Genomic DNA, 57707 nt, shown 5'->3' with positions numbered 1-57707 from the left:
GTAACATCACCTGCTTTTGCCATTCACACATTCCCAGAGGAATCTCTGTGGCACCTGCACCCTTACATCCTAGGGAGTTTCTGCATGTATCCAGCACTCTTAAGGGTCTTTCTGTTCTCCCAGACCTGCCTGCAGTTGCTTTCATTTCTCAAAAGTGTTGCCTGTTGAGTTTCTCTTAAAGGTTGATGACCAGTGTTATCCATAAACTTTGAAGTCTTTCCTAGACTTGAAGCTGCATCACTGACTTTCCTTGGTCAGTTCTCACAGAGCCAATGCTACTTGGACAGTCTCCATATACCAGTTTCTAGCATTCTCACTTGCACAGTTCTTGGGAAGGCTTTCTGATAACGGTCTTCAGAAAGTTTTCCCCCAACTCACAGTTACCTTCATTACCGTTGTGATGAAGTAATACTGACCAAAGGCCGCTTTGGAGGAAAGGGGTTTATTTATGCTTATACTTTCCAACTCAGGCAGGAACCTCAAGGAAATATCTGACTATGAGGCCATGGAGAGAAGGTAGAACCTAACTTTTTACTATTGATCACTAAACTTGCTATATATATATATATATATATATATATATATATATATATATATATATGTCAATATAACAACAGGTATGACTGGAACTGTAGTGGGCAGGGCTCTGACACATTGATCAAGAAAATGCTTCACAATCTTCCCTACAGGCCAATCAGATGAAAGTGATTTCACCAGTTAAGGCTCCTCCTTCCAGCTGATCCTAGTTTATGTCAAGGTGGCAAATTACCAATCAAAACCATTGAGACCTTACCAACTTCACATAAAGCTTCAGTATTAAGCCAGAATGTTGTCTTTCTTGGTTATCCCCTAGGTCTCAATTAAAGTTGTGATACTTAGAAATACATAATTTTAAAGCTCTCAGACTTCAAAAATTCGAACATTCAAAAAAATTTAGTGTCTAAAATAATTAAAAACTCACCTGAGACCGATCTCTTACACTGTTCAAATGATCTTAATGAAACAACAAGAAAGAATGGTTTTCGTACTAATGGAATGTACCCAGATGTACAAAAATCAATGCATCTGAGAATATTATTATTTAATGGCACCTTGTCATTTAAGAATTCGTGTAGAAGTAGTTCAGTTAGCATTGACATACTAGTGTAGGGGTATTGGGGATTTACTAGAACATCAGTAAAGCCAAGGCCAGCAGTAGAATTAATATTACTCATACAATAGAACTTAATGGAATTGAAGTGCAAGAGGGATATTATAGTAGTAGTCATGGATATTTTGTGAAACAGCATACATGGATGACTGATTACAGCAGTACACACACATGTACTATTATAGAAATGCACAGTAATGCAATATGATAGCAGGTCTCAGGTTGTTAAAGTAGCACTCTTGGAAGTATTAGACAGAAGCACACAAGGATACACTAGCACATACGCGGAACATGTAAAAATCTAGTAGAGTATGTGCATCTCGATCTAAAATATAACACAGTAGCAGCTTTGCAAAAGCTGATGCATTGCTACTGCAGCAATCTAATGTTCATTTACCACAACACAGATGAAATCACTCATACAGCTCTAAACATGCCTGAAATAGAACATCAGTGTACACACTTTAATGGGTAGCCCCATGCATTCTGCTCAGGGAAGCAGGCAGGTGACTGTAGATATTCACATCTACATCTGCTCCTCGAAATCGAAATCCAGATTCATCCCTATCTCCTAGTGGAACACTTGTTTTAGCCTTCCTTCCTCTGGTCTGGCGGCAGTGAGTGGAAAGAGAGCTAGGAGAAGGTGACTGGGAGGTGAGGGAGCACGTGGGTCTAGGAAGATTGAGTCAGGGAGAGAGAGAGAGAGAGAGAGAGAGAGAGAGAGAGAGAGAGAGAGAGAGAGAGAGAGAGAGTCATTAGGTAATTCTATATTTACATCAACCATACAACCAGGCTGTCTGGTAGGCCCAGTCGAGAGCCAGGTTATCCTAAACCTGTGGTTGGCTTTCGTGCTCACACCCTTGTCTTGACTGTCAAATACACTGGATTCTCCACTACAAGTGAAGAAGTTCTTCACAAGAATCCTTTCTTCACCTCTGTTCAGGAACTCCACCCCTACCTTGTAGTTTATGTCAAACCCCAGCTTTACTTCTTGAGTATTTCAGTTCTATCTCTCCACTGCAAGTGAGGCTGGAACTTCCTAGAGTTGAGCTCTCATGGCCCCTCTGAATGTCAAGCCTCAGATGCTTTTCTTTGTCTGAGCTAAAGAATGTCAGTCAGCAGGGAGTCATAAGCCATCTTCCTAATATTGTCTCTGGGAACTCACCTCCCAGAACAGCTTTCCATCATGTGTTCCCACTGGTTCACAATGGAGTCTTTTAGGAAACTTCAAAGCTTACCCCTAGGGACACACCTTCTCCAAAAGGCCATACTTCCTAAGCCTCCCCAAAAGTTTCACCAACTGGGTACCAAATAGTCAAAAATGAACTTAAACACAAACCTACCCACACTTGCTCTTGTCATCTCTACACACTCAAATCTATCTATACACCTGCTCATTGAGTATGAACCTTGTCTAGTGAGCTTCAAAGAATTTCATCCATCAGAGCCATCCCCATGCTCCTTGTGCTACCTCTTCTCATGCATCTTCTGTTGTATCTTTTACAGGTGAATTCAACAAGCACCAAGATCTTGTGTGCCATCTCTACTACTGTAAACCTGCCCCTGTAGTTACACAGGGCACACTGGATTTAGTTAATGATATAAGCATTGCCTGTCAGAGCTGTCCCCACACTCCAAACGCATAACTCTAGAAGCCAAGATATTGTACTGGTTTCGTTGGTAATAATAGCAGTAACTATCCCACCCTGCCAGCACCATATGTATGCCCTGAATCTTAGCTCTGGTTACAAAGTTCCAGTACAGGGTTTCTAAGATAGGGATTCTCCCATCATCAAGACTATACATTTGGTCTCGAAACTCCCAGGACTAACTCCTGATGTGTGAGATCATGCATTGGTTTTGCCTGGTTAGTTCCAAGAATATCACCTGCCTGTGCCATCCCTACACTCCCATGCCTGTTTTGCAGGGATGCATTTCCCTGAATGGATTTTCTATGTGTTCTCTAAAACCAAAAGCATACCTGATGCATTGCCACATCCATGACCCTGATCTGGGTGAACAGACGGCTCACTGTTTTTGCTTGATGAACTTCTTGAGAAGTTCTGAACCCAATATTAACACCAATCTCTGTCATAGCACTGGTTAAACAATTCATAGACTGAATTTCCCTTCAGAAAACTCCCAGAACCATGTCATCCTGTACCATTTGTAGATCCCAGATCCAATGTCTGAAAATGCCCAGCATATATAATCTACATGGTGAGGTCCAATGAACCTCAACTGCCAATGCTGTCTCTATTTCCAGAACTACCCTGATCACATGGATCCTACATAAGGTTTTCCTAGTTAGTGCTCATGGGTAGATTTGCCTAGATACAAGACTGCCTATCCATATTCCAAGCTCTAAAAGCACAGTGATCACATTTCTTTCCCTTTGCGATGTTCCATACAACCTCATCTGCTAGCACTATTTCCAATGAACCAAGTATGGCTTTGGTCATGCAGTTCTGTAGTTTAGTTTTCTTTTTTTGAAACAGGGTTTCTCTGTGTAATTTTGGATCCTGTCCTGGAACTAGCTCTGTAGAGCAGGCTGCACTCGAACTCACAGAGATCTGCCTGCCACGCCTCAGTGTTGGGATTAAAGGCATGCATCACCAATGACTGTGAGAGCCATGCAATTATGGAATTGGATTTTCCTGGAGTGTTCCCTCAGACTCAAGGTCATCTGTGCCATCTCCACATTTACAAGCTTGTGTCCAGATGTGAAATACAGCCACTAGTTTTTGGTTCATAGTGATCCCTATAACCTATCCAGAACCTGACTTGCCAGCACCACTCTAACCACTCACTCCAGGAATAGTTCTAGGCAAGCAAATTCTGCATTGGTTGTTCCTGTCAAGTTCCACCATGAAAAATCTGCATGTGCCAAATAACTACTCAAAGACCTAGCTGTGGACAGGTGATACTTCTAAGAGCCATGCCTCATGGCACCAACAAAACTGGTGGGACTAGTTCCAGTGTCTTACCACCTGGCTTGGATTTATGTCAATTCCTCCAGACCCAAGCTCATATGGACCATCCATACAGTTCCAGTTCTCAATAAGTTCAAACAGTTCCTATATTTGCATTCATTGTCAGGTTACATCTCCTATATAGTCTGTACATTCTATACCCTATCTGTACATCACACACTGGTTCTCTGACAACTCTTTGCCAGAAAACCACCTGTAGAGATATCCATATATTCTTCTCTCTAGCTGCCTCAAGCAGTCCAGAACAGTGTTCCCTGGGTGAGTATCCCATAATCAAACCAATACCTTCTATCTCTCTACCCTGCGTGGTATAAGCTCCAATGCACAAACAGAACACAAGCTGGGTTGTGGGTGGCCGAGAACTCTGTCCACCAGCTCTATTCCCCACACTATCAGGCCAGCTCTAGTCACATAGCAACTACACCAGCTTTTGCAGGTGAAATGATCAAAAACCACTCCTGTCTGTGTCTTCTTCATATTCTAAATAATAAGTCTCAACATGCAGTCTTTGCTCATGCTTGATTAGCTTTGCTGAATCTTACCCTGCCAACATCAGCACCATTGTGACATTCACTTAGCTCCTGTCACATAGCACCCTGAACTGTCTCTCTCTTATGTTGAGCCCCTAAAGCTGCTGGTCTATGCAATCATCATAGTCCCATACCTAGCCTTGCACCCATAAATCATGCACACATATTGCCTGATATGCTTGTCAAAAACCCCTATCAGTATCATCCTGATTCTCTCGGGAATATCTAAGGTCATTGCGTTACTCAGTGTGTGTGTGTGTGTGTGTGTGTGTGTGTGTGTGTTTGTGTGTGTGTGAAGGGCATTTATTAATGTAACTTATAGGCCTTATCACAGCAATTGTAAATGACTTTGTCCCAACAGAACACTAAAGTAAACAATAGATGTTCAGTCCACAATGAGTGATGTTTCAATTGGTCTTCAGTATGTGTCACAATCCCCAAAGTGGGCTCTGATACAAGTGATGATATATATATATATATATATATATAGAGAGAGAGAGAGAGAGAGACAGAGAGAGAGACAGAGACAGAGACAGAGACAGAGAGACATAGAAAGAGAGAGAGAGAGCACAGTAAGATACTGTGAGAAAGTGTGGTCCAGATATAAAGTGAGATATTTCTACCTCCAAATATCTAAATTTACAGTGGGTCGTCTGATTTCAAATAATCACATCAATAATAAAACACAAACAGATATATCTGACAGTCTTAGTTAGGGTTTCTATTACTGTGAAGAGACACCATGGCCATGGCAACTCTTACAAGGGAAACGTTTAGTGGGGAATGGCTTGGTATCAGGCGTTTAATCTATTTATCATCAAGGCAGGAAGCATGGTGGCATGCAGACTGACATGGTGCTGGAGAAGGAGCTAGAGTTCTGCATCTGGATCTGCAGGCAGCAGAAAGAGACATGGATATACAAGACATTTAAGCCCATCTCCCCCAATGAAACACTTCCTCCAAAGCCATACCTACTACAAAAAAAAAAAAAAAAAAATCGCCTCCTTAAAATGTCACTCCCTGAGAATGGGATACTAAAATCTCTCACTGTCACTGTGTAAGGATCAATATGCAATTGAAGAAATAGTCAGTTTTTTGTTTGTTTTGTTTTTTTTACAAACTTATGTGCCTATGTGTTTGGTACACAGATGTTAACTAAATGTCCCTTAGTGGTGGAATTTTTTTTTGATGATTATGTAGTGTCCTTCCCCTATTGCTTCTGATTAGTTTGGGATTGAAGTCTCTTTTCTCGGGTATCAAAATGACTATGCTGGTTTGCACATACAAGTCCATTTCTTAGAATATCTTTTCCATCATTTGACCCTGAGTTAATGTCTGGCCTTGATGGTGAGCCATGTTTCTTGAATGCAATTGTAGTATGGATCCCATTTTCACATCCACTCTTTCAGTCTGTGTATTTGGGGGGGGAGGATAATTGAAACACTGATGACTAAATTATCAGTGATCAGCGTTTGTTGATTCCTGTTATCTGTTGTCTTGTTGTGTATCATCCAGCTACTGCACTTTCGATTAGCTGCTCCTGGACTATTTATTCCACGTGAACTCTTGGATGTATTCGTTGCAGATTGGATGTTTTCTCTCTGTGGGGCTGGATTGAAGGGATTTCTCTCCGTAAGGATGGATTTGTAGATAGATAAATTTGGCTCTATTATAGAATTGGCCAAATTTGGTTTTATTATACAAATCTAATTTTTTCATATGTTGTGATGGAAAACTTTGATTTGTATAAGTATTCTAAGGCTAACATCTATGGTCTCAGCTTATTCAGAACACCTTTCCAGGCCCTATGCCTTTTATATAATCCCTTGAAATGTCAGGTATTATTTCTAATAGGTCTAAAAATTTTACTTGGTCATTTCCTCTTTTAGCTTTTAATATTATGTCTCTATTCTATATGTTTGTGTCTTGCTTATTATGTTTCAGGAGTGATTTATTTTCTGGTCCAGATCTACTTGGAATTCTGTATGCTTCTTACACTTTTATGGAGCATCTCTTTCTTTCAGTTAGAAAATGTTTCTTCTGTGATTTTGTGAAAATTATTTTCTGTACCTTTGAAGCCTCTGTTTCTTTTCCTTCTTTTCACATATTCACATATTTTTTTCTTTCACAGCATCTCAGAATTTCTAGATGTCTTGAGTCTGGAGATTTTAAAGATCGAACCCTCTTTAGAAGAGGGTATATTTCTTCTGGTCTTCAGTGCAAGAGATTCTGTCTTCCATCACATGTATTTTGTCAGTAAGACTTGCCTCTGAAGTTCCTGTTCACTTTCCTAAATTTTTCATTTCGAGAATTGCCTCAGTTTGAGATTTCTTTATGGATTTATTCCTAGCTCAGGTCTTGAACTGTTTCATTATTTTCCTCCATTCCTTGTTGTTTTAAATATATTGCTCTATCATGTTCATAAAGGCTATTTTCAGTTGTATAGGAAGACTCAGGAACTGCTGTTGTAGGGTTTTCAGGGCTCTGGTGGAACCATATTGTCCTAGTTATTAGTGATTTTGTTTTTATCACTGTGACATCTAAGCACCTGGGGACTGAGAAGGCTCTAATTCTAGGTGCTGATATGTCTTCTTACTTAGATATTTCATTCCTTGGTTTTGGGTTAACAATTAAGACAGAGCTAGCCAACAAGAAGCTAGAACCTGGCCAATAGCATTGTATCAAATACAGAGTCTCTGACTGCATTATTTGGGGCTGGCGCGGCAGCAGGACAAGATCAGGCAGCAGGCAGAAAAACCATACTTCTTACAGTTGGGGGCTGATATAAAGCAATGAGTTGGGAGGGAGTAGGGAGGGGATATATATGTGATCAACTGCAGATGGGACCAGAGGAAGGAAGGCTAAAACAGGTGTTCCACTGGAGAGATAGGGATGAATCTGAGTTTGGATTTGAGGGAGCAGATGTAGATGTGAATATCTACAGTCAGCCTGCCTGCTTCCCTGAGCAGAATGCACAGAGCTACCCATTAGTGTGTACACTGATGTTCTATTTCAGGCATGTTTAGAGCTGTATGAGTGATTTCATCTGTGTTGTGGTAAATGAACATTAGATTGCTGCAGTAGCAATGCATCAGCTTTCGCAAAGTTGCCACTGTGTTATATTTTAGATCGGATGCACATACTCTACTAGATTTTTTTACATGTTCCGCGATGTGCTAGTGTATCCTTGTGTTCTGTCTAATACTTCAAGAGTGCTAGCAAAAAACACTGTGAGACCTGCTATCATATTGCATTACTGTGCATTTCTATAATAGGTATGTGTGTACATCTTGTAATCAGTCATCCGTGTCTGTCTTTTACAAGAAGTATCCATGACTTCTACTATAATATCCCTCTTGCACTTCAATTCCATTAAGTTCTATTGTATATTTTTTATAATCTCTACTGCTGGCCTTAACTCCACTAGTGTTCTAATAAATGCACAATGCTACACTAGTATGTCAATGCTAGCTGAACTGCATACTACGCAGGTGCCAAAATGACAGGTGCCGATAAATAATAATATTTCTCAGATGCATTGTTTTTGTACATCTGGAGTACATTCCATTAATGCGAAAACCATTCTTTCTGTTGTTTCGTAGGATCATTTGGCAGTGTATATGCTGATCGATTTCTCGAAGACCAGTTTTTATTATTTTAGATTTACAATTTTGAATGTTGAATTTTTGAAGTTGGGCTTTTAAAATTATGTATTTTTAAGAATCACAAGTTTAATTCCAACCAAGGGGATAACAAAGAAATTATAACATTTGGTTTAATATGATGTTTTTATGTGAGGTTATTAGTTTCAATGTTTGATTGCTAATTTGTCACCTTGACATAAACTAGCATCATAGGGAGGAGGGTATTCTTAATTAGTAAATCTTCTTTCATCTGTTTTACCTGTAAGGCAGATGTGGAACTTTTCTTGATTAATGTAGAGCCTTACCCTCTAGAGTTCTGTATACCTGTTAGGTTATATGGGGATTTTTATATATATATATATATATATATATATATATATATATAAGAAATTTAGTATCAATGTTTAAGTTAGGTTCACCTTTTCCTTTTAACCTCATGTCAGTTATTTTCTAGAGGTTCCTGCCTGGATTGGAAGTATTAGCTGAAATAAACCTTTTCTCTAAAGTGGCTTTTGTCATATTGTTTTCATCCATCTGTAATGGGTGTGGGTTGAGAACTTTCGAGAGGCCTTTATAGGAAGCCATCCCAAGAAGTGGATAAGTGAATGTTAGAAACGGGCCTAGAGACTGTCCAAGTACCATTGGCTGTGAAAATTGACCAAGGAGAGCCAGTGATGCAACTTCAAGTTAGGAAGACCTAAAGTTTATGAGGATAACACTGGTCATCAACCTTAAGAGAAACTCAACAGGCAACGCTGTGACAATGTGAGCAATAGCTTAATTACAGGCAGATCTGTGGAGTACAGAAGATTTCCCAAGAGTGCTGGACCTAAGGATGTAGGGGGTGCAAGGAATGCACAAAATTCCTCAGGAAATATTATTGAGTGGCAAAAACAGGTGATGTTAGTCCTCAGGCAACATGGTATAATATAGGTGCATTTAGAGGTGCCTTGAGACTGGGCAGATAGCTGAGAGGGTTGCTTCTGAGGGGGTGCTAGGGGAGGAAACCGTTATGAGCTGCTAGGCAGGAGTTACGTGTGAGAGTGAGGGGATGGTGCTGGCAGATGAGGTGTTGGATAATACAAGGCAAACCTGTTATAAGTTCTGTGAATTTAGTGCTTTAATTATAACAGGAGCATAAGAATAACACTGACAGGAGAGCGCTATTACATGATGGCACATGATGTACATGATCAAATAGCCACACTAGTATTGAGAAGTGTGTGGGAATGTTAAGGTAGGCCTGTTTCTGAAGACAAAAGCAGGGAAAGATGGTAGGATCTATTTCATCACAGTTACTCTATGTAGTGAAGGGATAGACCTGGCCAGTGAAAAAAAAGGTCAACATCACCAGAAAAAATCTGATGTATGATCTATACATAAATACTTGGAGTGTACCGGGTTAATTTTAAGGGAGGAGTGTGTTTCTGGAAGGTGCTGTAGGGGAACTGGTCTAAGGAGCTGCAAGACAAGCTATGCCTGGGGCTGTGGGGATGAAGCTGGCATAAAACCATGTTGAAATTATGTTGCACGGGAGCAGAGGACACGGGAATATGGAGTACCTCAAAGGTCTAAGCTTACACCGGTGATGGTGCTGAAAACTCAGCAAGAAGTTCTCCTGGGCAAGAAAGAACATGGGCCTTGGTGTTGGCCACTGGGAAGGCTTTGAGGCCAAAGGACGGGAAAGACACACACTGAGGATGGCAGCCCCAGGAGGGGACGGGCAGGAAGAGGAAGTGGTCTGACCATGTATGCATGGCACAAGGTGAGCCACATCTCATTTGAGTTTGTGGGTTCCATGAAGCTGATAGATGTATATATCTTCTCTACTGTCCATGTGCATGGGATACCCACATAGAGTGACAAAATGCACCTTCAGTGGTTCTAAAAAGACTACATCCCCTTTGCAGACATGTGTCCTGATGACAGCTACTGGTTTCAGAGTTCTGTGGGTACTAGCAGTTCCAGGATCAGATCACCATCCTCAACTACTCACTGCATGAAGTGGATGAATTCTAATACAGAGGTCTGCCCAGTTCTGTCCACACTCAGGTTGCTACAAACACAAGAGCTGTCTGTTAGGGTACAAAAATGAAAGTGACTGCCGGTTACTGTTAGCAAGGTGTTGGGACTGGAATGTGAAATGTCACTGACAGACCAATATACTTGAATACTTTGTCTCCTTCTATTGGTCTTGTTTTGGAAGGTTGTGGCACCTTTAGGACACATAGCAGCAATGGGGAGCCTGAGTCACTGGGGGGTCACAGAGACATTGGATGGGCCCTAAGTTTCTATAGGTAGGCCCCACATGCTCACTGTTCTCTATTTCCTGATGGTGTGAACTTATACTGCTGCCACTATACATTTCTACCCTAATGGACTGTATACTCTCAATTAAACCATGAGCCAAACTGCACCCTTGTTCCCGCCAAAAAATTATGTCGCAAATTTTGTGTAAGCAATGAAAGGGAGCTATACCTAAAAGAGATAGGTGAGCTTGAACAGTATGGGTCCTGGGAACATTCAAAGAATCTTGGTGCACGAGCAGACTGGGTAGTTCTGGGCTTCAGTATGCTGCAATGGGACTCATAGCATCCCGTCTAGCAGACCTAATGAAAGAGATTTATATCTCTATAGCAAAATATAAATCTAAAGCAATGTAGGTAGGAAAGGCACTTCCCAGGTAAATCCAAAGCATCAGTTGGATGACAAGAACTAGAGGTGGGAGTGTAAAATGGCCATTCAAGAGTAAGTTCTGTTGGTCCCACCCACCCACCCCCCAAAAAAAATAACACAAAGAGCCATTAGTCATACTTGGTCAGGAATTCTTTTCTCAAGTTGGGGCATGCAAGCTGTTGTCTAATTGGGAGGGGCAAGAAATCACTAGGAGAGAGAGAGTGTCTGAGCTGTGTGACTGCAGATAAGACTAATAGTACATGGCATGGATCACCTTTATTCTCTGCTAACACGTGGTATGAAGGAGAAAAAAGATCTAGACAACCATATATAAACCAAGGACGATGGGAGTGACAAGAGCTGCAAAGGTTCAAGGGGTCTGAGAACAATACATGTGTCTGTCTAAATTGAGAATCACAAGTTACACCTGGGGTTGTGGAGTTGACATGAGCATGCTCTGTTCTGGGAATATTCATAGGTACTACCACTGGGGGAACCTGTATTAGTTGGGCTAGCTCTGGGTTGTGAAAAAACCTGCATGTAGGAATTTTTTTCGTGCCTCGTTGCAATCTGCAAACCCAGAGTTAAGTATTAGACAAGGGAATATGAAGCTTGGGTAGTTCCATCAGGCTCAGCCATATGATTTCTGTGCATTTGGAGATAGGCAATGGCTATAGTGGAGATGTTGCAATATTCTTTCTTGGGAACTGATCAGGAAAATCAGCTGCAGGATCTTCATCTCCACAGCTAGGCCTGAGAATGTGGTGAAGGCACTGGTGCGCAGGACTGGGCGTCACACCAGGCCAATCATGTGTTAGATCCCGGAAAACACAGGCTAGAATTGAAGTGTGGAGATGGATCAGATGGACTTGGATTTGGTGAAACTCAACAGTGTAATCTGTTGTACGAGATGCACATTACTAGACATAGGATTGGAATTGCAGTTTTGAGGTATGTGTCACATTCTTCTGGAATCTCCAAGTCAATGATATTGTACAGTTTGTCTGTCAAGAGTTAGCAGAGATCCAACTGACCACCATTCTGTAAAACTGAGGGCGAGCTTACCCAGTAGCACAAGGTCAGACACAAATGGAGGTCACTCCAGCAGAAGGGGGTTCAGGAGAGGCCATCGACCAAATGCTTGCATGATCCATACATTTCAGGCATAAAATATGTGCTCAAATGTCAGTCACTGTGGGAAGTTAGAATAGGACTCAAGAGAGAGTACTTAAGGCAGGCCCAAATGCCTAAACCGTGGAGAAATTGTGGATGCAGGCTTGCTCACTATGGATACTTCAATTCTGTTATAACCCAGAACCACATTTTCAAGTGTGTCAGGCATCTGATCAATTATTAACAAGAGACTGCTCTACATGGTTTCATACAAGCCAATTTCTTGAAGGGGTTTCTCAACTCAGATTTCCCTCTTCTCATGTAACTCTAGATTTGTCAAGTTGTGGCAGGAATTAATTACGGCCAGATTCCACAGCGACCTGAAGAAAGAACTTGGTCCATGTACCATGATCCACATTGTGTTGAATTTGTGGACAATGAACATCAAATATTATGGAGCTAGGAAATGGCGTCAGAGCTATAGTTTTGTCAAAGGGGTCCAGGAATGTCCCTGCATAAAGATATAAGGAGGAGGCCCATGATGCAATTGGTACCTACCCTGGATGGAGTGGATGCAAGAAACATGAGGTACCTATCATGTAAAGCTTCATGTTTATAGTACAGATAGTAAGATACAGTGTGCTGCAGACAGCAGAGATGAAGACATTAGGCCCTTTGAAGGCGAAATTACTTCCTCATGTTATTATATAATAGGCACTTATGGAGCTGCTGGATTTGGGGACTGCCATCATGGTTTTAGCATTGTGTTTAGTCAGCTCTTGCCTTAATATGTCCACGTTCATCCCTTCTTTGACTATAATATTTACTGTGTATCATGTTATGTTAGAAGTATGCGTGTATATGCTTATTATTGTCAAAGTTTCACCATTGAAAACATGGCCTGTGTCTCAAAAGAGATATCGGGATTCTGAAAAAAAAAATGTACTGGTAATGAGTATATATAATTTTAGGAATGGCTTAAATTTATTTTTCTCTTTGAAATGGCCATCTTTTGTCGACACTATGAATGATAAAATTATATCCTTGTCTTCAAGGTAGTATGATTGGGTTTAGTGGGATTGCCCAGTGGAATGTATGTTTGCTATCAAACATAATGGGAGTTGGAACTCAGTGCTACAGAAGGTAAAACAAGAAAAATGAGTCAGACCTGACCTGGCTATGGACACAGTTGTTTCTTCCTGCGTAGTTTGGGTCTGCAGTAGTAACAATCAACTAGGAGCCCACCGAGTGACTTGGAGGTATCATCATGCCATATTCTTCTCTTGTCTTAGGCACTCACACCTGGGAGAGAGGAAGGAAACAGCTCCCAGGCATCCTGATGGGAGATGTCATTCTGTAAATATGTTTCTCATATTGGATAATGAATAAAGCACTGATCGCCAATAGGAAAGCAAGATAGGCAGGGCGTATGAGACAAGTAGGCTGCAGGGAAGAAGTAGGGAAGAGTTTCAAGATGTAGTACCAACAGGGGTGAACTCCGGCGCTCTCAGGTAAGATAAGACCACATGGAAATACGTAGATAGAGAGAATGGGTTCACACTTAGGACAGGGCTATCAAATAAGAATGCTAGTAAATGGCTAACTGCTTTATATGTAATACAGCGTCTCTGTGTGTTATTTGTGACTGGCACAGAACTGGAGACCAGGGTGGCCAAAAGACATACTTATAACAAAGTGGTGCCTTCAAAGTGGCTAATAAGAATTTCCACTTAAAACTTAACAAAAGCTTAAAAATGGTTTTAAGAAAAAAAAGCAAACAAAGACAAGCAAGGCTTCTTGGTAGTGGCATGTTTCTCGTTGGACTCTTTTGCTAGAGACAAACAGAAATTTGTGCTACTCTTTTAAGGGAGATTTCCTCACTCAGCATAAGCGGCAAAAAACGGAGGCTTTTAAAGAGCACTGCAAACAACTTAATGGCGTGTGCTAGAGCTGGCAATGGGAGTGAACACATCTGCAAGCCAGCTGCATGCTGCTGGATGGCAGGATAGACCAAGGCAGTGAACACAGCTCTCAGTTCTGGCAGTAATGTTACCTGCTGCCATCTTGGATAGACTGTGGCTAATAAAGCTATGGCTTTCCTTTGACCAATCTTATTTGCCAGATAAAGACTCGTGGCCAGAAAAAGATAAAGATTTACAGTAAGGACAGATTCAGATATGAGTATGTTTTCCCAAGCCTGGTCCCAGAGCTGTGTCAGCCCCAAAAACCACACAGATAACCTGTATTAGATACTGAAGCTGTTGGGCTGTTACTAGCATTACTTATTGGCTAGCTCTGTCTTAAATATTGACCATTTCTATTAATCTAAATGTCCATGTCGTCTTATGTTTCCAGAGAGGCGTGCGAGTTCTGCTCTCTGCGTCCTTCTAGCAGACCTCCTCCTATTCCTTCCTCTCTCCCTAGTCCCACCTATCTTGCTTTTCTATTGGCCAAGAATGCTTTATTCATTAACCAATACAAGAAACATATGTACTGTACTGAATGATAATCTTCCTTTGTCTGGGGCAGGCAGTATTCTACCAACCACTATCTGTGACTCAACCCAGCACCCTGGCTCACGGTGATGGGGCACCATTGTGGTGAGAGGCTATAGGGAGAGTATAGAGAGAGAATAGAGAGGAAGAATGGTTTGTGGGCTGGAGAGAGGCAGATCTGGAGAGTTGAGGATGGTGAGGAACAGGCTGATATGAATGATCCAGCTGCCACCTGGGTTCAGGGAAGTATGGGCTGGGCTATTGCCAAGTGTTCAGTCTTGATCTGGGAGCTAGAAAGCCCAATGGGGACTATGTTGATATGTCTGTAACTCATCACTGGGTGCTATGCAAAGGCTTATTGTCTGAGCTTATATTTGGGTTATGTTGGCATCGAAGAGGATATGGTGCTACAGGGGCCACACCAATATGGGTGGCCTGTACAGCAACAGGGGACATGGTGACAAGTTATCCCTGTCTGATGCCTAGGAGAATGTCTAGGGCCATGGTACCGCTTCTGCCAGAATCTGTGTTGCTATCCCTGGCCTATGTTACCACCAGGGCCTATGTTCATGCCAGGGTAGGTGCCACAATATGTAAACTTGCTGCTGTCCAGGACTGTGGCACTGTTGGTGCCAGGTGAACTTGGGTTTGCCAGTTGTCAGCCAGGACCATGGTATTGTCTGGAACAAGGGCTACGGCCAAGGGCCATGTGATGGACCCATGGTCCTACTATAATCAGGGGCTAGATTGATGCCCTTATCAAATGATGCTCCCAAAGGCCATATAGAAGCCTAGAATCTGAGTCATAAGTGAGTTCAAGAGCCATGGTGCCACCAGGGATCTTATGACCTGAGTGTTCTCTGCTATAACCCAGGGCAATGGTGTCATCCAGGCCAGTGCTGCTGCAGGGGGCTATGTCTTCGTCTATGACACTTTAGCAGCAAGGGTGTCAGTGGCCATCTGGGGCTCTTAAATTTTCAGAGGACTATGAGGTTATCCATTCTGGTCAGCCACCTCAGACCATGTCAGTGTCACATATGAAAGTCTATACACCCAAGAACATGCTGCTTTAAGAGGCCTGTGCTGCCTCCTTGATCCATGGAAACATCCTGGCACAGGTGCTGCCTAGAGCCAAGTCTGGGTCCATGGACCTTTAGAGGGCAAGGATTGTGGGTGCTGTTCATGATTTCAGTTGTCACCAAGGGCTCTTCTGATGTCAGAGTTCTTCCGGCCACCTGTGATCATGTTGCACCTGGGAGGCCATGCTGCAGATACAGCATGCTGATATGAGGGGCCTGTGATGCCACCATGGCCATAATAGTGTCATGGCCCAAGCTAATTTGGAGGACCATGTCAGGGTCCATTGTCCTGCTCCAGCTATGTCTGTGGTGACATGCATTGGCTGTGTTAGCATAAGGGTCATTATAACCATGCTGTATGGAATCAGCCATGACCTTCACAAACATTGGGATGGCTATTTCTATCCTTCACTGGATATTACAGCAGAGCAAGTTAGCCCTACCCTTCAGGAGATAACTTGCCACCACACTCAAGAAGATGGTCCCACCCCTCACCATAGGCATGCACCTCAACTGGGAAGCACACTAGAGCTAACTCTAGTGTTTGTGGTGCGACACCCTGAGGGATTAAGAGCAAGAGAGCTGTCCCTTCCTCCTTAGGAAAAACAGTGGATCTGACCCTGGTGTTTTGAGTGAGGTGGACCTGGATCTGAGGGCCCGAGAGCAAGAACTTTTCCCAGTCCTTGCTGCAGGCTGCATTGGGTGAGATAGCATAAGCAGTGCTGGAGAGCTCACCCAGGTAGTGACGATGAGGGAAAGCTCATGAGCTGAGCACCAACACAACTACCATTAGGACCAGAACCAGGGGCTATGAGTTAGCTCACCCCAACATCCACCAAATCTATGAAATGTTGGAACATGTGGGGACAAACCTACAGATCCAAAACAGCAGGATCTCCATGACACAGGACAACAACAGCATATTCAGGAGGAGTCCCCCGAGCCCATTATGGGAGCTGTTATAGACACCAGGGCCTCAAGACAGATCATCTAGTTGTGGCAATGAACACTTGGAAGGAAATGTGAATAAAGTGTAAACTGTATGTCTCAACGGGCCACGCTAGATTCCATAAGATTTCTTTTCTTCTTTCATTTGTGTTTCTAACTTCTGTGCTTGCCTGTTTGTTTTTTGTGGTTATTGTGTTTTGTTTGGTTATTAGTTTTTTTCTTTCATTTGGTTTTCTCATGAGGAGGAGTTTGCAAGTGCAGAGGGCACTTTAGAGGTGACAGGGATATAAATGGATCAGATGACATTATGAGACATCATTAAGAGTGAAAGAAAATAAAATGAATTTGAGAGAAATATGGGTATGAAATGCTACCACATCATCTCCATACCTCTTGTTCGATCAGAGCACACTGGAAATGTGTGTCTATCTGTGATTGTCACTCAAAGAATGACCAAAGTTACCCACAGCCCAGTGTACAACATAGCATTTCTACTCCATAAAACATTACACACTATACACACTAAAAGTGCAGCTCTAGATTTTGGAACCTGTTCCTATGGTGAGTGGCCTATGCCCGTCCTAGATGCAGGGAAGGAAATTGATGCTAGCTCAACTTGACGTGCTGTGTCTGAGTTAATACCCATTGAAGTCCTTACCCTTTCTGAGTGGAGACTGAGGAGTAGGGTGTGTCATAGTGGGAAGTCGGGAGAGGGGGGAGCGAGATAAGTGGGATAGAGCAGGGAGGGAAATTATGATCAGGAAGATAAAATTAATGAAAAAATGTAATTAGCCATAAAAAAAAGTAGTCCAGCTTGACAATCCCCCCCTTAGGCATATACCCAAAGGATTCACCACCATGCAACAAAGACATCTATGTTCATAGCAACACTATTTGTAATAGCAAGAACCTGGAAGCAACCCTAGATGCCCCTCAATTGAGATTGGTTAATGAAGATGTGGCACATCTACACAATGGAATACTTCTCTGCAGAAAAAAATTATGGTATCTTGAAATTCGCAGGCAAGTGGATGGCACTTGAAGAAACCATCCTGAATGAGGTATCCCAGTCACAAAAGAGGAACACAGTATGTACTCACTCATATATGGATTTTAGACCTAGATCAAAGGATCACCAGCCTATAAATCACACCACCAGAGGAGCTAGGATACAAGGTGTAGTCTAAGGAATTCATATAAAGTCCCTCACAGAACTGGGAAGGGGACCAGTGCCCCCAGAGCTCAGGGAAGTGGGGGAACAGCGTTTGGAGAGAGAAGTAGGAGAAAACGAGGGGAAGAAGGGAAAACATGTGCGATCAGGAGAGATTGAGCCTGGTTAGGAATAGAAGACAGGAAGAGAGGGCAAACAGAGAGAGAGAGAACATAAAAGGGAGCCAATATTGGTTTGAAGATAAAATTGAACACAAAGAAAGGTCTAGAGAACTACAAGTCTGCTCCCAACTAACAATTTGAGCTTCCGTGGAAAGGCTATCATAAATGCCCTACCCGGAGAGTGAGATCAACAACTAACTTCTCCATGGACCCCTCCAACTAATGCCTGTTGGAAACAGGATCAAACGCCCATATATAAACACTGGGTCGAACTAGAACCCAGACGCAGATGGAGAGGACAAGACCAGGCTGCAGAAAGACATACAGACAGCTTACCTGAAGAAGGAGGAGCTAACAGGCCACCTGACTGATTGCTGGGAAGCCAGCATGGAGACTGACTCAGGCCCCCTGAATATGTGTCTCAGCCAGAAGGACTGAGCAGTTTAAGAGAGACCTCAGACAGTGGAGCCAGGATTGTCCCTGGTGCACAAAGGGACTAGCCAACCACATCCCCATGGAGGAATAACTGCCTTAATCTAGAGACAGGAGAGAAGCCCTAGTCCCTACTTCACATGATCTGTCAGAGCTACATGACCCCAACTGGATGGCATTCCCCTACATATAGAATTGGGGTGGGGGATGGGAGGGAGGGTGGATTCAGAGTGCATGTGAGAGGGCAGAGTGGGTAAAAAGGAAGGGAGGCAGTGAGGGAGGTTGGGAGGATGGAGGAGGAGAGGAAACTGGGATCGACATGTAAAATAATAAATTAAATTAAAAAAAATGCTTTGACTCCAAAATTTAAGTTCAAGGACAAGTTACTAGGGAAAAGGATTTCTATTTTTGTTTCCACAGAAAATGAAAAGATGTGGATTCCTTCCAGACTAATGTGGTTTGATCAAGCCAGACCGCCTGAAACAGAGTACCAGGTGATCCTACATTCAAAACAGCTGGACAAAGCAGCCTTACAGACTAGAGCCAGGATTTCTGAATCTTTTTCGTGAATCCCCCATGGCAGCGCCCCTTACCAGCAGGAAGTACTTTGGAAAGAACAACACCATAATTCCCAAATATTGTCTATAAATGTTTGTTTCCATTTAAATGGACTATGTTATATAAAATAAATTTAAAAGATTAAAAGAAAAGTTATAATAAAAAAATTAGTCGATGTCTGCCCTCATTAGACCTGAGTACATAAGGGTCTCCAGACAAAATTGTGGTTACTTTTCTTTGATTAGGTGTCGGCTTCCTTAAAAACGTGCTTTCACTTGATATTTACCACGTTTATTTTTGCATCATGTGTTGGATTACAGTGCATTTATGGCTGTAGTTCACCTTATCTTCCTCTCTAAGATCATCACAATAGGAGAATGCTATTCTCAGCAGCACTTCCTTTCTCTGCCTAATCTTATTTGAATTTTATCTTTTAGGTTCACATAGCAGACCTCATATAGAGGGTAACTTAACACAGAGCACCTACAAACTCTGCATGTCTATGCATAAAGTTTCCCTCCTTCTTCCAATATGCTCTGGTATTTGAATTGGTGCATTATGAATGTTTATCTATCCTCAAAAACTTCCACATATGCAAATAAGATGTATTCCCTCCTTTGGTTTTGTCCTCCCATCCCCATTGCCTCAGCTATATAAGCTAGTCAATCCCCATTGCTTCCAGGAAATGAGCTGTCTCTCTGAAGCTGAGTACTGGAAGTTCTCTCCACCATGGTCATAGCTATCCCAATCATGCTTGCTGCTTCTGCTGCCTTTGCCCTCAAGTACCTGTGACCAAGGATGCAAGAGGTAAGGGGGCTGAGCTGTGCTTTTCATCAATATTTTGCCAGCTGGAATATTGTTGTTGGAAATATTGAACATAATCATGGCCTTCAAAGCTCAACATGTGAAAACATTCAAGAAAGGAGCACTTTAGACAGATAGAGGATGAAGTAATTTAGAAGACTCAGAGAATCAGGATTGATGCTTTACTTAGAATAGTTTGATAACTACAGGAGTTTTGTGTGTGAATAGGAAATTTCTTCAAAACTTTCTGACAAAATGCTGCAAATGAGGTTGTCCTCACTTTAGGCCTCATGATAAGCCAATATGTAAGCATGCTGCTCCTTCACCAGACTCTGTAGTTTCAGTGAGCTTATCTCAGAGAAGAAGATCACACCAAAGTGACATGATGGCTGTCAGAACCCTGCTGGGAACACAGCAGTATAGTGCTTTTCTATCAAGGCTTCTTCTTTTTTGACTGGAAAGTCAGGGTGGGAAGTTGAGAGTAGTTTGGCCATAATGATCTGCAAAAGTGGTTCCAGCTGACTGAAACTAATGTGAAGAGGCTGCTAACACAAAGAGTGAAGGCAGAGACCTTGTAGCAATATATCTGCAGTTCCACAAATGGGTCTCTCATACAGCTGATCTTAATAGCGATTGCACCAAAAATCAGGACTACGAGCTTCATCAAAATGGCCCACATTATCAGGGTTTGTGCACACTGAGATTCAGGTGAAATGGTCCAGGTGGAATTGATAGGGGTATGCACCAGCATCTTAGCTACTGTGCTGAGGACATTAAACTCTTGAGGGTAATAAGCTTCCCACAGGCAAAAAAACACAAAGACATCATCGTCGAATTCCCACAGGCGCCAGCATTGGCTGTTTGCGATGACTATTTCAGAAAATACCAGTGCTGATATGCTGCTAAAGGAGTTCGCTCAGCTTGTAGATGCACTCCATTTGAGAGCGGTAAATCTGAAGATGAGATTGAAAAAAGCTATTGTCAAATCAGTAACTCAAGGAAAATGGCAAATCAAAATAAGTAATGATTTACAGAGCATTCAACTACCATACCTTGTCCTTGCTTATCACAGAGTTGTGTTTAAGTAGTCTATACACAAGTCAGGTTCACCATACTACAGACAAGAATAGAAGAAGCCCCTGAACTCCATGAATAAAGCAGAAGTGCTCTGTATAAGAGGTTTTGCTTACTAATTTCACTGTGTTGTCAAAATGTGAAAAGTATTTCTTAATTAAGAAAGTTTTCCTTATTTGGCACATCCCTATTTCTTAAATAAGTAATCAAATTAAAACTGAGTAAGACCTCTGACTATTTCCATTTGTACACCTGGTGGACTTTGCTGCTAATTCAGTATTTATACTTCTTCAAGCCAAGAATGAAGATTTAACACAAATAACAAGACTTGTATTCATTTTGTTCACCCTACATATTTTAAGATTGACATGATACGGCTTCAGAGATGGCTTAACAGTTAAGAACAGTGGCTGCTCTCTCAGAGGTCCTGTGTTCAATTCCCAACACACCTATGGCAGCTCACAGCTGTCTCTAACTGTTGTCCTATGAGATCCAATGCCCTCTTCTGATGTGTGCATGCAGGTAAGCTTCATACTTAAAAATCAGTAGAAAATATCTTTTAAAAGGTCTATTGAGATAGATGGTGGCGCAATGCATAGTCCCAGTATTAAGGTGGCAGAGGCAGACATATCTATATAAACATGAGTATAGCCTGGTCCAAATTGTGTTTCCAGGATAGCCAGGATTACAGTGATGTCCTCTCTAAAAAAGCAAAAAGAAAAAATGTTCTATGTCATTCTGTTTGTTTTCTTTTTCCTTTTGTGATAGGTAGTTTGCTTATAATATAATGCAGCATGTTTGTGGAAAGACAATTCATATTATTTGAATTAATGTGTTAATAAAGTTGACTTGGATATGCATTAACACAATTTATGTTTTCTGAGTAATACTGAGTCATATCTTAAAAACAATTGTGTTTCCTTTAAGAACATTTGCTGGTGAATATAGATTATATGTGGATATAGTGGGTCTTGAAATATAAGTCTTCATTTAGAAGAGAAAAATGCAAGTTTTGGGAGAAGACAAATGCGTGAATGGATAAAGCCACTTGCCCTTCTTTCTGTCAGAAAACCTGAGCTATATGCCTAGACCCACATTTTGGATGAAAAAAGGACCACATTGCAGGATAACTTCCTGACATCTATTGCATCCTATGGCACATATACACACAAAAATAAAATTAAAAATGTGACCTAATTTTAAAAGCAGTTTTAATGAGAATTTTCAGGTTGAGATAATTATTTATTTATCTCTTTTGTATTTAACCTTCCTTCACTCAGGCAAAGTGAATATAGAAACTGCACTCAGCTGTCCTCTCATCAAAAAAGAAGATGCCTTTTAATCATACCTGCTGAGAACCACAAAAGTCATAGTTTTTACAGATTTCAAGTGAAAAATCCTTATCTATTTTCCTAAGCATCCTCAGTAAACAGTAAAGGTGCAAAGAGAACTACTCAAAACTCATTCGAGAAAACAAAGCCTATGAGAATATGATTATTACTTTTTCTTTAAATGTCTTTTCTAAGATTCTGAACTGGATTAAGTATTCAACATTAAGTATTCACTAAAAACTGTGGAACACTGCAGCTACCACTACACTCACCTCTACCTAATCCTGGGGATTATCTTCCCAAGGAAATAAATAAAAACCTTTTTTCCTTGCAGGGTCTGATAAGAAATCCAAATGAAATCAAATTGTCATCCATTTTGCATCTAGCCTTTAGCGACTGGTTCATGAAAAAATCAAGAATTCATAAGAGATAAAAAACATCAGTGAGGAAAAAATTGAAGTGTCATTGTATTTCTCCTTAACATTTAAAATTGAAAGATAACTAACAAAAAACTACCTAGAAAAACAATCAACAGTGTTCCAGACATAATCATACTTGAGGCACCTTTTGATGAAAAGTGAGTGAATTTAGATGACATCCAGATATTTACGCTTATATACCTGCTAAAGTCAACTAAGCCGTTTCAGAACAGCTCTTTATAAATTACGATGAAATTTTGAAAGCCCCCACTGGTAGTGTTGCAGAGAGTTCATAGTAAAATAATACAATATTTTGAAGAACACTGTAAAACAAAGAGAAATGACATTTCAAATTGCAGAACTTGGATGATTTGTTTAAATTTAGAAAACAATCTTATTTTACATATCAATCCAGTTTCCTGTCTCTCCCATTCTCCATGCCCCCAACCGTCCTTGGATTTTACAATTATGAATTGAATATTTACTGCAAATATAAAGAAAGATACTCCTATCTTTTAAAAAAAAAATAAATGTATAGCTTGAGGCCCACAGTAAAAGTTTTCCTGCATCTATATTTTTGTCACTAGATGCTATTTCTTTCTGGTGCTTGGGACTGAAGGCCTGTGAATTCTTAGATTTTATTTATATTATGTATGCAGTCTTCTGTCTGTGTGTGCCAGGAGAGGGCATCAGAACTCATTATAGATGCTTATGACCACAATGTTTTTGCTGGGATTGAAGTAAGGACCTCTCAAAGATCAGATTGTGCTTTAACCTCTGATCAATCTCTAACTTGAACCATGAGAATTCTAAGAAGGGAAGATTCTAACATTTTGCTATGCACATGCCCAAAGACTCACCAAGGTAAGTAGAGTCTGTACGCACCAACCAAATCATAAACACTAAACCACATTTGATAAGTCAGCCTTCTGCTACATATTTAGAAATAAATTAATTTTCAAATTGTTTTAAATTCCCTTACTCAAAATTCCTTTATCAGAAGCATTGGTTTGTAGTAGTAACAAAAGTTTGCCCATATTGAAGGAAAACTTATTCAGAATAAAACTGCAAAACCAGTTGCTTCCTCTGAATATATTTAAAGATTTTGAATCTTTAGAAGATTTATTTTTTTCATAAACAGTTAAACTCATGAAAACAGCATCTCATTATAAAACATTTCCATCAACGCTTGGAGACCTTAGAGGGAGCAAAATTTTTGAAATTATGAGAATTCATGAAAGAATAGAAGTTCTTCCAAACTTTGGTGATGTTTTGATCTGAACTTAATCAAGACAGGGTGAAAACTTTGAGTGTATGAACATTGTGTATGGAAAATAATATTTTGTAGTAATAGTATTTGTTTTAAAAGCATGTGGCTATGGATATTTCTAACATTATTTTTACTTTAAGTACATCGGTGTTGGATTCTATGGAACTATAGTTACACACACTTGTGAACTATCATGTGGTTACTGGGAATTGAACCCAAGTCCTCTGGAAGGACTGTCGGTGCTTTCAACCACTGAGCCACCTCTCCAGTCCACTGTTGCTAGCTAATACTTTTATTGCTTAGACTTCATAGTAAAGAGTTTATAATATCATACTCAAGGTGATACTTGTTTCAGTATAAGTTTGCAGAGCATAGGAATGATAAATAAGTTATATTAGAGTAACAAAGGAATGTCCACAATAATTTCATTTATAAATTTTTGGAATGAATATTATAAATTAAATGAACTCACCCATATTGACTATCAAAAGAAACAAGCACAATGGCAAATGTACACCCATGGTACACCGAGTGACATGATGTCAAAATTATATTATACTATAGTGTATTAATGTATATGTATATGTGTCTGTGTGTCCATGCTTTCACATGTAAATTAATGAAGGTTGTGAAAACCAGAGTTCTATTTTCTGTGCCACAAAATTGAGATCTTCATGGAAAGCAGGAGGACAGATAGATATTTCCAAAATTACTTATAAGTTGCTGAAATTTCCACTTCAGAAAATTTGCTTCATGTGGTTGAAGTAAAGACCCGGCCTTATTGAAAAAAACATCTTCTTTTGCACCAAATTAATTGCATGACCAAACTTACTTAGATAATTTTTATTTTATATTTTGGATGAGTCTTAATTTTCATGAAAATCTATGCCTTGAGGATACCATTGGGTCCAGAGCTGAAAAATAGAAGGCTAAGTCATGTCAACAATGACATCGCTACTGATAATGCCACTCCTTTCCAGAGGCTTCCCTACCAAGTACTCATTTTCCATAGCTTCTGTGGAATGTTCGTCCTAACGGGGAGAAGGAAGTAGCTGCTGTACTAAGGGAAGTTACATCTACCAGGTAGAGTTTACAAGTGATGGTGGCTTGTAACACCCTGCCCAAACCTCTTCCATGACAAGGCAGATCTAAGGCAGGGACGACAGAGGCAGGGAGAGAATGCTGTTGTCACAGGCAAATGAGCCAGCCTGGCAGGATCTGGTTCTGTCGCTTGTCTGAATCCCATGGAGGAGATACATGTGTTTCAGAGATCAATTAAAAACCCACCATACAACTCAGTTTTGGTTTTTACCTTCTTATATCATGAGTGGTGAGGAGATCCATTTTGACAGATGCCAAGACCATAAATATCTTCTAAATAACAGGAAGCATTGACCGGACAGGGGGTCACATCAGAGGTGAATCACCTTCAGCAAAGAAGTTCTGTTAGGCAGATATTGCAGCACACAACAGTGTCTCAATGACCATCCCTGGTTCACACCTACACTTTCCTCTCTTCCACTTTGTTTCATCGAACATCATGTATACACTTCAGGGATAGGAACCCACCTGGTGTTCCTGTACCTCCAATCATCTCAACACAATCACTATCCTCATTTAAAGGACAAGAAATCAACACAGAGAATCTAATAATGTGCTCAATTTCAGGAAACTACACAGGTGTTAACAGTCCAGTTCAGGCTCCAGGGCCCTCACATACATATAGCACTTACAATGCCATGAAGATAGTATCCTCAGATTGAAAATAGTTCAAGAAACAGCCTAGTCATGTATGAAGGGTCCCCTTCAGGTCTTGAAACTGAAAGGGAATAATAAAAATCACATGGAAGATATAAAGTACTTGCCTCTCTGTGTATTGGCATGGAGTCCAACTGCTAATTGTCTGCCAACTGTAACATAAATGACTCTAGAAGTTCCTCATGGTAGTGGCTACCAGAGGTCAATGACACATTATGACCAATGAGTGATTGCCTGGACACAGTCTTAAAGGACCACAGTAGTTCATGACCTTGTCCTGTGTGAAAAGTTTTAAGGGGATAATTTACTTACATCAGTTTTTAATTTAAAATGTTTCCCCATACATCCCTAATTTGATCAACATTTTCCCCTTCAAGCCTTTGTGTATTTCTTCTGTTTCCCTCATCTCTAACAACCTAAACTTCTGTGCATTTTCTCCCTGTGTGTCTCTCTCTCGGTGTCTCTATCTCTGACTCACTCTCACTCTCTGTCTCTCTTGTCTCTGTCCTCTGCTCTGTCTCTCTCATTCTCTTTCTCTCTTTCAGAAAAAAAGCATACAAAGGATAAACTGCATAGCAATCAAACACAGCATCAGGTTTGCATTGGCCAGCCTATTGCTGTCATGGGGCCTGTACTAAAATGTAATGAGTATGCCCAGCTGTATGCCATGGGAGCAAAACTGATTTTCTTTTTCCCCAGCAGGTATAAATTACAAATAGCTTCTTGGTTAGTGATGATTCTTTGTATTATCTACATTGTTACAGTACTGGGATATTGTCTGGATTCAAGCAGTATAGTTTCTTCGATGTGCTTTAAAAGTCTCCCTCAGCTCTTTTTATTAATTTATTTTTATTGTTATTTTACATATTGATCACAGTTCCCTCTTCCTCCCTCTTCCCCTCTCTCCCATACTCTCAAAAGCCTCGACCAATCTTCTTTCCCCTCCCCTCCCTACTCAACATGTATGAGTGATGCCATCCAGGAGGGCTCATCTAAATCTGTCACGTCATTTGGAGTATGGACCCAGGACACCTCTCCTGTGTTAGGTGTACGGTTTTCCGCCCGCTGCCTGGTGTTGTCCTGCCGCCTCGCCAGCCCCAAATAATGCACAGAGACCCTGTATTTGATACAATGCTATTGGCCAGGGGCTAGTTTCATGTCGGCTAGGTCTGTCTTAATTATTAACCCATTTCTATGTATTTTCACGTGGTCTTACCGAGAGCAGAGATGGCGGTTCTGTTCTCTCAGGCTCTCCATCCTGACTCCTCCTTACTACTTCCTCTTTCCTTCTTGTCTCCTAGTCCCCTCCTATCTTCCTTTCCTATTGGCCAACAGTGCTTTACTTATTAGTCAGTGTGAGAAACATATACAGAATAACATCTCCATCATTTCTCTTTTTTTGTCTAAATAAAAAGAAAGGGTTTAACATAACATAGCAAAATATATCACATAACAGTTATCAAATTTAGTTAATTAACATTTAGCAAGATTTGAAGAAACTATTCCATCATCTATTTTATCTTTGTGTGTCTAAAATTCTAAGTAACTTATCTTTAAGTTTAACTAAGGAAAACTATAACCATAACTATTTGTCTTCTTTCCTTCAAAGACCACAGAAGGATAACATATAAACTCTAGAAATGACAGAGACATCTTGACCTTGCCAAGTCAGGGTCAGACAGCCATTCTACCTCCCTGCTGTTGTTGTGGTCTGTCAAGTTCTCTTGGCCTTAGCCAAAACTGGGTGTACCAACGTTGCTGTGAGAACTAGGGTGACTGTCCAGGTAGCCTTGCTGTTTCTGTCCTTGCTGCACCTTTCAGATGCCCATCCGCACTTCCTGTCTACCCTAGTGTCATTATTTTCCTTCTTAGGTCTTGATGAGGTTGAAGATTAAACTATCACAACTATCACAGCTATTATTCTCTCTTCCTAGTTGAATATATTAGGTACTAGACTTACATTTTCCAGCTTAGGACAACTCTATTATAAACTCCATTATGCCCTCACCCTAGGACTAGATATATGTAGGTCATTTTGTTCTCGATTTTCCTTTTCTTGAACACCCTTGTTATTCACTGTTTTGTATATAGTTTTGTATTAAGCCTAAATCTTTTCTTTAGACTAAAAGGAAATTGTAGTGAGATAGTCTTTCTGTGGCACTGACCACGCCCATTGGGGGGGTGGAGCCATGGGCTGCGAGTGACCTGTGGAAGGAGGTCGGAGGAGAGCCAAGGAAAAGCTCTCTTGCTGGCGTGACTCGGACAGGAGGATCGGGTTGAATTTCCTGGTGTTCTTCTGTCACAGGTTGTGAGATTATTTCTCCCTGAATAAACATCTATTCAGCCTATTTGTTTATCCTGATCCTTATTTAACCGCATTATGCGTTCATTTACAATTTTATGTCCAATCACTAGACAGTCAAGATGCACAAAGTAGAAGAGGGATTTCTTTGTCACTGAAACAATATACTCAAGAGGTTCTAAAATAGACTTACGGTATATAATCAGCTTCAGTGTCTCGGAAATACTAATGGAAATCTAGGTAGGTCCAAACGCTCCAGGGAAATGAAGACACTGTTCCCCTTTCATGAAACATCTGTCTGTTTAAAGAACTCTTCTTTCTAATCACTCTCTAAGTGATTATTTGGTATATAACTATCATCCTGAGTGATGTGTGAAATAGTCCCTCAAGAGACAATTGTTATATGTTTCCTCTAGCATGTGGATGCTAGATTTTAGCTTTATATGTGTGTTTAAATCCAATAACCACAGAGGTAAGCTAGTAGGAGACAAGGGAAGAAGATCATCCAAAAAGTGAAACACAGTATTGTGTTGTAAAAAAGTGATAAGGAGGAATCTATGATAGGAGGGGAAGGAAGGGGAGAACAGGGTAACTCAGGAATATCACCAAGGTACAAAACAACACTAAAGTCCTTTTGGGAAACCTTACGGAAAACCAATAATATAGAAGCTTCTGGAAATGAACTTTGATGAAAGGAATAAAAATGGAGTCACAGACTAATGGGGGAGACTGTATAACAACTAGACATTTTATGCCACCAAGAAAATTCCCAGTGGCAGGAATGGGTTACATTATTTTGAGTCATTGGTCAAAACATTGTATGCACTGTCCCCCACACCAAAAAATGTGTGCAGCCAAGCAGATAGGAGAAAAATATTTGTCTTGTCTAAGGAGAATAGACCTCTAAGCATTTTTCAACTGACTAAAGCTGAGCTACATGTTCAGGGCATTTAAAAGCAAACAAATTGGGAGCATTGGGGAGGAGAGAGATGGGACTAAGAGGAGTGGGAGGAGGACATGAGGAGAGAGGGAGATTGAGTCAGAGGAGAACAAGAAAAGAGATATCATAATTCAGGGAGCCATAAGTTTTAAGAGAAATCTGGCACTAGGGAAATGTCCAGAGATCTACAGGATGACTGGCTTAACAATCTAAGAAATATTGGATGGGGATATCTTAAATGCCCTTACAAACAATGGGATTGTTGAGCTAAATCCAGTACCATCATAGAGCCTTCATCTAGTAGTTGATAGAAGCAAAGCAGACACCCACAGTTAAACACTTAGCTGAACTCCTGGAATCCAGTTGTAGATAGGGAGTGATGAGCAAAGAGAGGTCAAAACTAGGCTGAATAAACCACATAATCAGCTGACCTGAACAAATTGGGAGCCCATGGACTCCAGTTTGATAGCTGGGAAACCAGTGTAGGACTGTCTAGACCCCCTGAATATGGGAGATAGGTAGGACTGAGCAGTCTATGGGGTCTCTGGTAGTGTGGATCAGTATTTATCCCAGTTATATGAATGGACTTTAGGGAACCCATTCCAAATAGCGGGATACTTTCTCAGCCTAGACACATGGGAGGGGGCCTAGGCCATGCTCCAAATAACATATGACAGACTTTGAAGACTTCCCATAGGAAGCCACCTCTCCTGGGGAGCAGATAACAGATGGGATGGAAGTTGAATTTTTGGCGAGTGTCAGGAGGACAAGAGTGTTTGGGGAACTGGTATTGACATGTAAAGCAAGTTTGTTTCAAATTTAAACAAAAATTATCAAAAAAAAAAAAAAAAAGCAAACACATCGTAATGTATGTTGTATAATGAATCAGAAAAAGGAGAATTATGTCCAAAACAAAACAAGCAACTTATATTGTGGTGACCACCAAATTGATTTAAATAGAAAAAGATCATGAAGCACTCAAAATTATGGACTAAGAGTGTTAAATAAGAAATGTCAAAGTATGGTGATCTTACACAGAGATCCATATAAGAAAATATAACTGCATTAACTCAGTCCTTTCAGACAAGAAATAGATAGCATCTACAGTTTAATCAAAATGATTTTACTCACTTAAACTTTAGTAAAAAGAAACAAGAAGAAAAACCACAGGTTTCATCTAGATTCAATTCATACATGAAACTACTGGAAGTTACATTACATGATACCAGAGGAGGGTGTAATTGTCATTATCAAACACTGCAAATCCTGAGAACTGTAGCAGTGGTCTGCCTGGAACCTAAGCTATGAGTAACCAACCACACACTTTATTGGTTTTAGGGTCCACTATGAGATGAGATCCCAAAGAAGACATTACTGAAGTGTAAAGAAACTGAGGTTAGATAGGTCATGGAAAACCTCTATGATTATTCTGTAAAAGTAACATTGAAATAAAATCACTCCCTAAAGTAATATTGACATTCCTGTAAGATTAGACCCTCACAACACACATACCATAGAAGTTTCTCCTACAGTTGAACCACAGTTGGGCCATGTGCGGATTGTGATAGACACTGAAGTACTCAGTCCTCAATGAGACATTTTCATCAAATCCTTCACCTCTGGCTTAGGATCTGTATAGTAGAGGGAATGGGAAATGTTGCAGGAGTGTGGATATTTCTTAGGAAACAGTCTCCTTGAGAAACACACTACTGACACCGCTTAAAGACTCAAGCTGATGGTAACAGAAGCAGACACCCACAGTAAAACACTGAGCTGAACTAGAATCCAGATGCAGAGAGAGGGACAAGTCCAGGCTACCCACAGAGACAGCTGACTTGAACAAGGAGGAGATAATGGGTCCCCAGACTGATAGCTGGAAACCAGTATTGGACAGTTGAACTCCTGAACATGGGTCTCAGTTAGAAGGCCTGGGCAGTATAAGGAACCTCTGACAGTGGAACCAGGATGTATCTCAGGAGCACAAAAGTAATTTGGGGAGCATATTCCCCATGGAGAGATACTCCCTTAACCTAGGGAAGGAGCAGGAGGGAGGGGCCTAGTCCTACTCCAAATGACTTGATAGATTTTGTTGATCCTTCCTGGAAGGCATCACCTTCCCTTTGGAATGTCTGGGGGTGGGAGTGGTATTGGAGGGTGATGGTGGGCATGGGAGAGGGAGGCATGAGAGAGGAAGAGAGTGAGGGAGAGGGAACTGGGATCAATAGGTGGGGTCTTCTTTGTTGTTGCCTCTGATGCTTTGTTGCATATTCCATGCTATCTGACCCATGAGCTTTTAGACTGATAATCATATCAGTACTTTTGACTTTGTCATAAAAGTGCTGGGAATACCGAATTTGGAATATTGCACCTGCTATTTGCATGGGTTTTGGAAGTTGGAAGTTGGGCTTTTAGGCTTACATTGTACACTGGCTAGTTTTGTGTGTCATCTTGACACCAGACCAAGTCATCAGAGAGGAAGGCCCTCAGTTGAGAAAATGCCTCCATGAGTTCCAGCTATAAACATCTTTCATGTAGTGATTGATTGGGGAGGGGGCCATCCTATGGTGGGTGGTGCCAGCCCTGGGTTTGTAGTCCTGGGTTCTACAAGAAAGCAGGACGAACAAGCAACATAGGAAACAAGCCAGTAAGCAGCTCCCCTCTATGGCCCTCTGCATCAGCTCCACCCCCAGGATCCTGCGCTGTTTGAGTTCCTGTCCATGCTTCCTTCAGTGATGAACAACCATGTGGAAGTGTAAGCCCAGAATAAGCCTTTACCTCCCCCAAATTGTTTTTTGAACATAGTGTTCAGTTGCAGCAAGAAACCTTAACTAAGACACATGGTGTGGTGGTTTGAACAGATATAGCACCAGAGATTCATGTGTTTGGATGCTTGGCCCATAGGAATGGTACTATTATGAGTTGTGGCCTTGTTGGAGGGGAGTATGTCAAGATGTAGAACTCTCAGCTCCAGGACGGGCGTGGTGGCGCACGCCTTTAGTCCCAGCCCTCAGGTATCAGAGGCAGGCAGATCTCTGTGAGTTTGGGCCAGCCTGGTCTACTGAGCAGAGTGCCAGGATAGGCTCCAAAGCTACACAGAGAAACTCTGTCTGAAAAAACAAAACAAAAACAAAAACAAACAAACAAAAACCCCAAACAAACAAAAAGAACCTTCAGCTCCTTTTCTAGCACCATGTTTACTTGCACACTTATCATGTTTCTCGCTAGATGATAATGGACTAGACTTCTGAAACTGTAAGCTAGCCCCAATTAAATATTTACCAGCACGAGAGCTGCCATGATCATAGTGTCTCTTCACAGCAACAGAAACCGAACTAAGACACTGGCAAGATCATTTAACTGCTAAACTATCTCCCCAGCCTCTCACAGAGAATGAAAGCGCATATCACGCATACAATAACTGCAGAACAATAATAATTTCTTTAGTAAAGATCAGCCATCTACAAAAATTGTCTCATCAAATTTTCTATGCAGTTGTTTGATTATGTTGTTATAAAGATAGTGTAGATGCTGTGATAAGAAAGGATTACCTAGAACAAGAATGGTATCCTAGGGCATGCATATTTTCCTTTCCCTCCTAAGTCCTGGCAACCATCAGACTCCTAAAAACCTAGGTCAAACAGAGCCTCACAATCCTGATATAACAACCTAGAGAATCAAACTGTGGATTTATCAGTGATGGCAAATGAGTTGAAATATATATTCAATCTTTTTTGGCCTATAATATGAAGAAGAATGTCAAAGAGATACCTGACTGGCTGTACCACAGTTGGGGAGAGTCAACAGGGGCAAAAGGTTGAGGCTATAGCATAGTGATCAGTCAGACAATCCTTTTTTTTTATATGTGCAAGCAAACTAATTGCAGTGATTGTCAATTTACTGAATGACAGAATGATCAGTGGTGTTGTTGAAATGCAGTCAGATTCATTATATCTTGGATAGGACTTGGGATGCTACATTTCTAACAAGACCATGGGTGTTGTGGTGGTTTTGAAAGAGAATGTCTTCATAGTCTCAGGCGTTTGAATACATCTTACTCAGTTGGGTGGTCCTGTTTGGGAGGCATAGGAGATATGACCTTGCTGAAGTAAGTATGCCAGTGGAGAACTGCTCTGAGAGTTTAAGTTTTACCCTCCTTGTAGTTTTCACCCTCTGCTTCTAGCTTGTAGGTTGAGATGTGAGCAAGCTCTCAATTTTCTGCTAGCTACCATGCCTTCCTCCATACCACTCTGCCATTACAAGTCCAAATATTTTCTTCTATAAGTTGTCTTGGTCATGGTGTTTTTTCATAGCAACAGAAAAGTAACTAATATAGATGTTACTGAAGTTGCTAGTAAAGGGGATCCACATTTTGAACAATGAGGATGGTGTTAGTTAATGAGAAACTCATGCCTTGGCCTCAGGATTCTTTTTCTTCCTGTTGTTATGGAGGAGAGAGACCAAAGTAGACGTCAGAACATCCAAATTTATATTTGGGTGTGCCACTTGTTTTGAGCACCAATCTTTGGACCCATTTCTGGTATCTGTAAGGAAGAAACATCTCCTCTTACCTCAGTGCTCCTAAAGATTAAATAGATGCAAGTACAAGCTATTGGTAAGGGCTTAATAAATGGTAGTTAACACAGAAGTAGCCAAAGCCAATAGTATCTGGAGAAGACACAAGCTGTGTCTACAAAACTCCATGGTTTTCCAGAAGAACAATTTTATCAGCCTCCCAGATGGGGATGGACAGGATGCCAAACATGTAAATATTTAGGAATGCATTAAAAACACACTCAACAAGCATCTCTCTCATTCAGATTGGTCTTTTGGCTTAAGGAAGTATAAGGGCAAGGGGGGTTTATGCAGAAAGATACTATCTATCTAACTTCACTGATTTTTTTGTATACTTAGGGGCAGCTTACAGACATGTTGGAGAATGGTAATGCATGCAACATGGATAATCTCAATTTTCAGGGAGTCTTTGATACTGTCCCATATAATAAGCTGCTTAAACCAAAGACAGCAGGGATTCTTTGATGAAACCCTGGGAAAAAAGAGATTGGCTAGAGAACAAAACAAAAGTTGAGAATGAAACAGAATGGAAAATAGATAGAAGATTAGGTTACTTTCAAAGAACAAGGGAAGAAATGTGGATACTGTAATTGTGATCACCACATAAGCTGGTACACTGGATGGGCAACAGAAGAAATGGTGATGGAAACAATGCTCAATCCTGTATGGGCTCAAGCTGGACAGAGACATGACATTTATATGACAACACCTTAGTGTTATACAAACTAGGTATTGACATGATAGCTTAAGAATACTTAAGAATGATATGAAACCAGTTATGACTTACGAATAAAACTATCCATCTAAAGACTTTTAGGAAATATATATATATATATATATATATATATATATATATATATATATAAAAGTACAGTCACTGTAACCCTGGGGTACTAAGAAATATGGGGTACTAAGAAATATGTGTAGTTATAAATCAGTAGATCTTAATGGGAGGTAGGTTTTGCATGCAAATGTTTAGCAATGTCTGGAGGGAATTTGGTGGGAGGGAGTTGTCATGTCTTGGGAGAAGAAAGGTACTAAGAAACATCCTAAATACCGGCACAGGACAGGTACCTCATAAAGAAAGCTGTCCAACCCCAAAAGTCACACCCAAAGTTGAGAACCTTGGTCTAAACCTTCATATCTTAATATAATCACAGGTGGAAATATTCATAAGGTAAAACTATTCTGTGCAACCCATTTTTTTCAAAAAAAGTATCATTTGTGGTTGTATTAATTTTCACTGAATTACAATGAGATGCTCTAAACTAAAATGAGAAGCAAGGAAAAGAGGACATAGTACAACAGAGAAATACAGATAACAGAAAACAACTCTTTTTAAGCCTACTAGGACTTCAATTTCTCTCTTGCCTCCATATTACTTTCTTGTGAGTATTCTGCTCAATTCAGCTTAAAAAATGGACCAGTCTGGGTTTACGCAGGTCCATAAAGGGTTCCAATCTGGCTCAGGATGTTTGCCTCTGTGCATACTGGCTAGTCTTTTAGAGGTCATTTTCTTCTAAAGAAAAAAAAATAGTTTAATTAAAGATTGAGGGAGGTTAGGAAAAAAAATTAAAAGTTAAGATGTCTGATTACTTATTTTCTATTACTTTCTGATATATAACTCAAGAACGAAATCCAGAATCTAAATGCATTTCCCTAGAGGTTTCACTGAAAATCAAATCAGTCCAGCCTTCAATGATGGACTTCTAAGAATAGGGAAATGGGTTCTAGACAGAGTAAATGAGATAGGTTCATGGGTTGTATAAGGGAACTAACTGAAACTTCACTGTCGACCCCTAACCCCTATCTTTTCCTGTTGCTGATTCTTCACCCTGAAGTTTTGTCCCTATTGTGACATGAATATATTAAGCCAGGATCATCCTTAAGCAGCTTACTCTGCAAACTGTTCACTCATTAATTAACCTTAGAGGGACCAGAACAGAGGAGGTCCTGGGAGCTCAGAGAAGCCAGAGAAAGGAATTCTGAGACTGAACAACAAAGAAAGTGTTAACACCCACACAGGCAAGATTCAGACCTGGCTCCACCCCATGGGGACCTGGCAGAGTGGTCACTCCCTGCACGTATTGCAGGCAGTACCCTGGCTTTGTACACAGGTGCAGAGGCCACTTTTAGAGACAAGCTCTACCTACTTTCTCTCTTTTCTGCCTTTCCTCTGAAGGCAGACAGGTCTCTACCCCTCTTTCTGCGTGCTCTCTCTCTCCTCTCTTCTTTCTTCTCTCTCTACCTTCTCTTCCCCTGCTCCCATCCCTTACCCCCCACCCCCAAAACCCTTCCCACATAAGTTTTGACTGCATGGCAATATTCATCCCTCACCTGTCATGGCTTTTGCCAAGGTTCCCCTTACTCGACGCACATCATAACATCATAACATCTCCCCTTATAATGTGGGTTCTGAGGATCTCACTCAGGTTGTCAGAATTGGTGGCAGGAGCCTTTATTTGCTGAGCCACCTTACTAGCACCATTATTGAACTTTTATTTTTGAGACATTATCTCATATAGCTGGGTTTGTTTCAAACCCATTGTGTAGCAAAGGGTGACCTTGAAAAGTGTTTTGTGTGTGTGGGGGCAAACCTGTGGAAGCATTCCAGCACTGAGCTACATCTTTAGCATCAGTTTAACTTTTAAGTGAGAAGAATATATTTTAAATTAACATATGTGGTAGTTTGAATGGGAAAACCCTTATAGGTTCATGTGTTTGCACACATGGTCTCTAGTCAGTGGTGGTGGTTTGCAAGATTGTGGAGCCTTGAAGAGGTGGGAGCTTTCCAGGAAGAATTAGTAAACAGGGAGGGCACTTTGGGTTTTGTAACTGGCCCCACTTCCTATTCACTTTCTGCTGCTTCTTCTTCTTCTATGGGGATGGAATGTGATCAGTCTGCTTCCTGCTCCTGGCCATATCATCCCTGCCTAGAAAACAGTAGAAGTGTAAGCCATGTGAAACCAATCCAAAGCTTGCTTTTGGTTGGGGTTTAGTTTGTTTGTGTGTGTGTATGTTTCTCTATGTAACAATCCTAGCTGTCCTGGAATAGCTCTGAAGACCACACTGACCTCTTACTAAGAGAGTTCCTGTGCCTCCTCCAGTTCTGGGATCAGGTGTGCACCACCACTGCCTGGCTTGTGGGGGTAATGTACTACAGCAATAGAAAAATAATTAATACACATGCACCTTATAGGAAACCAAAATCACAAAGTGCAAAGAATACAGTCACCTACCATCAAAGTTAATTCAGTTGGTCATGTACTTCTGATTCCTGTGTGTGAACACAGAGCACTCACTGCATTCTAGGTAATTGAAAATAATATGATATGTGTTATACTTTCCTATACAATCTGCATATTCACCAATTCAAAGTATTCAAGTTATGCTTTGATAGAAAAAATATAGTAGACCAGTATGAGTTCAACTTTGTGGTTCTCACATGTAATTGAGGTGATATGGGTTTCGATTTTCTGAGCTTGACTTATTTCATTTCTTCCAAGGTTAGTTGTATGTTATTGCTTATGACAGAAATTTTCTTCTTTATTTTTATTTTAAGACTAAATAGTATGTGTATATGTGCATATGTATACATTGTACTTTATCCACTCATCACATGTTATTTATCCACTTTGAACACCAATCTAAGCTTCTGTGACTAATGTTTTAGTGAACTAAGGAATGCAGTTGTTTCATTATCATGCTGACTGAAAGACCCTTGGATGGATATCCCATAGTGGGATTTTATGGGTCACCTGATAGTTCTTTCTAAATTTTATTTGGAGGATCTGTACAGTTCAACATAATTGTTCTACTGATTAACACTTCCAGCAGAGTAAAGAGTCTCTTTTTATCTATTTCATCAACACTTATCTTTCATCTTTGATAATAGCCATCCAAACAGGTGTGAACTGATGCCTCATTATAGCTTTAATTTCTCTTATGGCTAGAAACACTGGGAGTTTTGTTCATATACCTGATGGACGATCATTTGTCTTCTTTTGAGCAATATCTTGCCAGGTATGGTGGTGTGTCTCTTTAATCCCAGCACTCAGAAGACAGGCAGATCTTTGTGAGTTCTGAAACAGCCTGGCCACCATGGCAAATTCTAGGACAATCAGCGTTAGCACCAAGAAAACCGTATCTCAGCCTTGTTCTTAACAATCCCAAAAAATAAAAGAAACATCTGCTCAAATCCTTTTACCCATCTGTATTAACTAACATTTTGTTTCCTTAATATTGAATTGAGTTCCTTAAGCATTTTTCATATGAGCTTTCTAGATGATGTATTGTTTTGAAATATTTTGTTCTATAGATTGTATTTTCATGATGTGGATTTTTTTCCTTTGCATATGCACAAGAACCTTGGTTTGCTAGAAAATTGCATTTTTTGATTTTTTTTGTGAGATCCTGATGTATGGCACATTCCTCAGAACTGCAATATTCCTGCCAAATTGGAACATTTGCTGCAGGATGGAGCAATGCTCAGGAGCATTAGGTGATAGACAGGAGCAAATCGCTCACCTATCTGGGAAGAACAGCAGCATGGAAGTTCTTGAAGACTACTATCCACAATGTAAACTGGAGTAAACAGTTTCTAGGGGTGGAAAATGACCAGACAAGCTGGAAGAAAATGTTTGGGCTGTGGAGATGCTTCGCAAACTATAATATAGAGAGCTCCCAGGTTTGCTGTTTTGGGAGTCCTCACTCCACGTTGGGGTAAGCTTTCTGTTGTGATCCAGCTGATTTGGTTATCCATATTCCTTATATATAACCCTTCAAATATACTCCTGTTAGTAACCCAAATAAAAACCCATTGGTTCACCAAATCCCCCTTATTACTTAGGTTTGTTGTGGGTGTGCTGTGAGAGTAGATATGTGTGTTGCATCTCCTGAGAAAAAGTCTATCATACAACTAGTGCATATGTTTTCATGAATAATAATAACACCCTCTGAATTTAATTACTGATTTAATTTCTTTGTTCCTATTTTATTTCCAACTTGTTATGGTGTTAATTTAAAAGTCCCACGTTTAATATGTGTTAAGACCCCTTATTCTTTATCTGAAGATCTTAGTTCATCATTGAAAAATTCATGCTTTAGCTTACAAGTTGGAACAAAGAGATAATGATGCATCAATGCCACCATTAATCATTAGCAGATGCACCTTTGGTGACAGGGATTGATAAAGCATCTCCTGAAAAGGAGGAATTTAGCTTCTTACAATATGCCTTATAAAAATATCACATAGTTCCCAAAGAAAATACTCATTAGACCACAGCTCAATACCTAGAGGATCCATCTAGCAGTGTATTTCCCTGATGGCACAGAGTGAGTTGCCATCTTTACTGCAAAGGCTGACTGACTAGATCTTTAGATTATAATGAGCTGGAACATTCCATGTAGTAAGCTGAATTATCTTGAGCTATTTGTCCTACCAAACAATTGCCTTGGCCAGAGACTTATAGCTGTAGAGGGAAGCTTTTACCATCTTCAAGATGTGGAAACTCTTTGATTTGTACATTGGTGAGTGTCACCAGAATCACATAGTCCAGACAGCCTTCAGGCCACAAAGGAGTGTTGCTCTAGTCAGAGATCCTCAGCTGTCTCTGAATGGCTCATCCAGTTACCACTACCACAAGCGCTGGAGGAAAAAGTGGCCATGAGAAATAAAGTACAAAACAGTGTGTATGAAGGGCTAGAGACTTACCGATGCAAAGATTTTCAAGTGTACTGAGCACTTTCAATTGCTATATTAAAATGTCATTTCCAAAAGCAACTTACAGGAGAAAGGGGTTATTTTTGCAGTTCTCAAGGCTATAATCAATCCAACCGCTTGTAGAGAAGACACAACAGAAGTATGAAGCTAGCATAATAAGAAGTAGAAACATCAGATTTCTTATGATCACAGGAAAGGAATTGGGTGTAGGAGAACAAGGATGGATGGGGTATAGTTTTTCAAGGCTTTTCCCCAGTGACATACTTCTTCAGCAAAGTGCCACCTCCTAAAGTTTTCATGCCCTTCCTAAACAGTGCCCCTGTTTGGAGGCCATGTGTTCAAATACATGAGCTTATATGAAACATTTCTCTTCCAAGCTTCGACAGCAAAAGACAAAGAGAGAATTCATTGAAATATACTAAGGGAGCAAGAGCAAAACAGGATTTCCAGAGAGGGGACTTTGAACAGAAGTCCCAGCTTTATAAAGGGCCTTACCTGTGTTAAAGATTCTACAAAGGTTGACTAATTATAGAGCTGGAATATTCCATGTCCTGACAAAATTATATTGGGTTAGCCTCTTGAACAGCCATTCATTATCTGTCTCTGTGTTTAAACTAACAGCCTTGTGACTGTCAGGTGAAATCATTTTGCATGTACTAACAAACCAATAGCTTCTACCTACCCAAAGGCTAAAATTGCCTTCAGATAGCATCTGAAGCCTGGAGCAAGATTTCCCCCCTTTTCTGTAGCCCAGGTGCCTTATATTCCTATCAATAGATTTTAAAAGTACTCGCCTTATGCAGAAGTTGTTACCATGTTCGAACATACTCCTTGACAGCCTAAAATCCATGTTCCTTGAGTATAGTTACCTTATTCCTTAAAGAAAAATATCAAGCATGGTGAATGCATTTGTAATCTCAGTGTTGGGAATGAAGAAGTGTGGGATCCTTAGGGCTCCCTGGATAGCCAACCTAGCCTAATCATGTGCTCTAGGGTGATAAAAGACTGGGTTTCAAAACAGGTATATGGCATTCCTCAAGGTGTTCATGAGTTTGCCCCATGGCCCCCACACCCATATTTGTACACACATGTGCATGCATGCACACACAGATATCGAAAACATGCACACACAGGTACATGTCCTACAAGTAACAATACTTAAGTGCACTATTTTCAGAGAAAGAGGTCATAGTAGAATATTTACTGCTCTAGAGGAACAGTGGGACCACCAGAATGCAGTCAATAAATGAGGCAGACTAAAGTCCCATAAAATAGCCCCAACCTTTTCAGAGAAACAGACAATTTATATTCTGTGGGTTAAGAGTCACATGAGTAAAGTGTACAATACAAAGATAAACCGAATGTAAACCAAAGGTAAGCCACATGTGGCAAAACATAGTTTTCCGGGAGGCATATAAACAAACAAAAAAAAAACAACAACAACAAAAACCAATAGCCAGTTGTAATGAGTAATCTAAAGTAAACTCACCTGCATTGACGTACACCTGGGAGGGCAAGAAAGCATAATCTAAGAACAATTCTGTGTTTTGGAGAAACAAAGGTCACAAGACTCTTGTCTTGGGTTTCTGGAATTTTCTCATAAGCACTCAGAAATTTCTTTACCACAACTCCCATTTTGGACTGTGTTCCAACAGTAAAGGAAAAACTAAGTGAAGATAAACAAGTGGAAGGTACTGATTGGCCTCTCATGGCCTCTGACAATTGACCTGTAAGAACAGAGACTATTGACTGTCTCAGGGTTTCCTATTTCTGTGAAGAGACACCATGATCATGGCAACTTTTTTCTTTTAGAAGGAATGGAACAAACTGACTTTATTCACAGATATATGACTATGTTGGTAGTTTTGTTTGATGGGTTGGTATTTAGTTTTTGTTGTTTTGTCTTGTTTTGTTTGTTTTACTGTTTATGGATTATTTGTGGATTTCACATCATGCATCTTGATGGCACTCATCTCCCCATCCCTTGGAATTTTGCTCTCTGCCCTTGCAACCCCTTCTCCCACAAGATAAAACAATATAAAACTAAAAAAAAAGAAAAAAAATCTTCTTGTGGAAGCTGTAGTGCAACACAGTGAGTCACAATCACCAGAGAATACCCGCTGGTCTATACATCTTTATTTACAAGAGTTCGTTGCAATGAGTCATTGGTCTGGTTTGAGGCCTCTGGTTTCTGCTACATTATCAACATTGGGTCCTCACTGGGGCTCCTCTTGGATATCCTGCTGTCCTGTCGTGGAGATTCTGCAACTTTGGGACTACAGGACTAGCCCTTCACATGCTCCAACAGAAAGTTCACAAAGATGGGGTGGATGTTAGGATGGGCCTGGGTGGTTGATGAGTTAGTCAGTCTGCCAGCCTGCCTTATCATCAACACTGAGGTCAGCTCTCTAGCACTGACCAGGCCTAGCTCACCCTATGCAGTAAACAGCAAGGGAGGCAGGACAGTTCTTTTTTGCTGCGCTAGGGCTGGATCACCTATACCTAAGCCACCATGGCCAACTCTACTGTAACTCAGTCGAGGGTGCACGGGCCATTCAGCAGTGCTGAAGCTGGTGGTCACAGGACAGCTTTTCTTGCTCTCATGACCTCAGGGCCAGCTCTCCCACCTGCATAGGCTGGGTGGTGTGGGGATTGGAGTTTGGAGACAGTTTCTCCCTCATTCAAGCCACCATATGGTAGATGAAGAGCACGGTCAGATCTCTCATGCTCATCTCTCATCTCACTTCTTGGGCCCAGCTCCCCTGTATCTGGGCTGGGTGAGTTAGTTCTAAAGAGCTGCCCAGGCAAGGTACATGGCTGGTTCTCCAGAATGCTGTAGCTGGTAAGGGGGCAGGGTCAGTTCTGTTGCTTATCTCAGGTGGCTAGTGGGGAGGCCCAGGGTATTGTTCCCTCACCCTTGCCACCACACGGCAGATGAGGTGTCCTGGGCCGGATTCTCCCACTCACATAACTCGAGGGCAGTCTTACCTGCACCCCACCAGCAGGGTCAGCATGACTGTGCCACCCAGGTGAGGTGTAGGGCCTGCTCTCCCAAGCTGCGCAGTCGTTGAAAGCAGGGTCAGCTCTTCTCCTGTCTGCCTCAGGTGGTGGTGAGGTTGGAGCAGGATGATGGTGGTGGTGGTAGTGGTGGTGGTGGTGGTGGCATCTCTCACATCTCAAGCACACCACAGCATTTACAGGTGAGTAATGAGACTAGCTCTCCTATCTTCCCACCCAGGGCTGCTCACCTAGATTACCTACCAGTAAAGGTCAGCATTACTCTTTGTTTAGATGAGGTACAGTACCTGCTTTCACAGGGTGTTGTGGCTGCTGAGGTGCTAGGCCAACTCAAGGCCAGTTCTCCTACCTGCCACAGGTAGCAAGGGTGTGGTGGCGGAGGAGGCCCTCTTCTTCTTGCTCGCACCACATTATAGCAGATGTGGGCAGGAGTTGGATCTTCCATGCGCATATTTGTGGTGATATGTTATTTATGGTTTAATTAAAGCTTACCTGAGGATTCAGAAAGTGAAGTCAGCCATAATTCATAGAAGTCAGGCACACACCTTTAATCCCAGGACTCAGGATTGAGAGGTAGACAGATCCCTGAGTCCAAGACCGCTTACCCGTGATTTGCAGAGCTAATGCCTTTAATTCCAGGATTTGAGAGGTATAAAATGCAGAGGCATTCATTCGTCAGCGACACTGAGGATAAGAAAACACTGAAGTCTCAGGATTCTCTAGACATGATGAGGAGAGCACAGCAGTCTGAGTGAAATCGAGGAGCAGTGAAAGTGAGTCTGAGGATCACCGTTTGGTCTGAATTTGAAGCAGAGGTAGAGCTAGTGGCTGGATGCTTTGCTTCTCTGCTCTTCAGATGCTAAGTTTGAACCCCAATATCTGTCTCTTGGTCTTTTATTTTTGTGCTACACATATTCTCACTTGTGCCCCCATCAACATGCTCTGTTCCCCAGTGCTGCCCAGGCAAGGTGGAGGGGCCTGCTCTCCATAATGCTGCAGTTGGTGAGGGGCTGGGACAATTCTCCAGCCTGCCACAGGTAGCAAGGTTTGAGAGACCTGACATCTCTTATAAGGAAAGCCTTTAATTGAGTGGCTTACAGTTCAGAGGTTCAGTCCATTATAATCATGGTGGGACATGGCTATGGCATGCTGGCAGACAGTGCTGAGGGCTTAACTGAGAGTTCTATATCTTGAGCAGGCAACAGAAAGTGAAATACTCACAGGGTGTGGCTTGATCCACATCTCCAATTAGTACCACTCCCTTTGGGAGCCATTTCCTTCCAAACAACCACAGAGACTCTTTCCCAGGACTGAACCTTGAAAGAGATGCCATTCAAAGAAGTAAAGGCAGGGAGGTAATCTAAGGCTACCAAAGCCACTGGAGGATACTTAGAAAATTCAATAATGAACAGGGTCTTATTAGTTTCCTTTTGACACAAACTCATGTCCCCATTATTGGCTAATATTACACTATTACAACATACATTTATACTTTCTAATTAGTATTTTAGAAAACTTATTGATTTCTCTTTAACAAAGGAATAATGATTTTTAATGTGTGTGTGTGTGTGTGTGGTTTGTGTGCATGTGTTTAGATTAGGTCAAATGATTTGTTGATCCCTGCCTTATGCCTCATTTAAGGCAGAACATTTTTTTTGCCACTGTATATGCCAGGTAACTAATACTATCAGTTTCACAGGGAGTCTTTTTTTCTACCTCCCATCTCACCATGGGAGTGTTAGCATTAATTGATGCCTGTCTTATTTTCTGAGCTTTTATTTCAGTTCTGGGGATGGAACTCAGGTCCTCGTGCATGGCAGGCCATTTGTCCACTGAGCAATTTCCTCAGCCTTCAAAGGAGTCATCCTTTCTTTTTCTTTTATTCTTTGATGTCTATTTTATTTTATTCATTCATGTATAGTTATTATTTTAGTCATATTCTCCATAATTTCCTTTTCCTATTTCTACTAATGGACCTTTCTTTCTTCCCAGCAGGTCTCTCTACAAAGTAATAATCTTAAGACAGAGAAGACATTGTAAGTAGAGTTGTTGGACAGGAAATATAGGATCAAAGTGAAAAATTACAATATCACTCAAGAACAGAAACTACTCAGTGCCCATAAAAATTTATTATTTACTTCCCACTATTTATTATTAAAATAGATAATACATTATAATTAGAAACCAGTTTATGTTGGATTCTTCACTTCTGTTTAGCAATATAAGACTCTTTCCCCTTCTGTTCTATACTTTGATCTTCCGTTTAGAACTCTCTCAGTTCACAGTCCTCTCTATAACTCTGTCTATTATTTAACTCCCTTGGTAACTTCCTGCTTGAATGAGCAAACCAGATAATTTGTATTATTTCTAATTTTTTGTGATTATTCATAACATTTGATTTTCTTTATGCTTTGTAAACTTGGTGAGCTCAACTTTGGAATTTATATTCTACAAGATTCCTTTCTTTAGCCTATTATTTCTTTTCAGGGTCACCCTTATCATGGATCTATAGGGTTTAACTTTGCTCAATCAGGCGATCTATCATACTCACAGCTCCACATTTCCTTTTCAGAGATGCAAAGAAGTACCAGGTTCAGAGAGCAGTACACTTCTATCACCCCAATCATTCTGAAGGTTGACAATGAAGGGCATTTCATTTAGGTTAGCCCTAGGGTCTACCAACCATGACTTGCAGGTCAACTCCAACAATCTGCTGTCTGCTTTTCAAGGCCTATAAACTAAAAAGAGGTTTTGGTTCTTTTTCTGTTTTTAAATTATTGTTTTTAAGTTTTAATCGTGTGTGTGTGTGTGTGTGTGTGTGTGTTTGGGTATGTGAATGTGAGTAGTACCTTTGGATACCAAAAGAGAAGACAACATCTTATTTCCTGGAGCTGGAGTTAATCAGGAGGTGTAAGCTTCCCTATGTGGGTGCCAGTAACTGAACTCAGGTCATCTGCAAGAGTAGCATCTTCTGTAACTGCTGAGCTATCTCCTGGGTTTTTACATTTTCAAGTGGTTGGAACAAATGTGAAAATTCTGTGACACATGAAAATGACATGAAATAAAAATGTCAGCATCTATAAACAAAATTTCTTGGGGTACACTAATGCTTAGTTGTATACATAGAACTCTAATCCTGCAGAAGCAATGTTTAGTAGTTCAGCAGAGACCACATGGCTCACAAAGTCTAAAATGTTTACTATCTGGCCTTTGAAGAAATACTGAACTCGGTCATTTAATTGCAATCATCCCTGGTTTGAAAATGAGGATTCCATTCCTTAGATGACTGTTAAAATTCTCTGCTGGTATAAGAAGTCAGAGAAACTGAAAGATCAAGCAGAAAGGCTCTTATTCTTGCATACAATTGCAAATATTACAAAGGACTGAAAAACATTCTCTGTCCTTTGAGCATAATGTGTCATTCCCCAGCATGACCACCAGATAGTGACTCGAAGAGTGCTTCAATGGTATCAGCGTTCTAAGGATCACGCTTCATTAGTGTAATTTAAAAACTTTCCCAGCATTATACATGTCAAAATGAGCTAAATAATGCCACAAGCAGAGAAAGAGCCTTGGTGGAAAAACAGGCCGAGGCTAAAGTTTAGCTTTGGAGAAAGTGAAAGCTTCCCTGGTGTAAGCAATCTATGCACCGTCACAAAAATAAAACATACAAGAACATACTTACTTTGATAAGGCAGACACTAAACTGCAGTGTTAAAGACCTGTCTTTGGAAAATCATTTTGAGACTGCATTTTAAATGTCATTAATTTTAAAATTTTTGCATTTTTAAATTTTGGGTGTGGGCTGTCTGTGTATGATACAACATCTTATATGGAGGTCAGAGAATAACTTGGGAGGGAGAAGCTTGGTACTCTTCTTCCATTTATGTGGGTCCAATCCCCCTGGCCCAAAGACTCCATCCAACAAAAGCAGCAGCACTGCATTTGGCTCTGCTGTAGGTGCTGTAGTTTGGGTAGGATTTAAGCATGTTCTTCAAAGGGTCAGTGCTAGAAACTTGCTGAGCACAGTACCACCCACTCACAGTGCACTCATGTGCTTATTTCAAACTGAGTTTCTTCCTGTGAGAATGGTTTTCTTTAAAGGCAGGTTCATCTACCTCACTTCTTGTCTAATTTACCACCTAATCTGTTCTTCTCAGGTATGTTCCCCCCATCATGATGTCATCTGCAACATGCTTTCACTGGAACCATGACATACCCATGTCATACTCTAGATCAGTGGTTCTACATCCTTCCTAATGCTGGAACCCTTTAATACATAAATTTGTTTTCATTCATACTTCATAACTGTCATTTTGCTACTGTTATCAATTGTAGTACAAGTATCTGATATGCAGGATAACTGTATGCAACCCCAAAAGTGGTTACGGAGCACAGATTGAAAATTTTGCTCTAGGTCCTTAGAAGTGGTCTAAATATCTTTTCAACTGGGTGTATACTAGCATTCAACCTGAGGTATTTTTGTTATAAGCGACATGAAATAAACTAAGATAAAAGGCGTCTGAAGATCACAGATTTTAAAATGTTGATCTTAAGAATGTCTTGTGTCTGGAGCCTGAATGAAGGGCAACTGATTGATCAAATTACCAAGTACATGGAAATTGGGGCCTATTTCATGGGCAGCTGTTCTGATATGTGGGTAAGAGTGCATTAAGCCTTGTCTCAAATTCCAGGCATCAGGCAGAAGGTCAGAAAGGGCAGTCAAGGCTCCATACAAATGGAATGACCCTCAGGCAGAACTGTCTCCAGAAAGCTGTGGTTAGAATATAGTTTGGGGAAGTATTAGATGGAATGAGGGCTTCTGTTTTTGAGATGCCAAGTTCAAGAGCAACAGGAGCCATCCTAGACCCAAGATGCTAGACTTTATTTAGTAGAAGTTAAATAGATGACAGTGTGCTTAAAATAAATTTATATGCTAAATAAAGAAAAATGGATATAGAAAATCATGAAAAATAGTTTGTTAGATATTTTAGGGCTGTAGGTTGAAGATGGATGCCTCAACATTGCAGAGGAGACTTGGGGTGGCTGTCAGGCAGTCAGATGTTTCTGTCAATTTTGTAGTTTTTGGAAGTTGCTTTTTCTGCACTTCCTGTTTGCTCAAGTAATATTGTATTGTTCTTGGGTCTCTGATGGCCATTGAAGACTAGATGGTTAGAGTTTTATAGTTTTCCTTGTTAATAAATTCAGAAAGAAACTAACATAAGAGTTGTAAAGCTTATAAGGTTGAGAAACATAAAAGCTTAAGTTGTTTATCTAAAAAGATGTTTTCAGGTCTAAAATGACATTTTTATGGATGATAATACAGGTTATGATAAGAAATAGTTTAGGCATAAAATGAATGAAGGAATGAAATATGATAGATAATGGAATATTTTCCCTAAATTTAGCACAAATGCAAATGGACTGGATATTGTAAATGTAATTCTTATTTGATAATTTTTCTTATTATATATAATTTTGAATGCGTAGTAATATATTATTTATGATTTATTAAAGCTTGCCTGAGGATTTAGAATGCAAAGTCAGCCACAAGCAGTAGAAGCCAGGCACACACCTTTATCCCAGCAGCCAGGCACTAGGAAGTGGTGGTACACACCTTTAATCCTCGGACTCAGGAATACGGTAGAAGGATCTCTGTGAGTCCACGGTCACCCAGGTCTACACGAATGATCTAAAGAGGAAACAGCTCACAAAAAGATGATCTCAGCTCCTGGGATCACATGCTTTTAATCCAAGCATTAGGGAAGTATAACAGACAGGGGCCAAGTTCTCAGTATCAGGCATTCATTGTCCAGCCACATTGAGAATAGGAAGATTCCAGTCTCAGGTTTTTCGAGTCACACTGAGAGGCAGCAGGATCAGTCCATTCAGCTGAGGTAGTGGTAAGAGCTAGTGTCTTGCTGCTTTGCTGCCCTTCAGCTTGAAGCTTGAACCCCGACATCAGTCTCTGGGTCTTTTATTTGTCATGTTACAAGCTTTCCTTCAAGCTCAACCCCCTGACAATGGCACTGTGCTGTCCATATTCAGGGCAGGTCTTCGCTCTCAGGTAGCTTCCTCCTGTGCTAGTCATCTGTACATACACACTCCCGACATAGTCATACGTATGACTATACTAAAGGGGCTTTACTAATTCCTTAGGAATCTCTCAAATTCACAATCAAGATGAACCATGGCAGGAAGATTAGCCTCATAGACCAAGACACAGAGACATAACACTGCCTCTTGGAGGAAATTTGGGATTAAAACAAGATCACAATTGAAGGATATATTTGTCAAACTTGCTCCTTCATTGGCCTATCAACAGCCATATATCCGTTGGCCAACATTACCCAAGGATATGCAGAAGTTCCAGGTAAGTGGAAAATAGAGGCCCATGATACATTAGCCTGTTGCTTTGCACTATTGGTGATAGCATTTGATGACTGTTTTTAGGACAGTAATCTAAATTTGATTACTTTCTTGGGACAGCTACAACAAAATGCCATGTATCAGGTGGCTTTTGGTAAAGATCTTATCATGTCACTCTCTTCAAGTACAGAAGTCTGAAATCAAGGTGTCTGTAGAGCTGTACTTTACCCAATGTCTCTAGAGGAAGACCCTTCTGTGACTCTTTGTAGTTTCTTACAGTGTCTAGCAAACCTTGCTTTTATAGCTGGATCATTCTGATCTAAGCCTGTGATGTCATGTGGCCATTTTCACTCATCATCTCTCTTCTTTTCTCACCCCCCAAACATACCAGTCAGATTGGAGAAAGAGCCCATCCCACTCCATTGTCACTTCAGTTCTAATTCTTATATACTATTTCCAAATAAATTTCGATCCTGAGATCTGGAGCATAGAATGCCAAACATCTGTTGTAAGGAGGCAAAATCCAATGTACAATAATTCTTGGCTTTTCTAAACTACTTTGAGTTAAAGAAAGCTGTTCATTTTGACTGCATATAGTCTGTCTACATTTTCCTCTTCCATTATGAAGAGTGAGCACCTGAAGACACCCGATCAACCTAACACTGCACTTCCCTGCTTTACCCTTGATTACAGGTATAACTATAAGACTTCTTACTCATCACATAGGGAAAAATGGAGGTTTCTCATTTCACCTTGGATTGTCAAAGAAAGTAATATTAGAGGACAATAATATAGCTTAGTTAGTTGGTCAAGACACTTACTTACTGCCAAGCCTGATGACCTGAATCCCATGACCCACACAGTAGGAGAGAACTAACTCCTGCAATTTGTTCTCTGACTTACACACTCATGCCATTATGTGCATGCCCATGCATGCACACACACATACAAATAAATAAATAAATAAATAAATAAATAAATAAATACATGCAATTTAAAAAGAAATGATGCCATTTTTTTTTTTAAGAAAAAAAAAAGTCTGTAACCTGAGTAGATGCACGGGGGCTTAAGAGTGATAAGTATCCATGGAAAGCTGACTAAAAATATCCAAATTGATTTGTTGTTTGGGTACTAAACTTCTGTCCTCTGGTTTAATCATTGAATTTAAGTGCTTTACTTTTCACAGCAGTTAGCATTACCTTACTAAAGCATTCAGATGACACAATTGATTTTCTTAGTATTATAACCATAGGGAAGTTGGTGTTCTGCTAAATCTGCCTCAAATTTTAATGTTTTTAAGCTAATATTTGGGGAAAAAGCAAAAAAAAAAAAAAACAAAAAAAACAAAAAAAAAAAGAACATAGCTTCCAAACTTTGAATAGGTCATGGAAAATAATACAATACACTGTGTTTTCTCCAAAGTAAACTGTCCTTTAGTGCTCCAGATATTTTCATTATATCATCATATTTTTCTTTCCTTTTCTTGTTTGTTTTTTTTTTTCCTGAAAATTGCAAGGAGGTGTTGGGTCTCATGTATCCCAAGATAGCCTTCAATTTGCCAAAAAACCAATAATGACCATAGAACTTCTGATCCTCCTGCCTCTACCCTCTTGGCTTCTATGTATGACTAAGGGTCATATCCAGGATTTTATGCTTGTTAGCAAGCACTCACCAACCGAACTATGCATCCAGCTTAGCAACTTAAGTTTTTTGTTTCTTTTTTGTTTCACAATACAGTGTTTTGTCTGTGTTGCCTAGCTATTCTAATTTTCAAAACTGCAGTTTTTGTTGCTTAACTTTATATTGCTACTAATAATAGAATAACACATGGTCTTTATACTAAATACATAAGGGAGAAAGTTAAGGAGATGAAGGGACAGTGTGTAATTTATAAATCATTTTATTTTCATTCATTCATCATTTTTGGTATCATGTGCTCCCCATCCAGTGTCTAGATGCAAAACGAAAAGACAATTTAATTTTTCAGAAGCCAAATAACTTCATCACATGGCATTTTGTGAAACTCTATGGAGCAACCATCTTCTACAACTACTTCTAGCCATTTCAGGGGTGTCCAAGAATTACAGGATAAAATTTAAGAAGATGATGTCACTTCATGCTACACAGAAGTTTTAGATAGTGGAAGGTTTTTATAAAGGAATATTCTTATGGTTTTGACAGACTTACCAGGCATAGAGATTCTTTATGTGGATGCAGATTTGTCCCATAAAGAGTAGTTGTAAATGATTAAGGGAATGAATAGGGGTGTGACCACTGTGTGGGGTTTCTACTAGCATCTTCCATGGCAGAGATCAAGGATACTGCTCCAGAATTTCACAGTAGAAAACAGAAAAGTTAGTTCACTGATATAGCCTAAATGTTAACTATCTTGTACATACTCAAGTATTTCAACATACTGGTCTCCAGTTGGTACCTGGCACTATTTGGGGATGTTTTGGAACTCATAGTGATTGAGATCTAGTTGGTAAAGTGAATCTTTGGTGATGGACTGTGAAGTTTCTCTTCTGGTTGGCTTCCTGCCTGTATGCTTGTTGTCCACAGAATCTTAATAATGTGTGTGGTCCAAGTGTCCATTGCAGTTCAGCTCCCATACTGACCCACAGAGAGAACTAACAACTAAAATGGAAACTGCACCCCAAGTTACTTCTTGTCAGGTATTGGACAGAAGCAATGAGAAAGTAACTAATACATCTTCCCCCAAAAGAATCTCCCAGTTCCCAGAGCATAAGAAATCATGACCTAAAGTAACATGGGGAAAGAATCTGACTTAGGAACTCTGATGAAGTTTGCTCTGAGTCAAAGCTGAAATTTCAAACAGTAACTATGATAATTCTAAGAATATTAAGGACCAGTTTTGACTGAAATCTGTTGATGTTTCAGACACTGTAATAACTGCTTTCCACTGTTGGAATTCTTTACATCAGTGATGACATAGTGAAAAATGATGTTTTTCAGAATGTTTAGTTAATAGAACAATCTTACTTGCCATAATGTTTAACTGAAAAAGTCAACTATAAAACCTGAAGTATGACCTGATTCGTTTTCTTTTAGACAGAAATACTACATTAAATATATGTAGTGTCTCTGGTATTGAGGGTTCTCCTTTGTACCACTGAGGTAATGTGTACATTTCTACATTGAATGTGTAATTTGAATTACAAGAGTGACAAGGAGGAAAAGGAGGGGGAAACCAAAGTCTCTTGGGTTCTTACTGATCTACAAAAAATTAAATAGGAATATGCCTTTAATTGAACTATTCATGTCTGTTTACCTTGGTTTTTGTTCTAAGATGGTATGGTACAGATGTGGTAAGATAGATGATCCTCCATATCTGAGTAAACATAAGCAAAGCATGACTAGTTTGTTCACCTAACCAAATGTTCTTTGGAGACATGTCTTTCTTAATTTTATTTTGACTACTGTTTGGATTTTGTCTTGAGTTTATAAAAGATGTAAATAAACATGCTTCTAACCATGTCAAACATTCTTAAGTTTAATTGTATACATAAGAAAGAAAAATATTTTTAACAATTTTTAGTATTTGTAGTATTTTTTTTTTTAGTAACACATCCAAATTCTGATTGTTGGTGGTTTTCCATCTACCTTTTCCCAAAATTAAAGTTTGAGACATCTTCCAAGCTTAGTCATCCCTAGAACTTTGGATTCTGACCACAAAACAACTAAAAAATAATAATATGGAACAATAAAAAAAACTCACTAGTTTTAGCTTTTCTAATTAGGAATGCAGCAAGATAGAGTAGAATTCATGAATCTTCTTCATTTAGTTTATGACACAGTTCAAAAGATTTTGCAAATAAAAATTCAGGAGTAATATCTCTCTCAAAAGGCAAGAAACATCTTTTCCAAAGTGAAGCTGACAGGGATTTGGAAGCTATTACTAAATTTATATTGATTTAGCCAAATGGACATTCTGATTAGCAATGCTAAAAGTAAGAGTCTAATTTCTGTTTTCCTATCATTATTATTAAAACAGTTAAATACCTATTATGTGTGGTGGTAGGTGAGTATTGTTTCACAGTGTAATAATTTTTATTTATTGAAAAAGTTTTATACAATATATTCTGATCACAGTTCCTCTCCCCAATTCCTCCCAGATCTTACAACCCTCATCTACCTAAATCTGTATCCTTTCTTTATTTCTCCTTAGAAAGCAGATGTCTAAATCTAACACATCAGAATTTAAACACACACACACACACACACACACACACACACACAGATGCATATGCATACCCAATAAAAATCAAACCAGCAAAAACACAAAAGTAGAAACCATAATATACAAAAACAAATCTGTAAGACAAAAAATACCCAAACAAAATGATAGGAGACAAGTCTGTAGACACCATAGAGTTCATTTTGTTTTGGCCATGGCTACTCGGCCAAGCGGCCTACCCCTTCAGTTCCATTAGGATAATTTTGACCTTCAGCTGGTACTTTTGGAGAGGGATTAGGGCAACTTCTGGTTACCATAACTTGGAAATATTGGTTATTACTAGCATCATGGGCAGATGCCACAAACACTGACTTTGAAATGTATTTTCAGTAGATGCACATTTCATCTATACAGATCTTAATCCCAAATTAGGTTAGATGTTTTAAGGAATCAGTTACTGAAAATTAACTGTTACAGGCTCCAGGTCTATAAAATCTAGGAATTTCACACACAAACTCGCAACTTATGGATAATTTATAATTATAGAAGCCCATGTTTGGGTACTTTAAGTTATATAATCTGATGTAGAAATTTTCTTGGCTTTTTGGAGCAGCTAAGAGCCTATAAATTTGATTTTACTGGTCAGTTCACTATATAGTAGGTCTGACATACAAGGGGAGCAGAGGTTTCAGGGAGATTTTAATGTAGGAAGAGGGTCTGGTCTTTACTGTTTGCTTCTCATTCCTGATATTGTCATGACAATGGTATCATTTGCTAGCAATAGTGCAAATTTCCAGGTCTTTCTTTTCTTCAGATTTCCAGAACCAGGTATATTGTTCCTCTCAGAGCTACAAGCATAAGTCAACCAGTGCCCCCCCAGAGATCTGAGTCTCAGTTCCATACAGCTCTCTCGCCATTCCCTTAGGCCCTTGTCACCCAAAACACTCACTCTTATTCCCTCAGCTCTGTGGTCACTGCTTCAACTGACATCACCATGTCTTTTGAAATCTCAGTGGACCCCTCATATCTCTTTACAGTGGTTCTCAACCTGTGGGTCACAAGTCCTTTGAGGGATCACTTATCAGATATCCTGCATATCAGATGTGTACATTACATTGCTACTATTCATAATAGTAGCAAAATTAGTGAAGTAACAATGAAATAATTGCATGGTTGGGGTCACCACAACATAAAGAATTGTGTTAAAAATGGTTACATTAGAAAACTTGCTTTAGTACATTTATACTCCAACTAATTTGTTATATTAACTTATTTTGCTCAAATATACAGTGGTTTTTCCACGTTCCTGAATGGATAATGGCTATCAATATGGGCTGTTTTTAAATTAAAAGTTATGTATATGGATAGATGTTTTGCCTGAATGTATGTCTGTGTGCCACATGCATGTAGAGCCTGTGTAAGCTAAGAAGAGGGCATCAAACTGTCTGAGACTTGAGCTGTAGGTATTGGTAAGAACATTCTGTTCTCTTAACAACTGAGCCCACCTCTCGAGCCCCAACATAAGTATTTTTAATACAAGTTTAATCACCCAGTAATTATTTATGAAGTGAGCCAAAAATTATGAAGAAGCATGAAAAACATAATTTTAAATGAGGTGTTAGGCAAGCTCAGTAGAAGAACTTCCCTCTATCATATTATAGATAAAAGACTAGGTATACAACAAAGGAATACTGAATATTGGGGAGATGAGCACAAAGGAACACATACATAGAACAGATCTATCAAATCAGTGGCAGATTTCTCTTACAGCTTTAATATTGTTTCCTTGTTGCAGTTTGCAAACTTAGGGAATCATGTGTTGTGGAGCTTTTCTTCCCTGGTCATGTTTACCTGGGCTCTAGGAGTGCTTTTGTTTGGTGTTCATTTCCTTTCCTAGATATGATAAATTTTCTGTTACTTTAATTGAATACACTTTCTATGCCTTTATTTTTTTAATTTATCACTCTCTCTTTTTACTCCATGGATTCATAGAGTTAGTTTCTTAATCATATCCCAGAATTCCTCCAACCTGTAGTCCTGCTTGCTTATTTTTTTTCCTTTACTGATGCTTGAAGGTAGTTGTGGTGGTTTCTATTAGTTGTCAACTTCATGGAATCTAGAATCAACACGGAGACAAATTTATGAACTTGAATTTAGGTGAAGGATTTTCTGGGTTATGTTAATGGAGGTGGTAGACTCACATTAAATGTGATTATCACTAGTCTATGGGATATTGCTCCAGACTGAATAATCAAGAGAAAGGGGAGTGAGTAAAGACATTCATCATCCTCTGCTTCTTGACTAGAGATGCATTATGACAAGCATATTCCTGTTCCTGCCACCATGCCTTTTCTGCCACAACAGAGTGAGTCGATCCAACTAGAGTTAAAATTAATTCTTCATCTTTTTAAATTGCTTTCTGTCAGGAATGTTGTCAAAGTACCATTAAAAATAAAGCTAATTATGTAGTATTTTCTCAATTTTGGTCTTTGTCCACATTATTCCTTTTTCTTTTGCTTGTTCTAGTTAATTTATCATTCTTATAAAAACTACACTTTGGACATGGAGAGATGGCTCAAGGGTTAGGAGTATCTGTTACCTTGAAAAGACTATGGTTTTGGTTCACAGCACCCACATGGTGACTCATAAACACTTGAAATTCCAGTCCCAGAGGATCCAATGTTGTCTTCTAATATGTAGGCACATAAGAGAAAAATAAATATTAGTTGAAGTAATGTTTATCCTTATTGCATGATAGTGTATTTCAGTCAAGGAAGGCACAAGAGGTAAAGGATCATTCCAATTGGGGGTGTTCTGCACTGAAAAGGAGTATTCTGAGTGTACAGGGATGGGACAAACTATTGTAATAGGAACAACATGTATGAGAAGTGAGATATATGTGGGGAATGTTTGTACAAGAGATAGGCTATGATTAGGTTCAGACAACTTGTGGCATGCAAGGCACAGAATTCATATTGTAACTGAGAAAGCCATCATGTGTTTTGAAACAAAGAATATGACACAAATTAGCTTGAGCTTTTGAGAAATGGTTCCTGGACTACCAATGAGAAGGAGAAACAGTTCTAGCTATAGCTCTGTGAAACCCTAGGCAGGAGCCATTTCTATACAGATTGATAATGATAAAGCCAAGAAACAAAGCAGTGGCCATAGAGACAAAGAAAAAGATCTGGTAAGCAGTCCAGCATTAAGCAAGGCAAAGCAAAACAAAAGCTTGTCAGGGATCACCAAGAAACTGTGACAAGGAAGGAACGATGACACAATGAAAGATGGATTACAAAGTATAATTTCTGAATAAGAAATTAAAGAGTAGCCGTATCCACCTTTCCTTATTGTACATCCAGAGATATATCCACATTGCTTTACCCCTCTACTTTGTATATAGTAGGTGTTTAAGAAGTATTGTTGAATATGTTTGGGCTATTTCCTTCCATGGTGAGCTCTTCTCACCTCTGTGTTGAAAGGTTTCTTTTTTTTTTTTAAATCATCTTTGAGTTCAGGTAGGAAAGTGGTAGATGAGAGACAGCGAGCACATTCCTGCATGTGACATCTATGAGTCTGAAAACGAACATCAGGTGCATGGCTGCAAGATAGGGTGGATTGTGTTGAAAGGCACAGAATTCGCAACTGTAAACACTAGATAGCATCAGGTGAAATCTAGAAATATTGAACTTTAGATTTGTTAAACAAACAATGAATCTAAAATAGAGCACTGTGCAAAATTATAGAGAGGAGATAATCCCACTCCACTGGAGACTCAAAGCAGAAGAGTCTACCACTTGGACAAAACTTCGTTTAAGATAGGAGGTCTTGGATTCACACAGCAAGAAGATGCAAAGGAACCAACCCAAGATTCTTCACGGGCCCTGAGAAACTGCTTGTGACTAATATGCCAAGTTATTGAATTAATTGTACATGGTGGAAAGGAACAACATCCTCAGAAGAAGTGGAAGGTGCTTACATTTGGGAATTGTGGTCTAACTCCTTGGAGAAAGAGGTGAATTCAGTTCTGTGTGGAAATGTCTGTGTTAGAGGTATATACAGGGACAGAGCCTAGCATGGTCTGGAAAAGCAGGATCCCTCAGGGCATAATATACCTCACCCTGTGGCGCAGATTGTTTTTGGTTTGACTGTAGCCTTCCAGAGATCCCCAGAAGATCCTCAGACATTTGCTGGAAATTCAACTACTGCTGGATATTTCCTATACCCACATAGGATTGGCAGAGAGTCTCTGGTGGGAAGTGTATCCAAGTGGGCAATCCATGGTTTCAGCTGACAGGTCAAATTTGACCATACATGTCCTATACTTACTATATTGCTAGACCAGCATATGAAGAATACTAGCAGGAATTCAACCCAACAGCAGCCATGGTTGCTATCTCATCACAACGGAAAGGGCAGGGTGGGGCCCAGGCTCCAAACAGCCCTTTCTGGTCTGGCCTGTTTGGACTTCCCAGAGAAAAACTTCATACCCTCTGCTCTCTTTCAAATTCAACTGCAAATGACAAGGCTGGAGGTGGGGGCAGGGGAAGCAAAGTATTCCCATCTTCAACAAGGATGACCGCTTTTTTTTTCTTTGTTTGTCTTACTCTGTATTTGTTTTGTTTTTCTTCATTATCATTTCTCATATCTTTAACTCCCATGTATTTTTCTCTTTTCTGTTTCTATTTATTCTTTCTCTCTTTTATCACTCTTAATTATTTATACTTTAACTTGTAACTATTTACTTTAAATTGAAAATAGATTTTTTATATATTACATTCTGATCACAGTTCCCCTCATTTCCTCCCAAATCTTCTCTGCCTCCCCACACATCCAACTTTATGTTTTCTTTCTCCCTCTTTAGAAAACAAACAGGAAAAAACCAAAATAAAGCAAAACCCAAACCAAAATACAAAAAAAAAAAAAAAAACAGAAAACAAAAACCATGAGAGGTGCATGAGCACACACACAAACAAACAC

General features: G+C 40.0%; 1 pseudogene; it reads right to left on the bottom strand.

Moving 5' to 3' along the window:
- Positions 1 to 20035: 20035 nt before the first annotated feature.
- LOC127214791 (uncharacterized) lies at positions 20036 to 42605 on the bottom strand (annotated as a pseudogene).
- Between the last annotated feature and the right edge of the window lie 15102 nt (positions 42606 to 57707).

This window comes from Phodopus roborovskii, unplaced genomic scaffold, assembly GCF_943737965.1.
Source record: "Phodopus roborovskii unplaced genomic scaffold, PHOROB, whole genome shotgun sequence".
Taxonomy (NCBI): Eukaryota; Metazoa; Chordata; class Mammalia; order Rodentia; family Cricetidae; genus Phodopus; species Phodopus roborovskii.
Note: the sequence above shows the minus strand (reverse complement) of the source record. Positions and strands in the feature narration are given on the sequence as shown.